General features: G+C 52.7%; 2 protein-coding genes across 3 annotated transcripts; both read right to left on the reverse strand.

Annotated features, from left to right (window-relative positions):
• Positions 1-6,003: 6,003 nt before the first annotated feature.
• Positions 6,004-16,335, reverse strand: SCARF2 (scavenger receptor class F member 2). The gene is made up of 11 exons (XM_036354236.1): positions 15,998-16,335; positions 11,931-11,989; positions 11,736-11,837; positions 11,008-11,527; positions 10,671-10,889; positions 10,413-10,541; positions 9,763-9,866; positions 9,573-9,690; positions 9,222-9,337; positions 8,463-8,615; positions 6,004-7,686 (listed from the first exon to the last, which is right to left on the reverse strand). The coding sequence occupies exons 1-11, from the start codon at positions 16,162-16,164 to the stop codon at positions 6,779-6,781; spliced, it is 2,595 nt and encodes an 864-aa protein (XP_036210129.1). The 5' UTR covers positions 16,165-16,335; the 3' UTR covers positions 6,004-6,778.
• A 3,559-nt stretch (positions 16,336-19,894) lies between these two features.
• On the reverse strand, positions 19,895-55,205 carry KLHL22 (kelch like family member 22). 2 transcript variants are annotated; one of them, XM_036354272.1, is made up of 7 exons: positions 55,157-55,205; positions 49,180-49,445; positions 46,295-46,460; positions 41,104-41,822; positions 33,225-33,417; positions 27,104-27,337; positions 19,895-20,871 (listed from the first exon to the last, which is right to left on the reverse strand). In XM_036354272.1, the coding sequence occupies exons 2-7, from the start codon at positions 49,404-49,406 to the stop codon at positions 20,509-20,511; spliced, it is 1,902 nt and encodes a 633-aa protein (XP_036210165.1). In that variant the 5' UTR covers positions 49,407-49,445; positions 55,157-55,205; the 3' UTR covers positions 19,895-20,508. The 2 variants fall into 2 exon arrangements, with proteins under 2 accessions (XP_036210165.1, XP_036210166.1); XM_036354273.1 differs by lacking the exon at positions 55,157-55,205 and adding an exon at positions 49,551-49,702.
• Positions 55,206-63,295: the final 8,090 nt, after the last annotated feature.

Raw genomic sequence — 63,295 nt, forward strand, 5'->3', positions numbered from 1 at the left:
CTATAAGTAATCAAATGAAGTAAAACATCCCTTAACCGAGCACCAGCTCTGGGGACCTAGGGTCCACCCTTCAGGACTGGGCTCGGCCCTTAGAGACTAGCTTCACCTTTGAGGGTCTTAGCTCTGCCCTTTGGGTCTGGGCTCAACTCTTCCAGGCTAGTAGGGCTCTTCGGGGCTAGGGTCACCGCTGGGGACTAGCTTTACCTCTTTAGGCCCCGACTGCACTCCTTGGAGCAACGCTAGGCACTTAGGGGCTAGGCCAGGGGTGGGCAAACTTTTTGACTCGAGGGCCACAATGGGTTCTTAAACTGAACCAGAGGGCCGGAACAAAAGCATGGATGGAGTGTTTGTGTGAACTAATATAAATTCAAAGTAAACATCATTACATAAAAGGGTACGGTCTTTTTTTTCAATAGTTTTATTCATTTCAAACGGGCCGTAGTTTGCCCACAGCTGGGCTAGGCTCTGACCTTCTGGAGTGGGCTCAGCTGTTCGGGGTTAGATTCGGCTCTTTGGAGCTAAGCTCAGCTTTTGGGGACTAGGCTGAGCTCTTTGGGGCTTGGCATGGCTCTTAGGAACTAGGGTCATTCCTTGGGGACTAGCTTCAGCTCTTAGGGCTAGGCTCGGCCCTTTGAGGATTGGCTTGGCTCTTTGAGGTTAGCTTGGTTCTTTGGGGTGAGCTCAGCTTTTAGGGGCTATGCTTGGCTCTTCATGGATAGGCTCAGGAACACGGGTGGGGCGACTTTCTCCCAGACAGGGGTGCTGCAGGGGTTATTGTTCCTGTGCTGGGAACTCCCATGTCGCAGGGCTGACTGGCAGCCATATCTGAGTCTCAACCAGCTTGGAGCACACTGTTTGCTCTGCCCTGGGGATTCCCTGAATCCTGCCCCATCCAATTTGCAGCCCTACCCAAGCTATTTGCAGCAGCTTTTCAATATGAATGGTCTGTCCTTGCTCAGGCTTCAGACTTTGCTAAAATCTCTCAAACAAGCTGCAGCTGGTGATGGCATGCTCCAAACCTATTAATAAAAGGCTCACGCCGGGACCAGTTTGGCTCAGTGGATAGAGCGTTGGCCTGCGGACTGGGGGGCCCCGGGTTCGATTCCGGTCAAGGGCATGTGCCTTGGTTGTGGGCACGTCCCCAGTGGGGGGTGTGCAGGAAGCAGCTGATTGATGTTTCTAGCTCTCTATCTCTCTCCCTTCCTCTCTGTAAAAAATCAATAAAAACAACAACAACAACAAAAAAAAGGCTCACAACCGGCATTAGCATCAGCCTTCCTTGCTTCACAGCTGGGCATCTCCTGGGCAACTCCAAGCCCAATACAAATAGCAACCCCCCCCCCCACCCTCCGCACACCTCCTACCGGGGATCAAGTCCACAACCTGGGCATGTGCCCTGACTGGGAATTGAATCAATGACCTGTTGGTGCATGGGTCGACATTCAACCACTGGACCACACTGGCCAGGCACTAACCAACTTCTAGACTAAACCAGGTGACCTCAGCCCTGCAACTGGACCTCACTAGAAGATGGACTGTCCTTGATGATGATCCCAGGTGCAATCATCCCTGATCCACGCCCCACTGTACCCCATCAGATGTCCCCTCCACCTAGACTTCCTTTTCCTCTCCCACTTACCCTCCTCTTCCTCCTCGTGGGCCCCAACCTCACCTGTCTTTCAAGACTGGCTCTCTGCTTCCCAGACCTCTGCTCTTCTAACCCCACCCATATACTCCTGTCCTCGAAGGAGGCATTGCCAAGCATCTGGGTGAGTGTCACCAAAGTGTACCAATTGTTGTTCATGTCAAAGGCATCCACTCACTCACCCGTTCATCTCACAGCCTCTCTGCTAGAGCTCAAGGAAACTTTTGTGGCAGCACAACTCTTTCCATACACTGGCCACATCTCCAACTCGTCTTCCCAGTGGGTATAAACTCTTAATTGATTCAAGCTCAAAACAGACAAACACACAAACAGATAAGACTAACAGAGGAAAGACCACACGGTCAGATCATGAAATTGAAAGAATCTGGTACCAGAAATCAGAAAGTCCGCAAAAAAGAATGAAAATCCACTTCTAACTGTAACGACGAACAAGAGCCCAGAGCACAGGACCAGAGTGGGACTGCCCGGGGAGGGGAGGTCCAGGCTGGCAGTCAGGAGTGGCACACGAGGCCTCCAAGAGGCCCACTACCTGGAGGGAATGAACAGGGACCCAGAGGCCAGGTTCAACCCATACCAAGTCAAGGCCCCAGAACTGGGGGGGCAGGGGGGGGGATGCAGCAGACACTCGGGGAGAGGATTTTATTCAGGCTACGGTAACAGGAAGAACGTTCATTAATGAGGAACATCTGCAAGGAAAGGAGGGGCTTGGGTTTCTCTGGCAGGTAAACAAGGAGTCACAAGGAAGAGTGAGGGCAAAGTGGTCCTTTAGGCCCAGCCATTTCTCAGAGCACAGAAGAATGGAGACATCTCCCAACCATCGCTGCTTTTCCTGCGCCCCAATATACACGTGGGGCTCAGGAAAATCTCAATATGGTCAGTTTCTGAGTGCTTGGTGGATTGTGTGTTTCCACTGTGTGTGTCTGGAGGCATGCTGTGCATGTGCAGAACTCATCTCTTTGTTTCCATCAGCCGTGCGTGTGTGTTTCAGAGTGAGGGCCCATCTCAGCCTTTAGTTGGGTCTGGTGGGCTGTGTGGCTGTTGCAGGCTGGCTATCTGTTCCTGTGTTTCTGTTTGTTGTGGGCTGTGTATGTTTCTTGGTGTGGCTGTCTCTATGTATCTCTGCGTCAGGAAATGTGTGTGTTTATAAGGTGTCTCATGGTCCTATGGATCTGGTGGTGTGTATATGTGTTGCACGGAGATTCTGTTTGTCTTATGGCATGTGTGTAGGTGACTCAGCATGTCCATCTGGGTGTCTCTGGTGGAGGGTGTATGTGATTGCAAAGTGAGTGCCTCTCGATGCTTCTGTGAGTCTGAGCTGTGTGTGTGTGTGTGTGTGTGTCTGTGTGTGCTGCAAGGTTGTGCCTGTGCTGTGGTTTTCCTGTGGCCCGTGGTGTGTGTGTGTGTGTGTGTGCTGCAGGGTTGTGCCTGTGTTGTGGTTTCCCTGTGGCCCATGGTGTGTGTGTGTGCGTTGCAGGGTTGTGCCTGTGTTGTGGTTTCCCTGTGGCCCATGGTGTGTGTGTGTGTGTGTGTGTGTGTGTGTGTGTGTGTGTGTGTTTTGCAGGGTTGTGCCTGTGTTGTGGTTTCCCTGTGGCCCATGGTGTGTGTGTGTGTGTGTGTGTGTGTTGCAGGGTTGTGCCTGTGTTGTGGTTTCCCTGTGGCCCATGGTGTGTGTGTGTGTGTGTGTTGCAGGGTTGTGCCTGTGTTGTGGTTTCCCTGTGGCCCATGGTGTGTGTGTGTGTGTGTGTGTGTGTGTGCTGCAGGGCTGTGCCTGTGTTGTGGTTTCCCTGTGGCCCATGGTGTGTGTGTGTGTGTGTGTGTGTGTGTGTGCTGCAGGGTTGTGCCTGTGTTGTGGTTTCCCTGTGGCCCATGGTGTGTGTGTGTGTGTGTGTGTGTGTGTGTGTGTGTGCGTTGCAGGGTTGTGCCTGTGTTGTGGTTTCCCTGTGGCCCATGGTGTGTGTGTGTGTGTGTGTGTGTGTGTGCGTGCTGCAGGGTTGTGCCTGTGTTGTGGTTTCCCTGTGGCCCATGGTGTGTGTGTGTGCCCTGCGACAAGCATCTCTCCTGGTGTTCCTGTATCTGCAAAACATAGTGTGCATTGTGGAGGGAGTCTTTTCTTCTGTTCTGCGCATCATCTGGACTGTGTGTGTGTCTTGTGGGGTGATGATGCCTTTTTGTGTTGCTGTGGGCAGGTTGTACATGTATGCTTGTTGCAGTGCATGTCTGTCCCAGTGCTTGATTCATTTGGTGTGTGTGTGCAGAGTTGCATGATGTGTTTCTGTGTGTGGTAGGTTGTGTGTTTGTGTTGGCGAAGGAGTATTTCTTTGAGTCTCGTTGTATGTGTGGGTATATGTTGCAGTGCGTGAGTCAGTCGCAGTGTTTTTGTGGGTCTGGTGGTGTTTGTGTTGTGGGTGTCTCAGCATTTCTGAGCCTGGCATTGTGTGTGTAACTGTCTGTGTGTGTCTGCGTTCCTGTTTGGAACCGGCTGGGCCCAGGCCTTCTCCAGTCCCACATTCCTCCCGCTCCTTTGTGCTCTGTGCTACAAAAAATATTTGCGTTTTCCACGACTCATAATTTTTCCTCCTCAATCGCTACCAGATGTGGGCCCTGTGGTCCTGGTCCCCATGGCAACGGAGGTTCCAGCAGCCGCGGTTCCTTTTGTGGCGCCTGCCCTGGGAGCTGGCACTGCTGCAGGCCCGAGGGGGTGGGGAGGGAGTGCATGTCGGACAGGGGGGTTTTGAAGGGTCCCAGCAGCTCCTTCCCCAGATGGCCACCTGGGTCATCCTGTGTGGGGGAGCTTCTCGGCCTAGGTCCTGCCTGGCCTACAGGCCACAGCATCTGACCAGCAGGGAGGTAAGTGGCAAGGGTTGGAAGCCGAAAGTTCAGGAAGCGCCCCTCCACAGAGGGGTTCCTGCAGGTTAGGGTCTGGAACACCTGGAAGTCTCCCAGGGCAGGGGAAGGAGAGACCCCAGGAAAGTCCTGGTTGATGTGACCACTACTGGTCCAGGCCGGGGGGAGAGGGAGAGATGGAGCTAACTAGGGGTGAGGGGGTTACAGCAAGAGTGTGGCTTGAGCCACTGCACTGTCCATCCCCACCCCCTCAGTCACTGCCCTAACCTCAGGTTCAGCTGGTCATCTGCTCCTCCGGGCAGACTTTGAACCTGTGTTCTCAACCCCAGCAGCCAGCATGGCCCGGTGCCCAAATGGATCAGAGGCCAGCCAGCCGCAGGGCCAGAGCTGGGAGGATACCCAGCTGGCCCGAGGGAAGCAGCGTGTCCTGGATATGGAGCCCGCGTGCTGCCTCATCAGGCCAGATGCAGAGACTCACTGTGTTGATGCCAGCCCTGCCAGATGTCCCCCCGTGGCATGAGGCTATCCCCACTCAGATGGCTGGGTCCCTGTATGGGTCACTGAAGTTGACCTCAATGTGGTATCCAGCCAGAGAATTGCCAGGTGAGATCTCTGAGGTGCCAGCATTGGTCAGACTCTTGTGGTGCTGTGGTCCACAGGGCGGGGGTGGGAGGTGGTTGGAGAATCCTGGCAGAATCTCCTGATCCAAAATGCTGGGAAAGAGGCCAATAGGCAGAGGCAGGGAGATAGAAGTTCAGATAGATGGAGGACAGTGGGCACCACAGAGAAATAAGGCTCTGTAGCTGTGCAAGGGCCCTTAGGAGGCCAGATCAGTGAAGACACTGGGAGACAAATGGCAAGATAGAAGGTCAGGCCAGAGTGTGTGTGTGGGGAGGGGCGGGGAGGAGGGGAGGACTGCCTTTGAGGCCAGCCAGGGCTCTGGGCCAGGCCCACTTTCCTCCCTCTACCCCCAACACCCCCGGACCAGCGGGGTAGGTGGTGAGAGTTTCCGGCTGAGGACAAGGAGCCCATTGAGGCGGACAGCGGGGCTCTGTGCAGTGCCCGGCTGCCTTGTTTGTGCCAGATGAGGCCAGGCTGGAGGCTGTGCCCGTGGCCCACTGCCCCCTGTCCCCAGCCTCTGACCTGACCTAGCCACACCAAACAGCTCGGAGCCCCCAAGTGTAACAACAGTGGCCAGAGGGGAAAGCACAGGTCAGACGCAGCCCCACACACCCACGCCTTATCGTCAAGGGGCTCCACCTGATTTGTTCTGACCCACTGGTCATCCTGGGAGGATGGGGAGGGCCAAGGTGGGTGGGAAATTAACTTGACAAATGAATGATAGGCAGATGGACACAACTGGCTTCCAACGTGGTCCCGGGAGACCCATCCCTGGACTCCCAGGCTCCGCTCAGGTTAGGGGTCCTGGGGGTGTGAGTGCCAGCTTGGCGACATCCTTGTCCTCGGCTCCGCAGACAGGAAGCAGTCAGAGCAAGAGGGGGGAAAGGCACTTTATTAAGAAAGCTTTGGCCAAGCCCCTGCAGGGAGGAGCCCATCCTGGGGCACCCGGATGAGGGGGGAGCAGCCCTGTTGGGGGCCTATAAATATGTCTCCTCAGGCTACTGGAGTGCCCCTGGGGTTCCCACCAGTGTGTGGGGTGGTGGGAGGCCATCAAAACCAGCTGACGGCTGAGGGGCCAGGGCTGGGAAGGCTGGGGCGGCGGGAGCAGGAGAGGGGAGGGTGGGGAGGATTGAGCCCTGGGTGCTGAGTCTCCTGGGGAGCAGAGGCCAGCCCTCCTCCCCAGGGTCTGGTCAACCAGAGACCCTGATGCCCCGCCAGGGGAAAGGGCCCGGGGCTGCGGGAAGGCAAGGAGGCTCCAGCCAGAGGCGCCAGGCCCTGGCCATGAGAGGCAGACGGGGCAGAAGTGCTTCTGGCCTCAGGCAATGAGAAGGCAGGCCCAGCCAAGTGCACACCAGGCCAGTAAGAGGTGGTCTCAGGGCAGAACCCTCCCGTCCTGGCCTTTTAGAGACCCGGGCTGGCCTGAGACCTACATAACTCGGCCAATGCAAAGGGAGCCGTCAGCTAAGCGCCGGTCAGGCCTTGACCAATGGGAGCCGCCGCTGGGGCCTGAGCCAGGGAGACCCAGGATCCCTCCGGACCCATGACTTCGGCCCCCCCGCGAGGCCGGGGCGCCCGGGAGCCGCCCAGCGGGCGCGGAGCAGGGGTGGCAAGCAGCGCTGCGAAGCCGGCGGAGCTGCGGGCCGCCCGCTACAGGGTGGGCGCACCCGCCCTGCCCAGCTCGCCCGCCGCTTCCCGGCTCTTCTTGCGCGGTGGCTTCTGGATGGGGGTTTTCTTCCGGGGGGTGTCGGGCAGGGGTGCGCCAGCCGCCGCCTTCTCGGGACCCGGGGCCTCGGGCGCGGGGGGCGTGAGCGCCGGCGAGGCCGGCAGCACCGAGCGCTTGGCCTTCTGCGGCGGCGCCGGCTTCTCCCGGGGGCTGTGTGCGCCCGGGGTCCCCTCGGCGCGGCCCAGGCTGCGAGTCTTGTCGCGCAGCTCGGCGGCCAGCATGGAAGCGGCCTCGGGCGCGCTGCGCGGGGGGCCGCTAGCGTCCGTGGGCTCCGGGAGGCCAAGGCCGCGGCCCCGCGCCCGAGCCCGGGGCGGGGAGGGCGCGGCCAGGGCTGGCTCTTCTTCGGCCAGCCCCGGGGGCCGTGGCGTCGGGTCCTGGGTCCGGGAGCTGCCGGGCTCTTCCGGCCGCGCCGAGGTGTCGCTGGGTGTCCGTTTCCTCTTGCTGGGGCTGGGCGCCACCTCGAGGCCCGGGGGAGATGGTGAAGGCGCACGGGCCGCGCCGGCAGCGCCTTGCTTGCCGTGAATCCAAGATACCTTGGGCTTGGTGGCGGGGTCGGGTGGCGGCGGCTTCCTGCGCTCCGGCGACGGTGAAAGCGACAGGCCTCCAGCCTCTCCCCGGGCCCGGGCCGGCCGGGCCTCGCGCCGGGCCACGCACGCGTACAGCGCCCCGCCGGGCCCCTCCACACTGGACGCGGACCGCTCGCTGTCGGAGGATGCGGGGAGGGGCGTCGCCTCCTCCGACGGCGCCGGGGTGGCCACGGGCGCGGGGGCCGGCGCCTGCGCCTCCGCTGGGGCGGTGGGGACCTCCCGGTCTCGGCTCTCGGTTGCCGCTTCTGACAGAGAATGAGCGGGGCGGTCACCGCAAACAGAAAGCGTGCCCGAGCCATCCAGCCTCCACGCACAAACCTTCGCCTTCTCTTAGGCCCTCGCTGGTCTTCGTCCTGGCACCCAAAGCGCTAACCACAAATCTAGTTCTTAGCCCCCCGAGCTGTGGCTGAATGCTGGGGGGTGGAAGGCACGCTCCCAGCTAAAGCTCCATCCAACCTCAGCCTCGGCCTCGGCCGCTCCCCTCCCCTCCCCTCCCCCCACATCCCCAGCCTGGAGGCCACCCACCATCATCAAATGGAACCCTTTAACACCTGCAGGAGGATTACATCTCCTTTAACAGCTAAGGCTTCTAAGGCTCAGGTTAGTCACCTGCCCAAGGTCATCCAGGTGGATGGGCAGGGTAGGAAAGAAGCCAGAATCTCAGCCAGGCAAGCTCCTTCCTGCCGCTTGTGGGCCAAGGTGTGTGCCCGTATTTTGTAGACCTCCCTCCTGTCAACTCCTACTCGGGCCCAGAACCTTCTCTCTACCTGGTCTCTCTCCCGGAAATGAACCTGGGCTGTGGTTAGAGAAAAGAGAGCCCACCCATCTCCCCAGACCCCACCTCAGTTCAACGCAGGGCAGCACAGAACCCCGCTCTGCAGCCTCAGCTGTGAGCCCAGCCCCCCGTTAACAGCACCACCACACCATCCCTCTCCATGCTGCCTGTACCCCGGAGCACAGAGATCTTTTAAGCTGGAGCATTTCCCTGGGCCGGAGTGAGGCTTAAGCAGAGTGTGCTCACCCTCGTGGGGCACGCAGTACACCGGGCCTTCGTCAGTGGTGTCGAAGGAGGAGAATGAGGCCCGGGAAGACCAGGATGGTGAGGGCTGCTCCAGCCCCGACGGTGGCTCCAGGAAGCTGCAGTTGAGTGTGTTATCCAGGTCGTGATGGGCCACTAGGGGAAGAGGGAGGCACGGCTGCCAGGGGGCGTGCCCTGCCTCAGAGCCTGTGCCCTCCATAGCCCTCCTGCCACAAATGATGGAGCACCAGCCCTACCCTGCCTGAGGGTGGCACAGGCAATTCAACAGGCAGAGTGACAACAGAAGCAGAACCCCTCACCCAGGGCCCTTTGGTAGGGCGGAGAGCTCCAGAAAGGACCCAGGGCACTGCAGGGGATCCAGGCAGGACCCTCTCCTGCCAACTGGTGCCAGCAATTCCCTTGCACAGGTGCCACAACTCCAGGTGAACACACCAACATATACTCCTACAAACTGGGGAGTTGGGGGGGGCCTGTCCGACCCAGATGTCCACACACCCTCATGGCACCCCAGATGCAAGCACCTCCCACACCTGCCTGCACACCTAGGCCTCCTACCTTCCTCCCTGGGTTCGCGTACATTATCATCCCCTTTTCCTTCTCTTCCGTCGCACCACCCCCACGCCCACCCACATCAACATTCAGGGCCCGGCATTTCCCCACACCGACACCTTCACACCCATTTCCCAGCAGCCTCTTGCGGAAGAAGGTGTTCCCCCAGAGACCCTGTGCGGGTATCTTTACCTACGACCTTGGGTAGCTTCTGCCTGCGGAGCGGGATCCGGGGCAGCTTCATGCTGATGCGGCTGAAGCGTCCGCACAGTCGTTGTGGCGGCTTCTTCCTCCCAAGTGAGAGCTCCCTGCGGGGAGGGGGCGGGGCCTGAGTGAATGGGGCGGGGCTGGGGGCGGGGCCTAGAGGGAGGTTCATTCTCCGAGGGAGCGGAAACAGAAAGGGAGGGGCCTGAGCTAAAGAGAGGGCGGGGCCAGGGGCGGGGCCAGGGCCAGGCGGGAGACAGGTGGGTACCGAAAGGCACCGCAGCGCGACTGACAGGGTGCGTCCCTAGCCCAGGAGAGCCGGGCCGCGTGGGGCCTCACCTGTGCGCGGGGTCCTTGCCACGGCAGGCGCAGCAACAGCCGAGTAGCGAGAGCAGCAGACCCAGGAGCAGGGCGAGCAGCGCGCCCGCGCCCATCACACCCTTGCGCTGGTTGGTCTCTGTCGGTTATTAGGATCAGGGAGGGTGCCAGCAACCTCCCCACCCCGCCCCCCGCCAGCGCACCAACTCACCCAGGCGGCAGGCACCAGTGACTGGGTCGCACGAGTCCTCATGGCAGCTGCAGGCCTGGGCGCAATCCACACCGTGGAGGCCGGGCGGGCACGTCAGGTTACAGCTACGAGGGAGGCTCAGGTTCAGGGAGGGCCACAGCGACCCTCCGCGATGCCTCCCACCCTGGCTCCTGCGGCTGGCTAACCCCTGTCCTGGAGCTCTATTCTCTAAGGACTGATGCCCACCTCCACTTCGGGGCACATACTCTGCGATCCCTGTTTTAGAAATGAATGTGTGTGCACACCAGTGGGAAGGAGCCTGGGGGACCGGCCAGTGGCCACTGGGCCGCAGTGCCCATCCCTGAGACTGACTCTTGTGTGGATGGGAAAGGGGCTGCCCGATCAGGCCCTTGGCTGTAAGTGGAGGTCCCCGCTCGCTCTACACCAGCTCAGGTGCACCTCAGGAGCCCACTGACCACAGGCTGAACTGGACGTCGGATCCAGCTCAAAGTGCCGGCTCGAAAGAGTCTGTTGTCATTCCTTAGCCAAGGTAAGGGGGCCAACGTTGAAGGGTCAAGCCTTGGTCCCACCAACATAGAAGCACCTGGGCGTCTGGCTGGAGCCCTGTGTCAGGTTCATACCCCCGCCCCCTTTAGGCCCCGGGCACTCACTGGGGCCCATGGACACCAGGGCTACACAGGCATCGCCCGGATTGGAAGTCGCAGTGACCACTGCCGCAGTCGACGCACACAAATGCGCAGTCCTCGCCGTAAGTGCCATTGCTGCACTTGGTTTCGCACCTCGAAACGCGGGGAGGAGGGTTAGTGGAAATGGGGGCAAACGAACCCAAGCCCACAAAACCCTCCACCAAGGGCATCAGGGGCGGTGGGGCAGCGGGACTGGGACCGATTATGGCACAGGTTGCTCACCGGTCGCCGATCCAGCCTGCGTTGCAGCGCGTGCACTTGCCAGTGACGTGGTTGCAGGCGTGCCCGTCGCGACATGGCGGGCAGCGGTGGCTGCAGCCCTCGCCGTAGAAGCCAGTGGCGCAAGGCTGGTCGCACTTGGTGCCGTTCCAGCCGGGCTCGCAGGTCACACAGCGGCCCTCCGTCACCGTGCACGGCTGCTGGCCCTTGCACTGACCGCATCTAGGGAAGGAAGGGGCGGGAGGCTAGGCGGGGCCCGGAACCACCTAACCCCCGCCTCCTTTGGCAGCCCTTCTTCCTCCCCTCCCCCGCCCCCCTCCCGGCCGGGGCCCGCGCCCACCTGCGGCGACAGCCCAGGCCGTAGAAGCCGGCGGGGCACGTCTCCCGGCAGTACTTGCCGCGGAAGCCCGGCTCGCAGGCGCACGTGCCGTCCACCGGGTGGCAGCGGCCGCGGAAGCACTGACAGTAGCGCTCGCAGCGCGCGCCGAACGTTCGCTCCCGGCACTGGCAGCGGCCGCTCTGTTGCTCGCAGGGTGACGTGTTGCAGGCGCACTGATTGTTGCAGCTGCGGCCCCACCAGCCTGCGTGGCACAGGCACGCGCCCGTCTGTGGGTCGCAGCGCGACGTGGCACTGCAGTAGCACGCGCTGGAGCACTGCGCGCCCCACCAGCCCGGCTCGCAGCGGCACGCGCCGCTCCGCGGGTGGCACGCGCCGTGCTGGCACTGGCACGCGTGCTCGCAGCGTGCTCCCCAGCGCCGCGCGTGACACGTACACTGGCCGGTCACATCCTCGCACTGCCCATGCGGGTGGCAGATGCACAGCTCCTTGCAGTCGGGTCCCCAGAACTGGCGCGGGCACTCTGCAGGGATGAGCGGAGACAGTGGCAGGCCCCGGCACTCTGGAGGGAGCCTGGGGCCCACCCTGAACCGGCCAGAGTCCCCACCCACTCCCCACCCCGGCTTCGGGGAACCGGCTCTCACGCTGGATCGGGTTCCCGGATCAGACCCCGCCCCTCTCACAGACCACGCCCATCTCTCTAGAATCCAGCCCCACTGCCCAGCGCTCACTGGTGTCGCAGTTGGCACCGAAGTAGCCATGGCGGCAGCGGCACTCGCCAGGCCGCACGCACACCTCGTTCTCTGAACACGTGGAGTTGCCTTCGCACACCGCTGCGGACAAGAGGGGACCTGAGCTGCCCTGCCTCCAGCCCCCACCCACTGCCCCCACCCCCACTGCCCAGGTCTCCAGGATGTCCCACTCACCGATCCCACACTCGTCCCCCTGCTGCTTCCAGCCGGCACAGCACATGGGCTCCTGGGAGCTGCAGGCAGAGAGAGGAGCCTGAGCCCCAATCCCCCTCATGGCAGGGGCTTCCTGCAACCTCCACTCTGCCTTGGGGGAGTGGTTATCATGGCCTTGCTTTGTATGAGGGTCAGGAACTATTGTAGGTTTGGGAGAGTAGTAGCGAATGAGACACACATTCCAGCCCTCCAGCATATGGCACCAAGAGGTGCAGAGGGCAGACCACCAATAGACCTAACTTCTAAGAACTTCCCAGTTCTCTCTACAGGGTCTCCCCATCCCACCTAACTCTCTGGACCATCCTCCCCAGCCACTAGGCCTGAGAAAGAGACCCCAGGTGTCCCAGGAGGGGCAGCAGTGACAGGGGCTGGGGAAAGGTCCCTGGATCTCCAGGACCTGCTCAAGTGTGGCATTCTGAAGTGCCAAGGCAGATGTGCAGCCTCTGGGTGAGGTGGGTAGACACAGTGAGGAATCCACTCAGTGGAGGTGCCTCCTAGAGGGGCAGGGCACACCTGGGGAGTTCTCCACAAGCGTAAGGGAGGTAAAACTGGGAGGTCTCCAGGGCAAGAGTTGAGGTGTAGGAAGGAGATATTAAAGCACCTACTTACATGTTTTTAAAATCTTGTTTAATTTTATTTGGCTTTACAAGGTACAAGTCACCTCAGTAGGAGGCATATCATTTAGAACTGTCACATTTCAGGGTAGTACAGCGTCCAAAACTCTGGGCTGATGGGGTGTGTGGGCATGAAGGTTTGGAGGCCCCGCACAAGGGCTAAAATGCGGGGTGCCCACATTTGGGGGGCAAAGTAGGCTGAGGAGGAACAGATGCTCAGACGCAGGTTCATAGGGTCCCATCAAACCTAGAAGAATGTCATCCGAATCCTAAAGGCACACAGCAGCCATTCATTTTAGAGAAAAGGAGTGGGCTTCTCCAAAGGAGAGGAACCGGGATGGGAAGAGGTTGGGAGGGGGCCTACGGACCCTGGGTGAGTGGTCCAGGCTGGGAAGGGAAAGGCTGCCCCCCATCACCGGCTCAGAAGATGCCCCACATCCCCAGGATGTTCCAGGACATCAGCACACCCTGAATGGGGCCTTGGGACCTCACCCCACAAAATAACTCGATTCTCCCTCAGGCCCAAGATGTGGGACCTGGGAACAGGACCCATAAAAACCTCAAAGGGGAGGAATGGGGCTCAGCTGATTTTCCACAAATTGAACTGGATGCCTGACACAGGGAACACAAAGGCCTGGCTTCTCCTGCCCCCCCATGACCTGCACCCCCTAGGCCTGCCCCAGAGCTCCCGGTGCCCATCTACAAGTAGGTCCATCACCCTCGGCCTTTTCTGCCAGTTCTGAACCCAAGTCCCTGGGAGGAGAGCCCCTGTAGGTGTCCTCCTGATGGAATGGTCCTGGAAGCACGACCGCCTCCTGCCTGGCCACGTGATTCTGTGGGTGAGAGCCTGTTGTAGGGCGCCAGGAAGCTGGATTTGATGCCTGCCTCTGCCCCTTGCTATGTGACCTTGGGCGCAGAACTCAACCTCTCGGACCTTCAGGCTCCTTCCTGTAGAATGAGCCCATGGGTTTGGCAGGAAGATTACACCAAGATGTCTCAAGCATTTGGCACAAACGAAGAGCTCAGCCAGCCCACACTGAACAGGCTTCGGGCTCCTATACCAGTTGCCTCTCCTCTGCCCCCGTGGACACCCCTCCTCTGGCTTCCCCACCCCCAGGCTCTCTCCTCTCTGGAAGCTCACTGGTCCCATCTACATGCTGACAATCCAAGCCTGGGAGCCCTCCAGGGGGCCCTCCTTCCAACACTGAATGCCTAGCTGCCGCCCCACCATCACAGGGAAGTCCGGTCCTTGCAGGCTGGGAGGCCGAATCCCCAGAGCTGACCCTGACTCTCGCACACACACTCAGAGTGGATCTAGGATGGGACAGGCCACTTCTCCCCTGCTCTGCCCCAGCCTGGAAGAGCCACCCTGGCTCTCCCTGATTTTCCCTGATCCCCCAACTGGCCCCACATTCTGCCCCCCTGCCCCTCGTTCCTCTGCCACCTGAGAGTCAACCCTTGTCAGATGCCAGCCCTCCTCTGCACAAAGCCCCCGGGGAGTTCCCATGGCCTTCAAAAAACTCAAGTCCTTAGAGCAGTGGGCAGACCCCACTGTGGTCGGCCACCCTTACTCTGGCCTCTCCACCACCATCCCCCCTCCCAGGCTCTTGTCAGCCCCCAGGTCCTTCCCCAGGCCCTCTGCACTCAGAGCCTCACCCTGGACACCACAAGGCACTGCCTCCTCTTCCGTGGGCCTCTGCCCACTTATCACCTCGCAGTGGGTCTCCCAGATCACCCTAGGGAAGCAGCACTCCCCACTGAACACCTCTAGCACGTGCTGGATGGCAGATGATTTGCTATAAGTTTCCTCCACCACCCGGGCAGGGGTGTTTCTCTCCCCTGTTGCGCCCCTGCACCAACCACAGGCCTGGCACACGTGAGATACATGGGTTTTACTGGCTGTTGCTCCCCTCCCCTGGTCCTCCGACCTCTGGGGAAAGGGAACTGCTGGGGGGAGCCTTGGGAGAGTAACAAAAAAGAGCGGCTGTCCTTCCCATTAATCAGCTCCACCCATGAAGTCACCCCCTCCACTGCATGAGGAAGGCCCAGAGAGGTGAAGCGATTCGCCCAGGGCCACACAGTGGGGAGAGCGGCAGCAACAGGATTTGAAACCCAAACTCGAGCTCTTGGCGAGTAGAAAAGGCCGCCTCATGGGGAGGTCTCAGGGCTGCGGGGAGTGGGAGCGAAGGGCTCAGGCTTCCGACAGCTCCAGCCGGCCACCCACCGGATCCCCAGCACCGACCCCGAGGGGAGGAACAGCTGAGGCTGAGCCGCAGGGCCCGCAGCGATCGCGCCCTCCCCCTCTCCAGGCAGGGCCCCGCCCGCCACCGCCGCTGCATTCCTGGGGCCGGGAAGGCCCGGGAGGCTGTGTCGGCGTCGATGCGAAGCAGATGGCGGGCCTGGCCGGCCCCCGCCCCAGAGGCGGGGCTCGCAGCGGGGAGGGGTCTGCGCGCCTCGGGATCCAAGCTCGGAAACCCCGCGCGGCCCCCGCGCAGCCCCTTGTCTAGGGCGACGGCCGAGCCCCAGGACGCGGCCTCCTAGAGCTCAGCGGCCCGGGGCGCCCCGACGGGACCCAGCTGGGTGCCCCACGGCAGCCGCTCCAGCTTCCCGCCCGCGCGGCTCCTCCCCACACGCCGGCTCCTTGCCCCCAAGCGGAGATGTCCCGACCTCGCCGTGGCCTCCGACTGGCCGACCTGGTCCTCCAGCTCCTGCGCCCTCTGATGTTCGCCCCCCGCCCCCGGCAGGCCTGTCGCGTGCCTGTCCCACACTGGCTTCCCCACCGGGAGTTTCACGTACTCCGAGCCGGTGCACGTCATTGTCCTTTCCGTTCCCGCTTCTGGTTCACTCTGAGCACCGGCTCCTCGATGCCCACCTCTACCACCGCCCGCCTCCCAACCGCGCCCGCGCTTTCCAAGAAACTCATCGGATCGGTCCTTCGAGTCTCACTGCCCCGGACCTCCCGGCTCCCGCCCCCACCGCACAGCTCCATCGCCTCCGACCCTCACCGTCCTCGGAGCTGGAGTCACACTCACGCCGCGGGCCTTTGCACATACCATTCCATCTGTCTGGAATGCCCTTCCCCGACCTCTTCCTACGGCCCGCACAACCCCGCCCAAGGCTCCCTTTTTCCAGGTCTGAAATCTCGGCCCCCGTGTGAAACCCCTCCCGGCGCCCACTGCACCCCGTCTCCCCTCTGCTGACTTCTCGCCCGGGGTATCCTCGGATGCTCCGTCGTGGCCCGGTGCCCAGTCTCGGCCTGGAGCGGAGCCGGCGTCGGCGAGGGTGGCTGAAGGGGCCGGCGCTTTGGGCGCAGGGAGGTCCCGGATGCCACCCTCCCCCATGCCGGGTCTCCCCTCTCCCCCGGCCCCGAGCGTCCTCCTCGGCCTCCCTCCCCCAGCCAGGCCGGGCTCCTACCCGGACGCACGGCACACGTTGCGGCCGCGCGGGTTCAGCTCCTCGGGCGCCCCGGGGCTGGGCAGCAGCCAGAGCAGCAGCAGCAGCGGCGACAGCAGCGGCGGCAGCGGCCCTCCGGCTCCCCGGCGCCGCGCCGGCCCGGCCCCCCGGGGCCCTGCGCCCTCCATGCGGCGCGGGGCAGGCGCGGGGCGGGCGCGGACGCGGGTGCGGCCGCAGCAAGAGCGGCCGGAAGCGGAGTGCGTGGCCGGGCGGGGGGCGGCAGGAGGGGCGCCGGGCCGGGCAGGAAATTCCACATCGGCTCCCTGATCCCGGGCCAGCCGCGGCCGGCCAGGCGGCAGCGCCCGCCCCGCGCGCCAGACCCCACCCTCCGGCCGCGCCCCCGCCCCTCCGCGCGGCCCCCGCCCCCACGCGGCAGCTCTCAAACTTGGGGCGAACTTGGAGGCGGCCAGCCGAGCGCCGGGAGAGGGCGGGGCCACGGGGCCCACCCGAGGAATCTTCGGTCCCCCGGTATTTCCCTTCCCTCCCCAGACCTTGTGGAAAAGCCACCCCTGCGAACTCACTGTGCGGCCAGGCCCAGAGCAGGAAGGGAGCTGGGGGACAAGAGCGCGACGCACCAAAGTCCCCCTTGTCCCCAGCGCCTCGGAATCGGCCATGGGAGGATGTCCCACAGACAACCCAGGTCAAGGCCGCCTCTGCTGCACTGCCCCCCTCACTTCCCCAAGCCCTGTGGTGCCCAGCTGGGTGGCCAGCCTCTTCTGCACACTCAGTGCAAAGCCTGCAGTGGACGGAGCAGGATGCTTCAGGCCTGTGGATAGACTCGGTCTGGACCAGAGGCCTGGGCTGAGGGGGTTCTCGTAGGAATGAATTGGAGAGATGGCAGGGAGATAGAATGGCCCAGCCATGGGCTCCCCCAGAATGTGGGGGTAAAGGCAGAGGAAGCAGGTGGAAGAGCTCCGGGACAGAGACCCTGCAATCCTTGTCAGGGGTTGAAAGGGTCTAGGGAACCTGCTTGAGAAGGCTGCTGGATCAGAGGGAAAAGTGCAGAGGGTGGAGCCCCGGCTGGAGAGGGCTCCTGCATCCGGAGAGCAGGGGTGACAGCACAGCAGAGCAGGGGCAGCAAGTAAGGAGGAAGGGGAACAAGATTAAGAGGAACAGGGCCTACGGGGACTGCCAGGAAGAGAAACTGGGTCTGGGAAGTAGAGGGGTGCCTGCTGCTTTGGGGGATGACAGGTCCACGCCCAGGACCCATGGAGCAGGGTAGGCAGGCAGGTCTGGGGATGGAGCAAGGAGAGCAGCCAGGTCCCAGTAAAGATGACCATGTGTTTTGAGGACTTAAGAGTTGGCAGGAGACCCTGAGCAGGGAGCGGGTAGCTGCCTTCTCTTGAGACGCAGGCTGATGCAGACCCCCTGAGGGAGGAGTGGCGTCTTTCCTTAGCTATGTGGAGGCCTGTCAAGGTGGAAGGTAGGACTGAAGGAGGAGGAGGAGGCTTGGAACAAGGGCCACCGGAAGGCCCAAGCCTGAGGACACACCTGGCTGGCTGAGCCAGGGGCCTGTCCAGGGCAGGCTGTCAGAGGGCGGAATGGAAAGCAGCAGGTAGGGGGCTTCTGAGGTTAGGGCCCCTCACTCAGTCATGCTGGTCACAGTTGGGTGGACTGGAAGGGCAAGTCTGCTGCTATCACAAATGCAAACACTTCTTGGAGACAAGTACACTGGCCAAACCAGTTCTGGGCAGTTCCTCCTGGACATGACCCTCACCTCAGCAGTGTCCTCCCAGTACCAGGGCCCCTCCCAGAGAGGCCCCCATTGGCTGCCACCAACAGAGGCCAACGGAGGTCCATGTGGTGGTAGTGACACCCAGCAGCCTGAGGCAGCCCTGCTCCCTTCCCAGCTTTAGAGGCACAGATCCCAGGGCTGGAAGCACTCACCCCAGCTGGACTGAATTCATGAACAGGCACCTCAGACTCCATCACCTTCTTCCCCTTCCCCCACAACGGCTCCTTGCCCCCAAATTCCCACCTGCGAACACCACTGGGCAATGCCTCCACTCCTGAACGTCTCAGATCTCTACTCACCCCATCTCTATACCAACCAGTGTAGTTTTCCTAATCTCATATCTGGCTGCCCCCCGCTGCCTGCAGAACACGGACCATCCCAGCCATGTCTCATTCAGACCCACAGCCCGCTGCATGTGTGCCATCGCGGCGAGATCTGGTGTTGAAGGCAGGGTCCATATCTGTCCCAGACACCACCACGCTGCTGAGACTGAGAAGTGCGGGTGGAATGAATGATGGTCCATGTGCCTGGCCTGGTGCCAGGTGAATATCAGGATGAGGAAGTTGTGGTACCCTGGTACCCCCAGACCATCACACAGGCAAACTGTGGGAGCCTAGAGCCCAAGCTGACCAGTTCTGGCCAGGATGGCTTCCTGAAGGAGATCTACTTTGAAGGATGAGGATTTTATAGGCAGAAATGGGATGAACAACAAGCCAAATGAAGGCATGAATGTAGGGCCCGGGAGCCTGGGCTGCTGAGGCCCATGGGCAGGAGGTGGGGGAAGTGTTGCCACAAATGCCAGGCAGGGCCCCAAGGCTGCAGTGGCAGGGCCAGGTTGCTGCCCAGCTTTCAAGATCCCTTAACCCAGCCCATGCTCACAGCGTCAAAGACCTCCCTCTCATCCCCTGAGACCAGAGGTCACTTGTAAAGTTATGGACAGGCCTTGGTGGCTCTGGGTGGGGAGATAGCACCAAGCTTGGGACATACTGAAGATAAGGGGTGGGGAAAGCATTTCTGGGACTCTCCTTCCCAGAAACCTCTGGGGTCTGCAGAAACTGCTAGCCTGGCCTGTAAGGTGGTGGCAGACAGGCTGTGCTGGGTCCTTACTCTGATCCCATGTTCTCATATTCACCCTCGGGAACAGGGGAGAAGACACTGGAGAATGTGGCCAGCCTGTCCCCTTGGAAGTGACCTGCCAGGGTCACACTGAGCTTGCCACCCTGAAGTGGGGGTGTATGAGGTCACGTTGGGGTTAGGGAGTGGGGGCATATTTCCTCAGGAGTACCCAGCCCCCAAGAAACAGCAAAGAAGGTCACATGCATAGGCCTGAGGAGCAGGCAGCAACCCCCACATCCCAAAGTCCTTAAGGAATCAAAAAGGAGAACCCAAAGCAGCTGATTCCCTGTCCCTCTCCACATGCCTTCCTCCCATTAAGTAGCTCACACTGCCTCTCTGCTCCCCTCCCATCCATGACATGGTGCTAGTCGCAGCAGGCTCTGGGCAAGGCACCAAGTAACAGAGAAGGCTCAGTGGTCTCTGAGACGGGGAGAGGACAGAGCCCTAGGAGTCACAGACCCCGCGGGCGGGGCGGGTTTGCTGGTGCAGAGCCTGGGTAGGCAGGAGCTCGTTCAGGTGGACGCTCTGTTGTGCAGAGAGGTCCACCCACTGCACCAGGGAGCCGATGTGCTAAGAAGTTAACTCACCTGGCGAACCTGTAGGAAGTGCAGCTTCCCACTCCCGTCACACATTGGGATCCAGGAAGTGGGAAGGAGCCCATCCTGACAGGGCTTCCCTCCCCAGGTACTGGAGCCCCCTTCCTGAACCTCAGGATGAGCTTTATTTGGGGCCCAAGTATTGCCAACTGTTCAAAGAGCTACTCCTCAGAGAAGGCACACCAGCAGACAGGGGACCACCTGTCACCGACTAGGGCGGGTCTCTAGGTGGCACCCTTCTAGCTGGTGAGTGTACTGTGCTCTTGCCTTTGAGACAGGATTTTGGCCTCCCACTGCCAAATCCCACACCACAGCAGTATTCCCACCAGTAACGTTCACCCCAGAAGGGAACTGGTGCTTCCCAGTGCTGCAGCCTCGGACAGGTTGTGAAAGAAATTGAGGCCACAGCCACAAGAACAATTCATACCTTTTGTAAGATGATTTATTTCATTTATCAACAACATGGGGTCAGAAAAGCCCAGCTGTAGGGGATCCTCTTATCACTAGAACCAGTCTCAAGCAACTTTATGCAATTCTGCTCCTTCTCCAGTCCTTGGGAGCTCTCAATTGCCCTCTTGGTTGCTGGGTAGGTGAGGGGCCCACCCTACCCCTGCCCACAGAAGGGGGCTCAATATATCTCAGCCGCCTCACCCCGGTGCCAGTGCCCAGATCCCTTGGGAGGACACCTTCTCAGCCCAGCAGGGACCAGAACCAGGGAGGCCAAGACAGCTGGTGACGGCACACCCTGTGTGAGCTGAGGAGCAGCAGGCCTGGTAAACCCCTTCAGGGGACCAGAGCCTTCCTGAACACTTCCCCCTGCACAGTGATCCACAGCCGACCTACAGAGCCCCACAAAGACCTGCTGCAAGCTGGCAGATAGGCTGATGTGAAGGGAGGGAGGCAAGAGTCAGCCGGCTGGGGTGCAGAAGGAAGGGTGTTAATGACCTGGGGTAAAGTGCTCTGGCCTGGGCTGCCCTCGGAGCTCCTGCCACCCTTCCCTTCCTGTTGACACCAGCCCCAGAGCCCTAATCTTCGCTGGAGTTGTCAAACTCCTCCCAGTCAGACACACTCATCACCTCCGAGGCGAAGTCCGGGTCGGCCTGGCGGTCAGGGGTCCCATAGGATGGCTCCAGGAGCAGGGAACGGGGCAGGGTGAGCACACAGGCCGCCAGGCCCGAGATGGAGTTGTCCAGCTGGGGCCCCTCCTCCCAGCAGTCCTTCTCCACGTCATAGATGTGCACGTAGCCCATGCGGCTGCCACGGTTGTGTGAGCGGCCACCCAGCACATAGATCCTGTTGTCCAGCACAGCAATGCCAGGCTCACCATGCCCCGCTGGGAGTGGGCAGACAGATGACCACTGCCCGGATGTGCAGCTGTAGCAAGCCACCTGCAAAGCCAAGGCCCGAGTGAAGCTGGGGCACCTGCTGGGACAGCACTCTTGGCCAGACCCTGGACTTGAACCAAGGCTGAGGGACATGTAGGGCTGTGGGCAAACCCTGACCCATGGAGGAAGGGCTTAGGGCCAGTGTTTAAAACATCCTGTCCAAGGGCCAGACTAACACTCTGTCCCATCTCCAGGGCCCTCAGTCAGCTTGTGGCCCCCAGTGTGTGGGTGTCTTCCAGTTGGCAGGCTGTTATTTTCCATGGTCTGGTGGTACTGGTTCTCTCCCCTCCATAAGACTGAAGATGATTGAGGTCCCACGTTATATCCTTACCCCCCGCCCCCAACCCTACCCCACCAACAGCACCCCACACCAGGTGGAGGTGCAAATACAATATGGATATAGCTACTGCTAATGACCCTCAATGTTCTCTTTTCTCAAAATTACCCCAAACAGTAAACAAATATCCTTGTTTGCTCAGGGAAAATGTTCAACCTACTAGTAACTCAAAAAATGCAAAATAGCCTGATTGGCGTGGCTCAGTGGTTGAGCACTGACCCATGAACCAGGAGGTCAGGGTTCGATTCCCAGTCAGGGCATATGCCCCGGGTTGTGAGCTCAATCCCCAGTGTGGGGTGTGCAGGAGGCAGCCGACCAATGATTCTCTCTCATCATTGATGCTTCTCTTTCTCCCTCTTCCTTCCTCTCTGAAATCAATAAAAATATATTTTTTAAAAATGTAAAAAAAATGGTCAGGAAAAATTGTCAACTGTTAACCAGCAACCATAACCAAAACCCATAAAACCAAATGCTGGTGAAGATGTAGTGAAGCTATACTGCTATGCACTTGTCTGACAAGCCAGGAAAAAAAGCAATTTGGCAATATATATTAAGAGCCATACAAATCTTACCTTTTTAACTTAATAATCAGCTTTGGTTCTCCAGCTAGAATATGCAGAATACTAGCCCTCCAAAGGCCATGTCCTAATTCCTAGAAATTGTGTTACTTAACACAGCAGAAGTGACTTTGCAGATGTGATTAAGGATGTGAACATGGAGAAGGGAGGTTATCCTGGTGGAACCACTTGGTTTCACAAGCCCTTGAAAGTGGAAGGGAAGATGTGACAGGAGAGATGAGAAGAAGGACAACCTGCCGTTGTTGGCTTTGAAGATGAAGTGGCCCCGTGCCAGGGAATGCAGAGGTCTCCAGAAGCCGTAAAGGGCCTTTAGCTGACAGCCCGAAAGGAAACAGGGACCTCAGTCCTACAACCACAAAGAACTGAATCTGCCAAAACCCTGAGCAAACAAGAATATGGAAAATAGGTATGTTGCTTTAAGTTGTGAAATTTGTAGTGCATTGTCATGGCAGCAATAGGAAACAAATACACTAGAGTTCAGTTGGTCTCACCACTGGGGGAAGGAGGTTGTTTAAAAAGAGATTGCTGAGCCCACCTCCAGAGCTTTCTCAGCGCATCTTGGGTAGGGCCTGAGAACCTGCATTTCTAGTGCATCTACACTAATAAAAGAGAAAAATGGTAATTGGCGTACGACGCTACCCTTTTCATTGGCTAATCAGGGCTATATGCAAATTAACTGCCAACTAAGATGGCAGTTAACTGCCAACAAAGATGGCGGTTAATTTGCATATGTAGGCACAATGCAGGGAGGCAAAAGGGAAAGCAGGAAGAAGCCCCCTGCCACTGACAGTGATCGGAAACCCAGGGGGGGGCTAAGAGCTGGGGGGCAGGGCAAAGGCGGCCCTGGGGCCGCCTTTGCCCTGCCCCCCAGCCATGATCAGAGAATCAGGTGCCTTTGCCGCCCTGGCCAGTGATAGCAGGAAGTAGGGGTGGAGCCAGCGATGGGAGCTGGGCACGGTCGAAGCTGGCAGTCCCGGGAGCTAGGGGTCCCTTGCCTGGGCCTAAAGCGGAGCCCACGATCACGGGGCCGCTGCAGCTGCGGGTCCCCGCTGCCTGGGCCAGATGCCTCGGCCAGAGGCGTTAGGCCTGGGTAGGGGCGGAGCGGGAGATCGCGGCGCTGCTGCCGCTGCGGGTCCCCGCTGCCCGGGCCGGACGCCTCAGCCAGAGGCGTTAGGCCTGGGCAGGGGCGGAGCCTGCAACCGCGGGGAGCTGGGGGTCCCCTGCCCAGGCCTAATGCCTCAGCCAGAGGTGTTAGGCCTGGTCAAGGGGCCGATCCGGTGATTGGTGATCGGAGGGTGATGAGGGTCAACTCCTCTGGCCAAGGCATCAGGCCTGGGCGGGGGCTGTCCCCTGCCCAGGCCTGATGCCTGGGCCAGAGGCATCAGGCCTGGGTGGGGGGCGGAGCCGGGGATTGGGGGGATATGATGGTCCCCTTGCCCAGGCCTGAAGCCTGGGTCAGAGGCATCAGGCTTGGGCGGGGGGTGGAGCAAGCGATCAGAGGGAGATGGGGGTCCCCTGCCCAGGCATGATTCCTGGGCCAGAGGCCTCAGGCCTGGGTGGGGGTCAGAGCCAGTGATCCGGGGGAGATGGGGGTCCCTGTCCAAGCCTGACACCTCTAGCGGAGGTGTCAGGCCTGGGCAAGGGGCCGATCAGGCGATCGGAGGGTGATGGGGGTCTACGCCTCTGGCAGAGGCAACAGGCCTGGGCAAGGGGCAGAGCCAGCAATTTGAGGGGTCTGGGGGTCCCCCTGCCCAGGCCTGACGCCTGGGCCAGAGGCATCAGGCCTGGGCTGGGGGCAGAACCAGTGATGGGGGGAAATGAGGGTCCCCTGCCCAGGCCTGACGCCTCTGTCAGAGGCGTCAGGCCTGGGCAAGGGGCCGATCCTGCGATTGAAGGGTGATGGGGGTCAACGCCTGAGGGCTCCCAGTATGTGAGAGGGGGCAGGCTGGGCTGAGGGACACTCCCCTACACACACCCAGTGCACGAATTTCATGCACCGGGCCCCTAGTTCTAATATAATGTGAATGCTACTGGTCTGGGAACCATACTTTGAGAACCACTGCTCTAGCCTAAGGAAATAATCCAATATACCAGAAAAGCTCTATAAAGCAAATATTACTTATTATGTTATTGGAACAGTTAAAACTTAGACCAACCCAAATGATACACTAGTCTGAAAGAATTCTGCACAGCCAGCGAGGTAGGGGTAAATAGTGGCTATGGAGATCAAATAGTAACTGGAAGACATCCTCGATGAACTTCAGCCAGAAGTAGAATGGGAGGTTCTTTAACTATAATTGGGTGGAAACCATGCATAGGTAGAAGGACAAAAAAATAGTGGCATGGGGCTGGATTATGCGTGTTTTTCTTCACCCTTCTCCATTATTTAAAGGTTCTGCAATGTGGTTATATTAACTTTACAATTAAGGTTTTTATAATAATAAAAATATGTGAAACTATTCCATATGATTATAATGGCAGGCACATGTCATTAGACATTTGTCCAAACACACAGAATGTATACCACCAAGAGTGAACCCTGATGTAAACTGTGGATTCTGGATGATAATGATGGTCACTGTGGGTTCATCAACTGTAACAAATGTCTCACTCTTGTAGGAGATGTCGACAGTGTGTGAGTGGGAATGGGGCTAATATGGAAAATCTCTGTACTTTCTGTTAATTAAAAAAAATTTTTTAGAGTAGTTTTAGGTTTATAACAAAATTAAGAAGGTATAGAGATTTCCCGTATATGCCCTGCTCCCACATATACACAGCTTCCCTCAGTATTTACAACCCCTACATGTGACACATTTGTTACAATTGATGAATCTATACTGACATATAATCACCCAAAATCCATAGTTAGGGCTCACTCTTTTTTAAAATATATTTTATTGATTTCTTACAGAGAGGAAGGGAGAGGGATAGAGTTAGAAACATTGATGAGAGAGAAACATCGATCAGCTGCCTCCTGCACACTCCCTACTGGGTATGTGCCTACAACCAAGGTACATGCCCTGGACCGGAATTGAACCTGGGACCCTTGAGTCTGCAGACCGACGCTCTATCCATTGAGCCAAACCAGTTAGGGCAGGGCTCACTCTTGGTGGTGTACATTCTATGGGTCTGGACAAATGTCTAATGACATGTACCCATCATTATAATATCTTACAAAAGTATTTTCATACTTTCAAAAATCCTCTGTGCTCTATCTAGTTTCTGTTCAAATCTGCTACGAACCAAACTGAAAAATAAAATCATTAAAAATATTTTTGCTGGAACCTGTAACTGCTTAAAAACAAACAAACAAACAAAAAACCCCCAAAAAACAGCCCTAGCTGGTTTGTCTCAGTGGGTAGAGCATCAGTCTGTGGACTGAAGGGTCTCAGGTTCGATTCTGGTCAGAGCACATGCCCGGGTTGCAGGCTCAATCCCCAGTAGGGGGCTTGCAGGAGGCAGCCGATCAATAATTCTCATCACTGATGTTTCTATCTCTCTCTTCCTCTCTGAAATCAATAAAAATATCCTATCTAATAAAAGAGAAACATGGTAATTGGCGTACGACCGCTACCTTTCCCATTGGCTAATCAGGGAGATATGCAAATTAACTGCCAGCCAAGATGGCAGCCGGCAGCCAGGCAGCTTGAAACTAACATGAGACTTGCTTGCTTCAGTGACAGAGGACTGCAACATTCCCCGCCTGCCTTGCTGGCCTCTGAGCTGGCAGTTTGAAACATAGTTACAAAAATAGAAGCTAAACAAAACCCCAGAAACCAGCTTTCAGCTAGCCGGGATCTCAGACCTGGAGTTGATACAGAGTTTCGATTGTAGAACCTAAAGAAACCAGATACCTGCTTTCAGGAGTGGAGGCCTAAGAGCTGGAGCCTCAGAGCTAAAGCTGGCTCAGAATAAAAAATAAAAAAAAGAAAAAAAGGAGCAGTTGGGAGCTTCAGTCCCAGCCTGAAAACAGCCCTCAGCCCCTCACCCAGACTGGCCAGGCACCCCAGTGGGCACCCCCACCCTGAAGGGTGTGTGACCAGCTGCAAACAGCCATCATTCCCTCACCCAGGCTGGCCAGGCACCCCAGTGGGGACCCCCACCCTGATCCAGGACACCCTTCAGGGCAAACCAGCCAGCCCCACCCATGTACCAGGCCTCTATCCTATATAGTAAAAGGGTAATATGTCTCCCAGTACCGGGATCAGTGGAGCTGAGAGGCCTCCCGGCACTGGGATCAGCGTGACAGGGGGCAGCGCCCAAACCCCCGATCGCCCTGCGGCTCTGTGTGTGACAGGGGGAGGGGCCACAACCTCCCTATCTGCCCTGCTCTGTTCATGACAGGGGAAGGCGCCCCAACCACCTGATCGGCCCTGCTCTGTGGGTGATAGAGGGCGGTGCCCCAATCCCCCCTCCCCCATGGGCCCTGCTCTGTGTGTGATGGGGTAGAGCCATAACCTCCCCATCGGCCCTGCCCTGAGTGTGACAGTGGCGGCGCCCCAACCCCCTGATCAACCCTGCTATGTGGGTGATAGAGGGCGGCGCTCCAACCCCCTGATCCGCCCTGCCCTGAGTGTGACAGGGGGCGGTGCCCCAACTCCCCTATCGGCCCTACTCTGTGAGTGACAGGGGGGAGCTCCTCAACCCCCTGATCAGCCCTGCTCTGTGCATGACAGGGGGGAGCTCCTCAACCCCTTGATTGACCCTGCTCTGTGCGTGACAGGGTACGGAGCCCCAACCCCCCTGATGGGCCCTGCTCTGTGCATGACAGGGGGCAGCGCCCTAACCCCCTGATTGGCCCTGCTCTGTGCCTGACAGGGTACGGAGCCCCAACCCCCCTGATGGGCCCTGCTCTGTGCGTGACAGGGGGTGGCACCGCAACCTCCCCATCGACCCTGCCTTGAGTGTGACAGGGGGCGATGCCCCAACCCCCCAATCGGCCCTACCCTGAGCGTGACTGAGGGTGGCATCGCAACCTCCTGATCCGCCCTGCTCTGTGCATGACAGGGGGTGGCGCCCCAACTCCCCAATCGGCCCTGCTCTGAGCCCGACCAGGGGCTGCACCTAGAGATTGGGCCTGCCCTCTGCCACCCAGGAGCAGGCCTAAGCCAGCAGGTCGTTATCTCCCGAGGGATCCCAGACTGCGAGAGGGCACAGGCCAGGCTGAGGGACCCCCCACCCCCAGTGCACAAATTTTTGTGCACCGGGCCTCTAGTAAAAAAAATAAAAAGGAGGCACATGTTACAAATAATTTTTCATCCATAACAATTGGAAGGGGCAGAATAACAACAGGTGTGTAAGGCAGCCCAGCCGAACTTACCTGGTGCACATCCCTCCTCTGGCCAGCATCATTGTTGCTGCCCCCGATCACATACAGCTTGTCCAGGAGGGTGGCCATGCCATGCCAGGCCCGCCGCACAGGCCCATCCGCCAGAGCTTGCCAGGTGTTGTTGTCTGGGTCATAGCAGTGCGTCTCCCTTAGGTAGTCCTCCCCTCTGCGGCCGCAGGTAATGTACATCTTCCCCTCCAGTGTGGCACCAGCATGGGCATACACCTACATGGGCCATCAAGAGAACAGGGGCAGATGGGGAGGGGGCAAGAGGGCAGTGAGGGAGGGCAGCCAGCGGCCTTTGCCAAGGCTGCTCCTACCCTTCAACTGCCTGACACTTCCTGGCTTCACTGATTTCCTCTTCTCATTCAGATGAGAAAGCTCCCTGGATTTTTGCTGGGCGTACTGTCTAGTCACCCACCCATGTCCTTTTCCTAATGGGGAATGATTCTACAGAGCCTGAGCTTCCACAGGTGAAGAACGGGATCTGTCAGTTCTGGGAACCCCTGACCCACCCTTTGTTGCCTACCTCCACCTCTCCCCATTCCCAATGGCCAGCCAATCCTCCAGACCTGCTGACCCCGCTTTCAAAATATTTACTTGCAAATGATGGCTGGTACAGTGAGGGGAAAAGTGAGGTGCAAAAGTCAAAAAATCAAACACCAAGCCCTGGCCGTGCGGCTGAGTTGGTTGGAACATCGTCCTGTATATTGAAAGGCTGTGGGTCTGATTCCCAGTCAGGGCACATACCTAGGTTGTGGGTTTGATCCCTGGTGGGGCTCATACAAAAGGCAACCAATCTATGTTCTCTCTCATATTGATGTTTCTCTCTCCCTTCCTCTCTAAAATCAATAAGCATACCCTCAGGTGAGTATTAAAAATAATAATAAGAACACCAAGAGTAATTTTTAGCCTAGCCAGTGTGGTTCAGTGGTTGAGCACTGACCCATGCACCAGGAGGTTGCTGGTTCGATTCCTGGTCAGGGTACATGCCTGGGTTGCAGACTCATTCCCCAGTGAGGGGCGTGCAGGAGGCAGCTGATGGATGTTTCTCTCGTCGATGTTTCTATCTTTCTCCCTTCCCCTCTAAGTATCAATGAAAAAAAATTTTTTTATGTTAATTTTAAGTTATGGGATTGTGTGTGGGAAGAGAATGCACCACCCTGCCTTTAATTTTGGCCCTCCACCTTTCATGTGCTTTCCATTGTGCTCAGCCAGCCCCCACCACAGGCACTCCTCACGCTAGTCACTCCTGCCCAAGGACTCCCTATCTCATAGCTACCACATGTAAGGCCCTCCTGCTGTACCAGTGGGTCCCAAGGCAGAGCACTGTTTGTTTTGGGGGAGAGGAGCCCCATGAGGTATGGAGGTTGCAGGGTTTGGTCCAGGGAGAGTCACTATGCAGGGTGGCATAGACAGAGTGCAGAGCAAGGGACAGAGCAGTGGGCATGTCTTCGCCCATCAATGGTGGAGAACTAGGGAGATTGTTTTTTTTTAAAAGTTAACTCCATTTTGATGTAAGTGTAGATTTGCATGTAGGTCTAAGAAATAATAAAGGCCCCATGTACCCTTCACTCAGAGTCCCCAGTGGTAAGAGCTTGTATAAGTACAACACAACCAGGATGCTGGTGTTGGCACGGTTAAGAACACAGGACATTTCCATCTTCACTAGGATCCCTCCTGTTGCCTGTTCATAGTCACACCTATTGCCTTCCTGCCCTGAATCCCCTTAGTAACCCCTGGCAACCACTAATCTGTGTTCTCCACTTTGTCATTGGTTGTCACTATTTTTAATTCTAGCCATTTTGAGAGGTGGTCTTCTCACTATGGCTTTAATATACATTTCCCTAATAATTAATGATGTGCTTGTTTGCCATCTGTATATCCTCAATAAAAGTCTTTTGCCTTCTTTTTAAATGGGTCTATTTGTGTGTGTGTTTTACTGATGAGTTTTGAGAGTTCTTTATATATGTTATGTAGTCTTTGTCAGATATGTGATTCGCAAATATTTCTCTCATTCTGCAACTTGTCATTTTAAAAAAATGTTTTCATTGATTTTTAGAGAGAGGGAGTGGAAGAGAGAAACATCAATGTGAGAAACAGATTGGCTGTCTCCTGGATGCCCCCTACCGGGGATCGAGCCAGCCACCCAGACATGTGCCCTGGCTGGGACCTCTTGGTTCATGGGTTGATGCTTAACCATTCACTAAGCCACAACAGCCAGGCTTACTTTGCTTTTTTAAAAAGATTTTTAGCCCGGCCAGCATGGCTCAGTGGTTGAGCATCGACACATTAACCAGGAGATCACTGTGCAATTCTGGTTGCAGGCTTGTTCCCTAATAGGGGGTGTAGGAGGCAGCCGATCAATGATTCTCTCTTATCATTGATGTTTCTATCTATCCCTCTCCCTTCTTCTCTGAAATCGATAAAAATATATTTTTAAAAAAATTGCCCAGCTGGCATGGCTCAGTGGTTGAGCACCAACCTATGAACCAAGAGATCACAGTTCAATTCCCAGTCAGGGCTCTATCCCCACCGTGGGGCATGCAGGAGGCAACCAATCAATGTCTCTCTCTTGTTGGTGTTTCTCTCTCTCTCCCCCCTTCCATTCACTCTCCCTAAAAAAATCAATGGGAAAATATCCTCAGGTGAGGATTATATTTTAAAAAGACTTTTAATTGATTTTTAGAAAGATGAAGGGAGAGGGAAACATCAATGTGACAGCGAAACCTTGATAGGCTGCCTCCTGCACACCCCCTACCAGGGTTTAAGCCCACAAGCTGGGCATGTGCCCTGACTGGGAATCAAACTGGCAACCTTGCCCTAACCGGTTTGGCTCAGTGGATAGAGCGTCGGTCTGCGGACTGAAGGGTCCCAGGTTCGATTCCTGTCAAGGGCATGTACCTTGGTTGCGGGCACATCCCCAGTGGGGGGCGTGCAGGAGGTAGCTGATTGATGTTTCTCTCTCATCGATGTTTCTAACTCTCTATCCCTCTCCCTTCCTCTCTGTAAAAAATCAATAAAATATATTTTTTTAAAAAAACAAAAACTGGCAACCTTTTGGTGCACAGGACGATGTCCAACTGAGCCACACCAGCCACGGGTATTTCTTACTCTTCAATTTGCATGCCTTTTTTTTCTTTTGTTGCCTTATTTCACTGGCGAGAACTTCCAGGACTATACTGAATTAAGAGTGGTGAGTGCAGATATCTTACCCTGTTCCCCACCGTAGGGGAAAAGCATTCAAATCAGTCTTTTACCATTAAGTCTGTTGGTAATAGGATAACTATTGTGAAATGTATTTTTCTTCATTGTCTGATATGACCATATGATTTCAATATGGTGAATTACACTAACGGACTTTCAAATACGAAACTAGCCTCCATCCCTATAATCAACCCCATTTGGCAATGGTGTGGTGGTTTGTTTTGTCATTTTTTGAGTTCTATTTGCCACTATTTTATTAAGGATATTCATATGTATATTTATAAGAGGCCTGCCCCCCTTTTTGGTACTGTTTTTGTCAGTTTTGGTATCAGGGTAATATTAACTTTATAAGATGAATTGGGAAGTATTCTCTCCTCCTTTCTGGGGGGAAATCACACAGAACTGGAGTCAACTTTTCTTTAAATGTTTGAGAGAATAAGAATTCTCCAGTGAAATCACCTGGGCCTATAGTACACATTCCTCAACAGGTATAGAGCTATTCAATTTATCTGTTTTATGCTGAGCAAGCTGTGGAGACTGTAGTTTTTTTGAGGAATTGATCCATTTCATCTAAGTTGTCAAATTTACATGTGTAGAGTTGTTTGTATTATTCCCTTTTGACATCTGCAGAATTTGTAGGAATGCCCAATTTCATTCTTGATATTTTTAATTCTGTCTTCTCTCTCTCTCTTTTTTTTTTTTTTGTCAGTCTTTTTTAGAAGTTTGTCAATTTTATTGATCTTGTGGGGGGGAAAAACACAGTTCTTTGGTTGATTTTCTCTACTGTTTATCTGCTTTTAATTTCATTGGTTTCTGCTCTTTTTATTACTTCCTTTCTTCTGTTTGATTTGGATATATTTTGCTCTTCTTTTTTCAGGTCTTTGAGTTTAGACTATTGATTTGATAATCTAATGTATGCTCTTAGTGCTACAAAATTTCCTGGTGGAACAACTTTAGCTAGGTACAATAAATCTTGAAACATTGTCTTTTCATTTCATTTAGTTCAAGGTATTTTTATTATTCCCCCTTGAACTATGGATTACTTAGAAGTGTGCTGCTTATTAGTTTCCAACAGTCTGGTCAGTTTACCTCCAAACTATACCTCAAACCCATCCATCTTCTTCCTTCTCCAATAGCCTCCACCGTAGCACAGAACTTCTGTCCCTGCTCCTGCTTCTTTAACTCCTCTTCTCTTCACGAGCACTTTCCCTTTCTCAGAATAAACTATGAAGTCCCCTCCTGGCCTACAAGGTCCTTCCTCCCTTAGTCTGACATGTCGCCAAATGGACCCTCCCCAAATAGTCTATCTAGATCTGTCCTGCCAAAGCCCCCGCCCCCACCTCCCCACCCCAAGCCCTGTTTAGCACAACCTCCTCTTAATTTCCTCATCGCACTTACCACAGTTGGGAATTATTTTACAGATTTGTTTAGTGGTTAGGCTGTAAACACCATGGGGGAACCTTTGTCATTTCTTGTCCTCATTGTATCCACAGGTATTAGAAAAAGGGTAGGTGAAAAATAAAAAACCAAAAAACAGAAAAAGGATAGGTGCTTAATAAATAGTTGCTGAATAAATGAATGTATGAAGTAAGGAACACTGGCAGTCAGGAAGAAGTTAACTAAACTGGTGGTCGCTGAGGTCCAAAAGGTTGGCAACCGCTGGACTGAAGGCTAAGGGTTCCCCTCTGTGGCCAGACTGGAGAACCACAGCTTCCCAGACAAAGATCCCTCAGGCTCCTCCCCCACACATCTCTCACTCCCATCTAGCACCCTTGCAGAGAGGAATTCAGTTCATCCTCATCCACCAGGTCTCAAGGAGTCCTGATATTTCCCATGCAAAATCTGCTCCTTTCTCCAGAATGGGGTAGAGAGTATCCTTCTAGAGGGGCTCCCTTCCCCAAAGAAGCTGAGGAGCGAGGAGCATGCCAGCTTTCCCTGCCTGAAAGGAATCATGGTAGGAGACCCTGACCTTGGAGAGGAGCTGGACTCACCAGGGAGTCCCCTAGCTCCCAAGAGTCAACGTCTCAGGCCATTGGGGACTGGGGAAGGGTGAGAGATAAAGAGGGGATGTGTGGAAAGAGGTTCAGGAAGGCAGGAGCTCCTTTCTGCCAAGGTCCCAGAGCTAGTTCCGTAGAGCCCAAGGCAGAGCCCCACTCATCCCCCATGCCATCCCCTGCTTCTGAGGTGCTCAGGGATCCCCAAAGGTGTATAACAGATGCTCTGAAAATTACAATGCCGGTACCAACAGGGTGCATACCTGGGACTTGGGGGATCAGCTAGCCTCTTCCTAGCCCTGGGCTCTCATGTCTGGTTTTGGGGCCAGGATCCAAGTACCCCAAAACCATAGGACAAAAGAGGGTCCTCCCTAAAGCAAAGATCTCCAAAGTGGAACAAACCAAGGTTCTGTGTAGGAGTTACATGATCTAAAAAAAAACAACTAAAAAAAAAAAAAAAAACTTGAAAAATAAAAATTCTCACATGTTTTTGGTGTTTTAAAGGCCCCACCCTCCAGGGGACCTTTAGAGAAGTTTGAGGCTTCTGAGCCTTCATCTCTCTTGTCTAACATCTCTGGACACATCTTAGCTCATCTCAGCTGTGCTAAAGGACGGATGAGGGGAAGGTTTCTGTCTGCATTTGAACTTCAGGATTAAAGTAGCTTCCCAGGGCCAAGGTGGCAAGACAAGAAGGGATGAAATTCTGGGGAATGCGGTCTGGGTGCTTGCTGAGGGTCTCCCCAGGTAGTTGGCAGAACCTCAGCGGTCCCCCTCCTGCTCTCAGTGCAGGGTCTTTGGAGGGATGTGGACTCAGCTCACTGGCCCTGACTCCCTGGCCAGGTCTTTGGCTCATTCTACACACCCCAGAAAGGAGCGGGTGGGAAAAACCCCTCTTGGAAGGGCTTCTTTACCTCCCTCTTGAGCGGGGCCACATAGGCCCAGGTGTTGGTGGCAGGGTCATAGCGTTCCACAGCATTCAGGTCAGTGTGGTAGTCCCGGCCCGCCACTGCGTAGATGTACCCGCCCACGACACACACACACAGGTCGGCGTGCTCCTGCTGCAGGGACTGGATCTGGAACCAGCGGTTGTGCCGCGGGTCATACCTTTTGAGGGGACATGAGGACAGCACATCACTGACAGGTGAGACAGCACCTCCTGTTCTGCCCACGTCCCCTAAACCCTCCCATCATCTGCTTCCACACACTAGCACACACCCACTCACAGTCATGGCAGCAGACTGATGCACACCTGGGAGGTGTGGCAGAAGCCTCCTGGGTTTCTGCCCACGAAGCTGGTCCCCTCCAGGTATAACCTCTGGTATGGTTCTTAGCCCACTCTACTATCCACCCCAGGCTGACTGAGGGCTGTTCTTAGGGCCACCTCCATCTCATCCCATGGCCCCCATAGCCCTGCCCCCATTCATTCAGGATGACCATGAATTGTGGATGGACACAACAGCCTCCTAGCTTCTAGCTAACACCAACACTCCCTCATGGGTGGTCTGCTCGAGCCTGCCACGTGCACAGTGCCCACACGTGCTCATCACAACCACCTCTTCATCTCTTCATGCACCTCATGCTTTCCCAACCTCCCCAACTGGAGTGCCCTCTCCACTTCTCAAGGTCTCCCTCTCTGTGAGATTCAAGGTGCTATCTCCCACACTGGACTGTGAGTATCAAGAGGGTGGAGTCCTCTGGGATTCCAGGTCCTCCCATGAAGCTGGAGGAGTCAGCCTGGCCTGCAGGAGCACTGCTGGGCCAACTGGGAGGAAAGCTGACCTCTACTAAGTCACTGCTGAGCCCCAGCACCATGTGAGCAGGTAACCGTTACCATAAGTTGTTCTGACATGGAGGCCACTTTCACACCCTTTTCCCTGGAGATGCAGTTGTCCCCAAGTCAAAGCCCTTCATGCTCCTTCCTTCTCATCAACCTTTATCAAAAAGTCTAGTCCCCAAGCAGCTTCATCCTGCACTCCTGGGCAAAGCCCACCCCATCCCTCTTCTGCCTTCAAAGGGCTTCGAATTCTCAACCCAGGTGATCTCAGACACTCCAGACCAACTAACTATAATCCTTGCTTTCTCCTGCACTTTGGACCTATACTGCGACTGCCTCCCACCCATCTCCAGCTGGCTACTCACTTGTCCTAAATGGAACCCCATGCTTCCTCTATCCATTGATCCTATCCTCACCAGCAAAGCTCCTGGTCACACTCCAAAATCCTAACACTGTAGCTCAGGCCCTTCAAAGCCCAAGTCCATACCCAACGTTCCAGCCCCCACAGCCTGACCCAGGTTTGCCTCACTTCCAGGGGGCCTCCTATTGCCTCTATCCCTTCTTTCCGTGTCCCAGGCCTGGTGCTCTGCAGGGCCTATGTGGTGTGTTGTTTGGGTGAACACAGATGATCACAAAGCCGAAAGGGCCCAGGGCCCTGTGCACCTGAGGCCCAAAGCCCACTCTTTCCCTGACCGGCATCTGGCCCTTTTCCCTGAGCATCCATTCACCCAGGTGCCTGCACTTGAGCTCCTGCATCCGGAGCCTCCTTGCTCAACGGCCAATGCATAGATATAGCATCTTTCAGATAAATGGTTTTATTTCTACACAGGAAGATGAACTCCAAAGAGAGTAAGTCAAACTTCAGGTTCTGAAGAGAGTGAATAAAGTTTTCTTTGGCCTGTGTCATATGCGGTTTGGTGGGGAAATCAGATGCATCCTTTGCCCCAAAGCACAAGTTAGGCACGTTCTGCAACTGATTCTTCCTGCCCTGCCACCCAGGAATTCCAGGAAACAAGCTGTCTCGGGAGTAAGGGCTACAGGAGACAGAACATGTATCTGGGTCACACACAGTTCTGCCCACTTACTTGGGTACATCTAGGCATCAGTTTTACTCTAGACATTCACTCAGTCTCCGCACCTGTCCAATAAGGTGATGCGATCTGCCTAGAAAAGCTATCATGAAGGATCATAAAGGACAACATACATAAAAAGGGTCCTTGTTAACCTGAGGGAAGTTTGTAAAGGACCAAGGTTCACATCTGTATTCCTAGACCTCAGCGTAGCACCTGATCAAGGTACATCATGCACTGTCTGCTGAATAAATTAACGAAGGAGTAAGATTACTAGCAGTGAAATAATTCCTTCTTTCTACAAATATGCACTGGCCACCCAACATGGATCAGGCAGTGCTCAGTGCTGGGGATCCAGAGGGAAACTCAAGACAAGGGCCCTGCTTTCCATCAGAGTGGGAAACAAGCTAAAGAGAACAGAGTGAACAGTGCTCAGTATAATGCGGGTACAACAAATATAATAATAATAATAATAATAATAATAATAATAATAATAAAAGTGATCCACCTGGCAGCAAGGTCGGGGGAGAGCAAAGCTCTCACAGCCTCCTGAGAAGGTGACATTTGAGACCTGAATGACCAGAGGCACAGCCAGGTGAAGGTCAGGCTGGGAACAGGTAGCCAGTTCAGTCCAGAGTGCACCATTCAGAGGCCATCAACTAGCTAGGATGGTGCCTTCTACTGCCTTTCCTGTGCATGACACTCATTCATGTACATGTCTCTTTTTCCCTATTTCAAACAATTTATTTATTTATTTACTTTTCCTCTTCAACTGAGCGCACAGCTTCTGGAGGGATGCACATGGAGCAGTGAGGGAGGAAGGGGACTCCAGCCAGATCAGCCAAGACAATCCTAGAGATCAAGGAGGTGGCAGATGTCACAGCCAGATCGCCCTCACAGCCTCTTCTTCCCTATTCTGAGCCAAGCATAAGTCAGCATCTCCCACTAGAGTGACACAATACCTTCTAGATCAGCCGTGGGCAAACTACGGCCCGCGGGCGGGATCCGCCCGTTTGAAATGAATAAAACTAAAAAAAAAAAAAAAAAAGACCGTACCCTTTTATGTAATGATGTTTACTTTGAATTTATATTAGTTCACACAAACACTCCATCCATGCTTTTGTTCCGGCCCTCCGGTCCAGTTTAAGAACCCATTGTGGCCCTCGAGTCAAAAAGTTTGCCCACCCCTGTTCTAGATGCTTCCGCTTACTTCCTTCTGGTCTCCTGCCCTCACAGCTTCCTAGGCAGGGTTCACTTGGATTTGTGGCTTCAGATTTAAGGACACACACACACACACACACACACCACATCAATAATTGAAAGGCACCAAAGAAAGTCTACTAAATTTAACAAGAACCACAGTTTCACTGATTTCTTATCTCCCCACTGTGTCCTAAATTCCACATTTTCCTCTTTATTGGATTAATATTCCACTTTGTTAGAATAAATCCCCAAGTAATATTCTTTTTCTAATAAAAAATAAGCTTTATTATTGCATATAAGAATATAATCAGTTTTAATCATTTTAATGTAGATTGTGGATCATCCAACTGCAAACTCAGAAGTGAAATCTAGAGTTAGTACAAATATGTTCTGGGGCTCTTGTTAAATTTAGTAGACTTTTTCTTTGGTATTTCCATGACTTAAGCATTTCCATAACTAGTAATGAAGTTTATTACAATTAAAAAATTATTGGAGAACCAAGATGGCGGCATAGGTTCACGCCGGAGTTTGCTGCCTTGAACAACTACTTCAAAAGTGAAACTAAAAAACGGAAGGGACATCACCCAGAACCACTGGAACGCTGGCTGAGTGGAAGTCCTACAACTAGGAGGAAAGAGAAACGCATACGGACACTCAGAGGAGGCGCAGTGCTGAAGTCAAATTCTGAGGTGCGGAGTGCGCGAGCGGGCTGGCGGCGGAGGGCGCGGTTGGCGTTTTCAATCGGGAGGGAGTCAGACTCTGAGCTCCAGATACGGGCGAGTCTCTAGGGACCCAGACTCAAACGGGAGAAGCAGGACTGTCTGGCTTCGGTCAGAGCGAGTGCAGCTTTCTCTCTGAGCTTTGCAGCGGGTGCTGGGACTCAGAGAGGCAGAGCCCCTGGGGACAGGACTGAGAGCCGCCATAACTGCTCTCTCCGGCCCACCCTGTTGATCCTGTGCGACCCGCCCCGCCCAAGCCCTGCACAGAGGCATTTGCCGGATAGCCTCAGGCAAAGGCTAGATTAGCACCTCCCTAGAGGACAGAAGTTCTCTCACTGCAGACACAGCTGATTCTCATAGCCACTTGGCCTAGAGGTCAAACCCTCCCTGGTATTAGCTACAGCAATCAAGGTTTAACTATAAGACTGCGCACAAAGACCACTAGGGGGTGCACCAAGGAAGCATAACAAAATGCGGAGACAAAGAAACAGGACAAAATTGTCAATGGAAGATATAGAGTTCAGAACCACACTTTTAAGGTCTCTCAAGAACTGTTTAGAAGCCGCCGATAAACTTAATGAGATCTACAAGAAAACTAATGAGACCCTCGATCTTATATTGGGGAACCAACTAGAAATTAAGCACACACGGACTGAAATAACGAATATTATACAGACTCCCGACAGCAGACCAGAGGAGCGCAAGAATGAAGTCAATGATTTGAAATGCGAGGAAGCAAAAAACACCCAACCGGAAAAGCAAAATGAAAAAAGAATCCAAAAATGCGAGGATAGTGTAAGGAGCCTCTGGGACAGCTTCAAGCGTACCAACATCAGAATTATAGGGCTGCCAGAAGATGAGAGAGAGCAAGATATTGAAAACCTATTTGAAGAAATAATGACAGAAAACTTCCCCCACCTGGTGAAAGAAATGGACTTACAGGTCCAAGAAGCGCGGAGAACCCCAAACAAAAGGAATCCAAAGAGGACCACACCAAGACACATCATCATTAAAATGCCAAGAGCAAAAGATAAAGAGAGAATCTTAAAAACAGCAAGAGAAAGAAACTCAGTTACCTACAAGGGAATACCCATACGACTGTCAGCTGATTTCTCAACAGAAACTTTGCAGGCCAGAAGGGAGTGGCAAGAAATATTCAAAGTGATGAATACCAAGAACCTACAACCAAGATTACTTCATCCAGCAAAGCTATCATTCAGAATTGAAGGTCAGATAAAGAGCTTCACAGATAAGGAAAAGCTAAAGGAGTTCATCACCACCAAACCAGGATTATATGAAATGCTGAAAGGTATCCTTTAAGAAGAGGAAGAGGAAGAAAAAGGTAAAGATACAAATTATGAACAACAAATATGCATCTATCAACAAGTGAATCTAAGAATCAAGTGAATAAATAATCTGATGAACAGAATGAACTGGTGATTATAATAGAATCAGGGACATAGAAAGGGAATGGACTGACTATTCTTGGGGGGGAAAGGGGTGTGGGAGATGCGGGAAGAGACTGGACAAAAATCGTGCACCTATGGATGAGGACAGTGGGTGGGGAGTGAGGGCGGAGGGTGGGGCGGGAACTGGGAGGAGGGGAGTTATGGGGGGGAAAAAAGAGGAACAAATGTAATAATCTGAACAATAAAGATTTAATTAAAAAAAAAAAAGAAGTTCCAAAAAAAAAAAAAAAAAAAAAATATTTGAATTATACTATAAGTCATGGGAATACCTAAGGAAAAAAATTATTATTCTAAGTAGGGTCAGAACATGTGGCAACATGAGACCAGCTACTACCAGGTAAGGCATGCAATCAGTTTTCAGAAGCCCAGAGCTATGGGAAAGGTGCAAACATAGAAGGTCGATACTAAAGATGCAATCAAAGAAAGAAACAGTGGTATCTTGGAGGCAAATACAATTTGCTCCAAAAGAGGTAACTTTTTATATAGTTTCTGCACCAATGCTTTAAGATATAACCTGGGAAGTCCCTAGCTCCTTAAAGTGCAAACCCTAACTTACTGCAAAATCTTGTTTTCTTATATTCTGAGAGCCTATAGGTTCAAAGGCTGGTGAAATAATGGAAGGGGGAAGGGGAAAGAACCAAACTCAGATCAAATTAAGATCCATCTTCCATCTATCAGCTTTAAGAATCCACTGGGAGAGCCCTAGTGAGTTTGGCTCAGTGGATAGAGCGTTGGCCTGAGAACTGAAGGGTCCCAGGTTCGGGTCAAGCGCACAAGCCCGAGTTGCGGGCTCAATCCCCAGTAGGGGGCGTGCAGGAGGCAGCCAATCAATGATTCTCTCTCATTATTGATGTTTCTATCTTTCTCTCCTTCTCCCTTCCTCTCTGAAATCAATAAAAATGTATTTTTAAAAAATCCACTGGGCGATTAGGGAAACATTTGCTCTGTAGCGATGACAGACCCCAGGACCCTCCCCGACACCTTGCCAGATGCTCTGAACCCCAGCTCCTGTGTTGCCTACTCCCACTAGGCAGGTCTCACAACCCCACCTGTCACAGCGATCCACTTCCTGAGTGAAGTTTGAGGCTGTAGTTATCAATCACAGGGCTGATATTAGCATTTTCCAGAGTCCAGCTTGGGTCTCATAGCACATGTTCAAGAAAGGGGAATTTAGACCAATCCTGTGTGAAACTGCATGTAACAGGACAGACTATGGGCTAGCAGCATCCCTGCAGGCACACAACCACCCTACCATGAGCTGAGGGCTGGAGACCATGACTTACAGGTCTGTGGGTTGCTCAGCAGGGAGATCTGACCTTGACTCTCCAAATGGGAAGCTGAGTGCCCTAAAGAACAAACTTCGAGGCTTGGCTAGAACCTGATGCTGCCACACCCACTGGGGACGGCATTTGGTATGAGTGAAAGTATTGCTTCCTGGCTTTGGGTCTCATCGGTCTAACAAAGGTAATCACTTCCGAGCCCAGGAGATCAGAAGTGGCTGAGGAATGGTCACCTCCACCTCAGTCCTGGTCACCATGCTTCTGAGAGGCATAGCCAGGCCAGACCCCACACCTCCCTCAACCCAGAAGGTAAAATCATGGACACGAACTTGGTCCGCACCCAGCTCACAGATGCAAGAAGCAGTTGGAACTCCTGCTCTCCCTCTGCAGCACCATCTTTCAGTTTGTGCAGGTGGAAACTTCCCACAGGCATCAAATCCCAAGAAATCAAACCAAAGTATAGTGGACGGGACCTGAAAACCTAATGGCAGCTGAGGCAGTGGGGATTTAAATAAATTTGTGGAATCGCAGCCTCATAGACTGACAGAGCTAAAGCCTCCTACAGACCATGGCAGACCACAACCCCCCCCCCCCCCCAGAAAATTGCCTTTTCCGGAGACCACTCTGCTGATGACAGGGCAGAGGGTAAGGGTAAGGGTAGGGATTTGGCAAGAGGCTCAGCGACGCCTGTTGCCTTTCCTGCATCCCTGAGCTGAGGACTGCACACCCTGGGGAGCAGTAGCAACAGGAAGTCATGCTCCACTACTGGCTTGTGGTCAGAAGAGCAAAGCAAATAGGCAAAAGGAAGCTGGGACGAGTTGTGTCAAAATTCAAGAGAGGGCAAAATGGAAGGAGCAACTGCCTGTCCATGATCCCAGCTTCTAAATCCCCTCCTTCTGAGGCCTAACTGCCCTTCCTGCCACAGGCTTCCCTCCCCTGCACCAGCCAAGTGCAGAGTCACAACTTAGCCCCTCACCGACAAGGCAGCAGGGTGTGATCCAGGGTGAGTGTGCTCCTGAGAAGGGGACAAGAGTGAAAGAAAGCAATCCAGGTCCCCTTTTCCTATGTCACCGCCATCTACATTCTCCAAATTAACCTGAAATTTGTTCCGCAAAACAGGGGTACCTCAACAAGCACAAGATCAATATAAAAGGCTGATCACCTTGGTCCATGGTGATGTGCCCATGCAGAACCTCTCCCTAACCAGCCCTCTGAGCTAGTGATTCCTACACTACAGCATCACCCGCAGTAATATGGCCCAGGGTCCCTTCTTACCTCCAGCATCGGGACTCAGCGCGGAATCCCTGGACATTGTTGTCCCCTCCAATCAGATACACAAAGTTGTTGAGCACTGCGATGCCCTGGTTGGACATCCGGGGGGCCAGGGAGGCGGTGAAGTGCTTCCACTCTCCCAGCAGGGGGTTCAGGTACTTGGCCTGGTCACTGAGGACCGTGGATGGTGTGGAGTGAATGCCCCCAAAGCCCACAACACACTGGAAGTCTGACCGCAACTCCGTCTGTGGGCTCTGTAGGCTGGGCTGCAGGCTCTCGTTTTGGTGGTACATGAGAGCATTGGCCACTGTGTCCCTCAGTGGGCTGGGGTCCAGCTTGTCATGCAGCCGCTGGAGGACCTCAGGTTCCATTAGGGGAAATCGCACTGTCTCAAGGAGCTTGGGGGGCTCTTGCAATGAGATCTGGTCTGCTTGCACCTGCTCCAGGGTGTAATGGTAGAGCAGGGCACCTTCATACACCTCGGTCTCACAGGAGACCTCCAGGCGGTTGCTGCTGAGGAGAGAGTAGACCTTCTCCAGAGGAAGCTGGCGGTACTTGTCAGTCCTTGAGAAGGCCACAAAGTTTTTGAGGATGTAGGTGTCCAGCTGCTTGGTCAGACGGCTCAAGTCAAATAGCTCTGCCAGCCGGTAGACATCAAGGATGTTCTCCTCATCCACCCAGGACACGAGGAAATCACAGCAGAAGTGGATGATTTCTGGGATCTGTGAAGACAACAAGACTCATTCAAGCCTGGGAAACAGTGTCTGGGCGCAGAAGACAGTGACAGTAGTTACATGCCTTACGTGGCTGTCCTCTGAAGCAGGTTCCTGCTCCCCCTGGCCCTCTCACCACCCCCAACCTTTCCTGGAGCAGAGGCTGGTGCAGCCACTTTTCCCAACACTAGAGACAAATGGGGTTCACTGCAGATGGACTGGGTTTAAATCCTGGCTCAGAAGAGATCTGCAGAATGCTCTGAACCTCGCTGAGCCTGTTTGCTTATCTATAAAACTAGAGGCCTGGTGCACAAAATTGGTGCATGGGTAGGGTCCCTAGGCCTGGCTAGTGATCAGGGCTGATCTGGTTCCCTGCCTCCTCCTTCCCTCACTCCCTCAGCACCCGCTGCTCCACTGGTCGCCTGCCATGTTCTGTGTCGCCCCCTGGAGCAACTGAACTCCTGGTCTCCTGGTTGAACTCCCAAGGGGACAACTTGCATATTAGCCTTTTATTATATAGGATAGGGATAAAGTAGAAAGGAATCATTTCAAATGACATCATGCCTAGGAACTCCCTGGCACAGAATGGACCCCTGATATATGTCAGTTGCCTTTTAGATCAAAAGTACTGGATCTCCAGAAAAGCTGGAAGCTGCACAATGACCATGATGTCCACTGTCCTTGGTTTGGAATACACCTGGGACCTCCACCCCAACCCCCAGCTCCTTTCTGCCACAAACCCCACAACTGGAGGCCCAGCCAAAGCTTCAGGCCCAGGAAATCTGCCCACTCCCCCAAGAGAAAGGCCCCAAGCTACCCACATACTAAGAACCACCCACAGGCTCTGGCTGATATGGCTCGGTTGGGTGTCGTCCTGTGCACTGAAAGGTTTCATTTCCTGGGCCGGGCACATGCCCGAGTTACAGACTTGATCCCGAATAGGGGCATGCAGGAGGCAGTTGATCGATGTTGTACTCTCACATCAATGTTTCTCTCTCTCTTTCCCTTCCTCTCTCTAAAAAATTAATAAAAAACCACCAGAGGGCATTCACAAACACCCACCCAGCACTCAACCTGACCCAGAGTTGTCTCTCTCTCTCTTTTTTTTTTTTTCTGACCCAGGGTTCTTGAAAGGCTGAAAGCCTTCCTGCAGGATAGAGGCCGGCTCAACTCATCATCAAGGGGGTTCCCTGGTGGCCTGCACCTTCCCTTTCCCAACTGTTCAGAAGACCCAGTGAGTTGGAAAGAGGGCAAGAGAGAGGATGACACTAAGGTGGGAGCTGAGAATTGGGCCACAGGGTTAAAGGACCCCAAACCCTTTAACCAAAGGGTGATTAGACAACCAATGCATGACAGAATAAAGGAGACAGAGAGAAGGGCTCTAGGAAAAGCTGCCCAGGTATTGCTAAATTCTTTAGGAAAATAGGATTTGGGAATTTCTCTAAAAACAGGATCACCTCACTTTTTCAGCATCATTAACAAATTGACCAGTGCACAGAGAACAATTCTGCTGGCATCTGAAGCTTAAACATTTATAATGGTTTTACTTTTAGTTTCCAGGTGATATGTGAAAGGGCTGAATGAAAACCTGCAAAGTTCCAGGCACGTATTTCCCCAAATGGAATGTCCCCGGGGTGCTCTGTTGGGTCATGAAAGTCTTTACTCAACCACAGTTCCTCTCTTAGCCTGAACTTCCGCTTTGCTTCTTCTTCCTAAAATGCTACTTCTGATTTGTCATGAGCAGGACACCAAGGACCTGGGTAGAAGTGAAAGCAAACTGCCCTCAGTGGGCCTGGAGAACCAAAGCCTCCTACATAAGGATCGTGTAGCCTTCTCATTGTCAGAGCAGTGGGCCCTCTGCCGGATGGAATCTCACAGAGGAGTCACCTCGGGCCCACCCCATAAAGGAGCCCCACAAGGGGCTCAGAGGAGGAAACTCATTTGCCAGGGGTGACTCAGTGGCGATGGTCTTGCTGGAATTCAGACACAGGGCACAGCATGTGGGGGGTGGGGACAAGTCACCAACAGCTGGTGGCTACACGAACAAACATGATCTGATGGGCCTATGGACTTGGAACTGTTATGCCAAGTAAAACTTGCTTTAAAAACATCATTGCACAGCCCTACCTGACTTGGCTCAGTGGAGAGAGCATAGGCCTGAAGACTGAAGGGTCCTGGGTTGAATTCTAGTCAAGGGCACATGCCTGGGTTGCGGGCTCAATCCCCAGTAGGGGGCATGCAGGAGACAGCCGATCAATGATTCTCTCTCATCGTTGATGTTTCTATCTCTCTCCCCCTCTCCCTTCCTCTCTGAAACCAATAAAAATATATTAAACCCTAGCCAGCTTGGCTTAGTAGATAGGGCATTGGCCTGTGGACTGAAGGGTCCTGGGTTTGATTCCGGTCAAGGGCACATGCCCGGGTTGCAGACTCAGTCCCCAGTAAGGGTCATGCAGGAGGTGGCCGATCAATGATTCTTTCTCACCATTGATGTTTCTATCTCTCTCTCCTTCTCCCTTCCTCTCTGAAATCAATAAAAATATATTTTTAAAAAGTTAAAAACAACGACAACAACAAAAAACATCATTGTATAGAAGCCCAATACATTAAAAATAAAACAAAACAAAGCTGGGCTGCTCAAGATGAAGTGGGGGCTCCCTTTCCCTTACCATCCCCAGAATGGCCCAGAGGTATCAAGGAGCACCGGCCAAACCTCTGTCATAGTGACCTAGGGAAACGGCAGATCTCTGAGCTGATGGGTGGGAGAGGGAAAGTGGCATTTTGGAAGATGGTTTGGTATTGGTCTGCATGAGGGATTCAAAGAGAAGGCAGGGACCAACTGGAAGGTATAAATGGAGAGGTGAAGGCCAGGACAAAGATGAGGACGTGGAAACAGAGAACAGAGATAGTTAGCTACAGGTAATATTTACAAGGATGACTTGTCCAAACATGGACACAGGGAATGAAGATGGAAGAGCTCAAGGAGCCATGGAGGCTCTGGCAGAATGGTCATGGGACACAGACTGGGACGTGGCAAGAGGAGTATGCAGTGAGGAGGAGACAATGCTGACAGTGAGTCCCTGGGGAGAGAGCTGAATATGTGACTTATGTGTTGTAAGAACTGGATGAGAGTTCCCAAAGCAACAATGACCAGGATGTGGGAACAGAAGAGATCTCTGAATAAAAAAAGCTGGGGAGCCCTAGCTAATTTTGCTCAGTGGATAGAGCAATGGCCTGAGGACTAAAGGGTCCCAGGTTCAATTCTGGTCAAGAGCACATGCCAGGGTTGGGCTCAATCCCCAGGAGGGGGAGCGCAGGAGGCAGCTGATCAATGATTCTCTCTCATCGTTGATGTTTCTATCTCTCTCCCTCTCCCTTCCACTCTGAAATAAAAAAAAAAACACACAAACAAACAGGTGAGGAAATTCTTCTGCCACCTGCCGCTCTGAGGATAATGGCACCAGGAGCTCAGGGTAGGGCCTCCAGATGCCCTGAGCAGGCTGGTTTTCCAATGAGTTGAGTTTTTTCTGACTGCCCCAAATATGCTCTGACCTGAAAAAAGGTGATGATTAGTGGGTCAGTGTGGTTCAGTGGTTGAGTATCGATCTATGAACCAGGAGGTCATGGTTTGATTCCTGGTCAGGGCACATGCCCAATGTGGGTGTGCAGGAGGCAGCTGATCAACAATTCTCTCTCATTATTGACTCTCTCTCATCATTGACATTTCTATCTTTCTCTAACTCTCCTTTCCTCTCTGAAATCAATTTAAAAAATATTTTTTAAAAGCTGAGGATAATGAATTTAGTGTAGCATTTCACTTCACTTTCAAGAAATATGGGAAGAGATGTCTCTCAAGCCCAATCAGGCTGCCTGATGGACAGCTCTTCGTAAGAGCAAAGGCATGTGCAGGCCCAGCCGGTGTACATGCACCAATATTGCCAAGAGTCAATGCAGTTTTCTAAAATGTGTATTTGACTGTCAAAGCCTCAGAAGACTTTTTTTAATTCTGTAGGAAAATAAGTATTTAAAGTTCAATAACGAAGGGGAAAGCAGTGTCAGAGTTCAACGAGACCAAGTAGAGAGGATGGGCAGAAAGGGCCTAAGCTGCAACACTGGGAGAAGCTCAGCTTAGCCAGATGCCATCATCCACAGGATGTCACAGGTTCGGCTTCGCCCATTTATTTACGTGCAGGACCTTTTCAGGGGCAGGGAGACCCAGGAAGCCGTAAAGGAACCAGCAGAAAAGCAGAGGAGAGGCACAGAGGAGGAACCTGGACCTGGCGACCTTTAGAGCAGCTCTGCTTCAGTGTCCAGAGCTGGCCAAGCCAAGCACTACCCGGGGCTTCCACCCCACTCCACTCTCTCTTACTGCCTTGTGTCCTCACCTGCCTGACCCACCCTCATGCCTGTGCCTGGCAGGCAGCCAGGGAAACCACATCTATGTATGGGTGTCTGCCTTGCTCCAATGAGGTGAGCCTCACCTGAAGCTGGCAGGCGGCAACCAGCGTCTCCTGGACATTGCTCAGGCTGAGCTCCAGCTCGGAAGTGTATATGAAATGCAGGATTTGGCACATGGCATTGTAGGACACACCGTGGATTAGGACCTCTTCCTGTTCCATTTCCTTCAATCCCCCAGCAAACATTCCTCTGCAAAGTGAAGACACAAGACAGTGGAGTTATACTAATTAGGCCACCAGCCCAGGCTGCAAATAGCATGAGCAGCAGGACCAAGGAGCGGGCTGACCCAGCACCACTGTGCGACAGGACACTGGCTCAATCTGAGCACTGAGTCATCCCACAAAAGGCATCCACAAGTTCCTGACCAAGTTTGAGCAACCATCCTAAAAACTATCCTGTGTCCCCTTTCATGAGCCCTAGGGAGTTACACATGAGCCTCCTGGGGGCAGAGACCATGACTGGCTTGCTTTCTGCTGCATCCACTAAGTATACTTCCTGAATCACAGCAGCAGCCCAGAGCATGTTATGAAAGAATGAATGAATGGGAGTCATCCCATTCAGTATATACTTACTGAGCACCTACTAAATGCCAGGTACCCTTCCCAGAGCAAAAGAGAACTAACAGTTAAGTACTGTGGCAAGATTCCTACATACAAAAAGTGTAATGCTAGGAAGAATGACAACAAAAAAACAAGGTATTTCAGATTGTGGGAATGCTGGGAAGGAACTCAACAGTACATATGATTGAGGAGAGCATGACTGGGAGAGTAGAGCAGGTGGAGAACAATGGGGGCAAGAAAGGCCCACTCTGAGGAACTGAAATGAGACGAGGCAGCACCTCCCCAACCGGGGTACAGGGCAAGGACAAGCTTGGCACACAGGCAGCCAGGGCAAAGAGGAAGTGAGCTGGAGGTAAGACACGGGCCAGGTCCTGCTACCCCCAGGGCAGGGTAGAGTCTAGATTTAAATCAAAGCATAATGAGATACTGTCAGGGAATTTTATGCAGGAAAATGGCATGAGCTGACTGACTCTTCAAGCTCAGGTGCTGTTGGCCAGAGTGGAAGGGCTAGAGGAGAGGTGGGAAGGTTCCACCAGACCTGGCAAGGGCCACATGGCTGGAGAGCTATAGTTGAAACTACCCTGGAGAGGATTGGAGAGAACATGCTGACAGAATGGATCTAGCAGAGTACTGGAAGAATCAGGCCCTTGACTGGGGTCATGATGCAGCCAGCTGGGCAGATGGGGACTTGAGAGGAACAGGGTCAGAGAAGGCAGTGGGAGTCCTATTGTGGCACCATCAGTGTGATATGCTCATGAGGCATCCCAGTGGAGAGTCGATTCAGAGGGAAGGGGCTGGTGGTCAGGGGAGGCGTCAGGACTAAAATATGACAACAACATAAAGATGACAGAGTAGCTATTTTTACATTTTTTAAATTTTTCAACTAGGTTAGTACACATACATAGTACAAGATTTAAAATATACAGAAGTGTGACAGCCTCTCTCTCCTCTGCTCCAGGCCATTAGGTCCCCTCCCCAGGGCAGCACTAGTACTAGAGGCAGTCCACATATCTACACTGTTTTGAGTCAATATACCTTGGAAATGGATTCTTATTGGTATATAAGGCTATCATAATTGATTTAACCCATTCCTGCTGGGGTGCACTTGGTTTACTTCTAATCTCCCATTTTTTTCATCCAATGGAGGCCCTATCCCCACATTTTCACATGTGACTGTAGGATTAATTCCTACAGAAGCAATTGTTGGGACAAAGGCTTTATATATATTTACACATTGATAGGACTGCCCATGTGCTATCAATTTTATAAGGGAGAAACCTTATAACCAATGAGAAAGGTAATCTCACCAAATGTTTAAGAGATGTGGCACTGAAAGACTGAGATGTGCCGAAACCGGTTTGGCTCAGTGGATAGAGCGTCGGCCTGCGGACTGAAGGGTCCCAGGTTCGATTCCGGTCAAGGGCATGTACCTGGGTTGCGGGCACATCCCCAGTAGGAGATGTGCAGGAGGCAGCTGATCGATGTTTCTCTTTCATCGATGTTTCTAACTCTCTATCTCTCTCCCCTCCTCTCTGTAAAAAATCAATAAAATATATATTTAAAAAAAAAAAAAAAAAAAAAAGACTGAGATGTAAACTGTCACAATGTCTTTTTAAAAAGTGTGTGTGGCCCTAGCCAGTTTGGCTCAATGAATAGAGCATCGGCCTACTGACTGAAGTGTCCCAGGTTCAATTCCGGTCAAGGGCACATGCCCAGGTTGCCGGCTCAATCCCCAGTAGGGGGAGTTCAGGAGGCAGCCGATCAATGATTCTCTCTCATCATTGATGTTTGAATCTCTCTCTCCTTCTCTCTTCCTCTCTGAAATCAATAAAAATATATATTTTTAAAAAGTGTGTGTATGTGCATGCAAAGAGAAAGCAAATATGGCAAAATGTTAACAACTGGTATTCAAGTGTTCATAATAATATTCTTTCAACTTTCCCACAGATTGGAAATTTTTCAAAATGAAATGTTGGGAAGCCAGAGTAAAGTAGAAAGAAAATCTGTTTTATACCAAGATAGGGTACTTAGAGAAGAAAATTAATTTTATAAAGTGTAATATTACAAGTAAAACCAAACTTATCAAGCATATCATCTTCAAAAGAAAAGAGAACATACCTTAGAGACAGATGAACAACTGAAAGAAAAATAAACCCTAACACCCCTTCTGTCTCTCCTGCTGTTGACCAAGTCACCAAACAAGCAGTAAGGGCAGCTAAGGGTGAAGAGGGTGCCTGCCAGCTTCTGGCTGGCCCCTTAGGCCCAGTCATGTCAGTGCCAACACATCTGCCCAGTGGAGCCCAGATTACCTATTATTTTACTTATGAGAATAGGTGTATGAAGCTCACCTGAAGTAATCACAGGATGCAGCCAGCAGGATGCGATGGGCTTCAATGTGTCTCCCCTCCACCACCAGGACTACATCGAAGAGGATGCCACTGTCCCGAAGAGCCAGTAGCCCCCGGAGCAGGGCCTGGGAATGCTGTGCGCTTCGGTAGGTGTTGTTGACACAGTGTGTGTGTGAGGGCTGCGTGGGCAACTTGCACAGCTGGGTGAATTCCTGCTCCTGTGCCATTCTGACCACCACAGCAGACCTTACCACCTTGGCCGTCAGCTGACAAGAGAGAGGGGATCGGGAATGAGTAAGGGAGGCAACACCACACCATATACGACTGGCCAGCTCTGCTCCCAGCAGCACCTGTTTCTCCCTCCAGCTTACCTGTGCTTTCCCTGTGGTCTCAAACACTCTAATTCCCTCTCCCCTCCCATCACGTGGCAAAACTTAGGACTTCTTTCTGATAACCCGTGTCCCTTCATTGCCAAGCGTCTTTATTCCACTCTGTCTCCTTCAGTATCACTGTAAGACAAGGGTTCTGGAGACATGAAATGAAACTCCCACCCACCCTGGACCCACCGTATCATCAACCTGAGTCTCAGGTTCCTCAACTGAAAAAAGGGAAATAGCCTGGCTGGCGTGGCTCAGTGGTTGAACGTTGACCTATGAACTAGGGCAGTGATGGCGAAACTTTTGAGCTCGGCGTGTCAGCATTTTGAAAAACCCTAACTTAACTCTGGTGCCGTGTCACATATAGAAATTTTTTGATATTTGCAACCATAGTAAAACAAAAATTTATATATTTTTTTAAATATATTTATTAAGATATTACATATGTGTCCTTATCCCCACGTTACCCCCTACCTCCCCCGCTCATGCCCTCACCCCCCCCGTTGTCCGTGTCCATTGGTTAGACCTATATGCTTGCATATAAGTCCTTTGGTTGATCTTTCCCCCTTACCCCCACCCTCCCCTAAGATTTATATTTTTGATATTTATTTTATATATTTAAATGCCATTTAACAAAGAAAAATCAACCAAAAAAATGAGTTCGCGTGTCACCTCTGACACGCGTGTCATAGGTTCGCCATCACTAAACTAGGAGTTGATGGTTCAGTTCCCGGTCAGGGTACATGCCTGGGTTGCAGGCTCTATCCCCTGTGTGGGGTGTGCAGGAGGCAGCCGATCAATGATTCTCATCATTGATGTTTGTATCTCTCTCTCCCTTCTTCTCTGAAATCAATAAAATTTTTTTTTTTTTTTAAAAAGGGAAAGAGTAAAAGAGGAACATAAAGCATCAGCACAGACCAGGTTCTCAAGAGCCCTTTCTCTCCCCTGAGAAAGAACAAAACAGGGGTTCTCCACGCAAGAATGAATGCATAAGAATTACAACAGGAACTTGGTTCTCTAGTGAGGCACTCTCTAAATTTGTCCCAGGACCATTCAAGTGGCTAATATCACCTTTAACGAGTGGGGTCTTTGCCAAGAATAGCTAATGTGACTGACTGCTCTGTCTTTTCTAGTAATCCTGGGAACATAAACGTAGTTACTGTCACATCAATCTCTCTCACATTCTGCTTACTGAGTATGTGGCCTCAGATAAGTGACTTCTTTTTAAGCCTATCTGCACTTCTAGAAAATGGGGATAACCATAGCATCTACCTAATTGAAATGTTATATGGAGGTGGATTATATAAAACACTCATGTCTTAGCTTCAATGTTTCTCTCTCTGTCTCTCCCCCTCCCCTCCGCTCTCTCTAAGTATCAATGGAAAAAATACTCTTGGGTGAGGATTAACACACACACACACACACACACACACACACGACACAAAACAGGCCTGAGTGATCCAGGAACTGCCTTTTTTACAGAGATTCAGAGATTCAAGATCATCTGCATCATGTTTTAAATTTAAGGTTACCGCCAGGCTGGTGTGGTTCACTGGTTGAGCATAGACCTATGAACCAGGAGGTCATGCTTCAATTCCTGGTCAGGGCACATGCCCAGGTTGCAAGCTTGATCCTCGGTAGGGGGCATGCAGAAGGCAGCCTATCAATGATTCTTTCTCATCACTAATGTTTCTCTCTCTCTCCTCTCCCTTCTACTGAAATCAATAAAAATATTTAAAAATATAGCTGGTTTGGCTCAGTGGATAGAGCGTTGGCCTGGGGACTTAAGGGTTCTGGGTTCGGTTCCAGTCAAGGGCACATGCCCAGGTTGTGGGCTCGATACCCCGTAGGGGGTGCGCAGGAAGCAGCCGATCAATGATTCTCTCTCATCATTGATGTTTCCATTTCTCCCTTCCTCTCTGAAATCAATAAAAATATGTATTTAAAAATAAATAAATAAATAAAATCAAGGCTATCTTCTAATACTTGAGTCAGTATGTTTTAAAAAACTGATTTGAGTGGGGGGAAAAGGTTTGAATAGGAGGCTCAAAAACTAATCAGTAAAACAAACCTACTGCAAACACACTGGCCACACACTCCAAACCAACCAGAAGTGACCATGGACAGCCAGCTGCTCCAGATCAGGGGTCGGCCAGTCCTGCCCCACACGGTGTAGTCAAGCCTCACACTCTCCAGAGCCAACTGGTGGTTCTGCGAGGTCCGAAAGGTTGGCGACTGCTGCTCCAGAGCACAGCCAGCCACTTGGCGGCGCAGAGGGGCCACCTGCCACAGGGCCTTGAACATCTACCTGCCTTCCCCACCTCTAGCTACTACAGGATCCCCTCCTGTAAATGTTTCTTCTCCAGTTCCCTACTGTATCTTTACAAGAGAAAATGGAAAACAGATTCTATGACAAAACTTGCCTCTGACTACTACTGGGGCTCAGGAGCACCACTGCCTCCTCCTCCTCTCCCAGGACCTGCTTCCTTTGTACCCTCCCTTGCTTCCCATCGAACATGCTCTCCTCTGTGCTGGTCCCTTGGGAGGCCTCTGCCCACCCACTCCTTCTTCCCCACCCTCATGTGGAGCCAAGACATATCCCCATGCTGACCAACCTCTCTTGGCGGGAAACTGCCCTATGACAATACTCTTTTCTGACTTCTTCCCTTCAGCCAGCACATACTGCCCAAGCCCACCCCTCTTTCCCAAGAGCCTCCCCTGCATTCCCAATCACACCTCCAACTAGATTCCTAATCCAGCCAGAAGCCTTCCCAATCGGTCTAGTTTTGTTACTGATACAACCACCATTTCCATGTCAGAAACCTCATGATCTCAATGGTCTCTTTTCCTGTATATTAGACTCACTAATGCCATTCCACCATCTCAGATGACCACCCCCTTATGCCTCCACAGCCACCACTTCGGACCAGACCGCAGCAGTAACATCCCAACTGGTTTCCTACCAACTGTCACATCCTCCAAAGCTCCCCAAAACGCTCCATGAGTGTGCCACCTGACTTCTCAAATGCTGGCTCCATACTGCCTCCAACCGGGGCTCCGGTGATGTGGCTCAAAACATTCCTTCCCTGTACTCTGTCACCAGCTGTAATTCCACACAACACTAGACAACGGAGAAAATGAGCAAACTAGAACTCAAGCAAATCAATGTGAAGAAGTCTCAAAGCCACACAGAAAAAGAACAGCACATTGCAGAATACTTGTAGTATAATTTTCCTTACAAAAACTTTGAAAACAGACAAAACAATACTGTCCAATACTTCTTACAGACAGGTGTTATGGTATAAAATAATATAAACACATGGGAATTCAGAGTCATGATTATCTTCAGGAAGAAAAAAGGGAATGTTTTTCTTTAAAAAAAAACACAAAACAACAAAATATTAGGATCCGATAGGGAGAAGTGGTATGTTATTCTCTGTACTTTTTCTGTCACTGTGAAATATTTAATAATTGAATTCTCAAACTTTTATTTGAATATGTAATACATTCACTTGATTCATATTCAAAACGCACAAACAGGCACATTATACTGAAACCTACATTTCCTTCCCACCTATAGCCCAACCAGAAGAAAGTACAATTATTTCCCCAACACCCTTCCAGGTGGTACCTTTGGAGTCACAGGAGAATCTCTCAATGTACATCCTCCCCCCTTTTTACTAGTTTTGTATATAATTTCATGTTCCTCCCACAGCCCATTATATGGACAACCATTCTTTACCGAACATCTGGGTTTCCTCCATTTGCTATTGCAAACAATTTTGCACTGAAAATCATTATGATGTGCCATATATATGCCGTGGTTATCAAAGGAAAATTTCCTAGCTACAGAACTGAATCATTTCAATTTTAGTGTATGTCACTTAAATAGATATTGCCAAATTGCCCTCCAGTGAGATTGTACCGATTTATTTTCCCACCAGCAAACGCATAACAACCTGATTCCAACCGCTGACTAGATCACAACAGTGTTTCTTTTTTATCTTTGCTGACTTAGTTGAAAAACTATCTGACAGTGTAACTACTTCTGGCAATTGACAAAATCATTAAAACTGGCAGGTGTTGCTCACTGGTTAGAGTGCGCCCCAGACACCCAGGGGTCCAGACTAAAATCCTGGTCAAGAAGAGCAGGTTAAAAAAAAAAAAAAAAAAAAAAGAAGAAGAAGAGCAGGTACCTGGGTTGCCCCCAGTAGGGGCTTGTGTGGGAGGCAACCAATCCATGTGTCTCTCTCACATCCACGTTCCCCCCCCCTTCAGTCTCTCTAAAAAGCAATGGAAAACTATCTAAATAAATAAATGAGCCTAAAAACAAAAGTCTAATGCAGTACATCCTTTGTGATTCCTTCCCCGTGCCTGTTTTTTCTGAAATAATGTTCTTAGGAGCTCACGGGGTGGCACCCTCCGTTCTCCTGCTCATTGTACAGGGGTTAGGCTATCACGAAGCCCTTCCCTAGATGAAGTGCCTCGGTCCCCATAACATTCATCTCGAGCAAGGCCCCTCCACTCCGTGCTGCTCGGAGCTGCAGGAGAGAACAGGAAGCTTTATGTCCCAAGTAGGTGCAAACCCAAGGGCATGCAACAAAGTTTCACGAACTCGTGCATGACAAGCGTCAGAGCGCTTTTGATGAATTTTCAACTCAAACCACCTACTGACTAGGCACCTGCTGCTCTGCAGAGCCCCTCAAGGAACCTCAGTCCTTGGCAGCACGAAGCCAGGTCTGCAACAAAGGGAAAGGGGCAGCCCCGGGGGGAGGAGGAGAGAGGGAAGGGGGTCCTGATTTCCAGGCGGGGAAGCCCCGTAGGGGTGCCCACCCGGCGGCACCCTGGATCGAGCCTCCCAGGAAGCGGAGCTGGAGCATCGTGGCGCGCCACCCCTGCGGCCCCGGACGGCCCCGCGGAGGCCCGGCGCGAGGGGGGCCTGGGGGGCCTGGGGGGCTTGGGGGCGGAGCCGCAGGGGGCCCCGGGGCCGGCGCGCCTGGGGCTGGAAGTAGAACGGGCGGCCGCAGCTTTAGAACCGGAGATTGGGCACTGACAGCGCGATCCCTGGCTCCTCGCAGGAAGCCGCGCGGGCTGGCGAGGGGGGGCTCTCCTGGCTGCAGCCCCCGGGACCCAGACCCTCGGCCCTGGCGCGCGGCGGAGGAAACTGAGGCTCGCAGGCCGGGGTCCAAGGTCACAGCCGGCGCGGCAGCCCAGCCCGGACCCGCCCGCCTGTTGCAGGACCCGCCGGCGCAGCGCCGAGGGTCGCTGTCGGGAAGGTCGCGCTCGGACCCGCCGCGGGGAACCGGGCGGCAGGGGGCCAGGAGGCCCGAGGGCCCTACAGCCCCGCGGTGGCCCCGGGCCGCAGCGAGCGCCCGCTCACGGCCCGGCCGCAGCCGGGGGTCCCGCCCGCCGTGCCCCCGCCACGTCAGGCCCCTGGCCCTCCTCAGGCCGCCGACCCTCGCCTCCCGCCGGCGCCTGCCCCCGCGTCGCCGGGTCCCCCCGGCTGCTTGCCCGGGCCCCGCGACCTCGCCCGGATCCAGCCTCTCTGCCGCCCGCGCTCCCCGCCGCCCGGCCCGCCCGGCCAGCGCCACGCAGCTCACCTGGAGCTGCCGGGAGCCGAGGCCGCACTCGCGGGAGGCGGGGGCGGGCGCGGGCGGGCGCGGGGCGGGGCGGGGCCTGGGGGCGTCACGTGGTCGGGGCTGCGCAGGCGCGGGGCTGGCGGGGAACTGAGGCCGGGGGGGCGGGAGGGGGCTGGTCCGCTGGGGGCCGCGGGCCCGGGTCCTCCGTGCGGCCCCGGGCGAGGGGAGGGGCGCCGGGAGGGCGGCTCGGTTTCTCTCCGAGAAGGGTGACCGTTGGCCGTGCGTCTCCTCGCCTGGCACAGCCCCAGGCACCTGGCTGGGCTGGACGAATTTCTTCAGGCGGAGGTCGCCCCCTGCACACGCATCCCTCGTTCCCTCCCTCGTTCCCCCCTCCGTCATTCTCTCCCTCCTTCCCCACTGATCACCTCCCTATTCATTCCCTCCCTCCCTCCCTCCTTCCCTTCTGTCATTCATGCATTCACTCACTCACTCACCCATTCATTCATTCATTCATTCATTCATTCATTCATTCATTCATTCATTCCTCCCTCTCATTCTCTCTCTCACTGGCACATTCATTCTCTACTTCCCTTCCTTTTTCCCTCCCGCTGAGTCCCTTCAAGTCAGCTGTGCTTGCCAGTGGCCTGCCCTCTGCTGGACGTTGAGCAGAGGCGCTCAAGGCCGCCAGTGTGAACAGGTGTTTTCCTGTTTACTGAGGTTCTGGAGTAAATCCAATTCCCAGGCCAAAAGCTTGGTCCCAGCCGTCTGCCCGGAGGCTCTTGGCATTCCTTTTCCCCCGCCTGAACTCTAGGAGGATCCCGTCCTGCCAGGCTCATCCGTCAAGGGCGTGTCCGGAGGTTAGAGCCAGCAGAGCCTCCTGATAGATAGGGTTAGCGTGTCCTGCTCTGCCGGATGGGCTGTGGCTAAAAAAGGAAAAAAAAAGTCGGAGGACTGTAGAAGAGGAAGGCAATAGATGAAAGAGAGGCACTGTCCTGGCTGAGGCTGGACAACTGCCTGAGGGTCTGGACAAAGGCCAGAAGAGTAGGGTCGGCCTCCAGGAGCCTCCAGGAGCCGAGGTTCCCAGTGGGAGTGGGCCCCTATGAAGTCTCTCTGGAGAAGGTGACGCCCTCACCCAGGGCGGTGGAACAGATGAGGACTTTGGGGGAGCAGGAAAGGCACTCCAGGGATGGGACCATGTCAGTAAGGTCACGGAGGTGAGGTCCCGGAAGCCAGTAGTCGGGAGGCTGCCAAGAGTTTCTACGTCTGGAAGGAAATTCGAGGACCAGACCCTGCCTTCTGGAGGTGGCTGTGGCCCTGAGAGCAGCCTTCAGCCAGGGCAGGCTGATGCCACAGTGGGTTGCAGAGCCTGGAGCGTGGGAGGAAGCACAGCAAGGGTGCAGCCGGGAAGCTATTGTCTCAGGGGAGCAGGGAGTGAGGACAGAGGGTAATGCTGGTTGGAGATCTAGAAAGGGGGCAGGTTCCTCAGTACACAGGAGTGATGGATGAGGAGGGATGAGCCCAAGAGATGGAGAGAGACAGTAGGACCACCCCCGTCACAAGGAGGCTGTAGCAAGAGCAGGTTTAAGGGACGACAAGGCTCACCTTGGCCCCAGGCAGGGTAAGGAGTGTGCAGATGTCCAACTAAGGGCCTTTCTGGGGGAGTCAGGCTAGAGGTGAGGTTATGGGCTGGAGAAGGTGCACCAAGCCAAAACAAGTATGGGGAAAAGGAGAGTAGGCTGAGGGCAGAGTAAAAGGCACACTGGTTTCATATATATATATACTTTCATATATATATATACTTTTCATATATATATAATACTTTCACTATACATATATATAGTGAAAGTATTACATTTGTCCCCTTACACACTGGTTTTCCACGGGGCACCCAGAGAGCAGGAACCCAGAGAGGGAATGGGAGGAGCAACCTCAAAGGCCCAATGGGGTCAGTTGTGAGGGTGGCCTCAGAGGGTAGAGGAGGCAAAGTCCTGCAACAGAGAGGCTTTTAATGTGTTCACCGGAGCCCTTTAATGGAGTCGCAGAAGCCAGCCTACTGTGCCTGTTTGTGAATCAAGGCGAAGACAGGAAGACTGCAGGGGGGTGCCTGGTCTCTGAGATGTGAACAGATGGGACCACCGTTGTAGGGGAGAGTACCTTCAGGGGAGCAGGGAGGAGCTAGTGGGTGGAGAGAGCAAGGATGAGTGAGGGGGAGGAGGCCAAAAGTGATAAGTTCAGTGGTTTTAAATACATTCTTTTTTTTTCTTCTTCTATTTATTAAATTGATTGGAGTGACATTGGCCAACATGAACATATGGGTTTCAGGTGTGGGTTTCTATGTTAACAAGATCTGTATCCTCCACCCAAAGTCAAATCTCCTGTCACCTTATATTAGGGGCCCTATTCTCCCCCCACCCCCTTCCCTCTGACAATCACCACACTGCTGTTTGTGTTCACGAGTTTCAGTTTCATATCCCACATGTGAGTGAAGTCACATAGTTCTTAGCTTTTTCTGGCTGACTTATTTCACAAGCATAATGTTCTCAAGGTCCATCCATGTTGTGGCAAATAGCGCTATTTCATGCTTTCTCATAGCTGAGTCGTCTTCCACTGTGTATATGGACCACATCTGCTTTATCCAGTCCTCTATCTCTGGACTCCTTGGTTGTCTCCATGTCATAGCCACTGTGAATAATGCTGCAATGAATACAGGGGTGCATATATCTGTTTGAATACATGATTGAGCTTTTCAGGTATTGGAGCTTCTGTCTTGCTCTGCCTGCAGGAAGTGAGCCACCGTGTCATGGAGACACTAAAGCAGCCCTAAGGAGAGGACTCCATGGTACTGAGATCTCTGTCAAAACCAGCACCAACTTGTCAGTCATGTGTGAGCTGTCTTAGAAGCAGATCCTCCAGCCCCAGTCAGGCCTTCAGAGGACTGTAGTCTTCTGAAGTCCAACATCTGCTTGGAACCTTAAGAGAGACTGAGCCTGAACCTGGCTAAATCTCTCCTAAATTCTTGACCCACAGAAACTGTGAAAAATAATATATGTTTTTATTGTTCTTAACTGCTTGTCTGTGGCACTTTTGTTTTCTGTGGTTTCAGTTACCTATGGTTAACTGTAGTCCAAATATAGTAAATGGAAAACTCTAGAAATAAACATTTCATAAGTTTCAAATTGTGCACCTTTTTAAAAATTATTTTTTTTTATTAATTTCAGAGAGGAAGGAAGAGGGAGAGAGAGATAGAAACATCAATGATGACAGAGAATCATTGATTGGCTGCCTCCTGCATGCCCCCCTCACCCCTCCACTGGGGATCCAGCCCACAATCCAGGCATGTGCCCTTGACCTGAATCGATCCCAGAACCCCTCAGTCCACATGCCAACACTCTATCCACTGAGCCAAATAGGCTAGGGCTTGTGCACCATTTTTTAATTTTTAAAAAAATATATTTTATTGATTTTTTATAGAGAGGAAGGGAGAGGGATAGAGAGTTAGAAACATCGATGAGAGAGAAACATCGATCAGCTGCCTCCTGCACACCCCCTACTGGGGATGTGCCTGCAACCCAGGTACATGCCCTTGACCGGAATCAAACCTGGGACCCTTGAGTCCTCAGGCTGACGCTCTATCCACTGAGTCAAACTGGTTAGGGCTTGTGCACCATTTTGAGTAGCAGAATGATACCTCCCACCTCTGGCTTCATCCCACCCAGGAAGTGAACCATCCATTTGTCTAGCATCTCCACACTGTATACGCTACCTGCCCATTAGTCACTCAATAGTTATCTTGGATATCAGATTAGATCAGTGGTTCTCAACCTTGGCTGCACATTCGAATCACCTGGGAATCTTTTTAAAATTCTGATTTCTGGGCCTCATCCTCCGGAATGAGGATTTAAAAAAGATTCCCAGGTGATTCGAATGTGCAGCCAAGGTTGAGAACCACTGGATTAGATCGATCAGTTCAACTGTGGTGGTACTGCAGTGCTTGCGTTCAAGCAACCCGTATTTTATTTAATGATGGCCTCAAAGTCATTCACATAACTTTTATTACAGTATATTGTTATAATTGTTTCTACTTCGTTATTATTCTGTTAATCTCTTACTGTGCCTAATTTAAAAATTAAACTGTAGTATAGGTATGTATAGGAAAAAACACAGTAGCAAACTATACTTTATTAGTAATTTAAAAATATATATAGTGTTACCAGACCAAAGTCTGTGTGCATGATGCTTCAAAAGGCCAAACTCAAAACAGCAGAGTTTGAAGTAAAGAAATGTTTGCTGCCCTAGCCAATTTGGCTCAGTTGATAGATAATTGGCCTGTGTACTGAAAGGTCCCAGCTTCGATTCTGGTCAAGGGCACATGCCTGGGTTGCGGGCTCGATCCCCAGTAGGGGGGCATGCAGGAGGCAGCCAATCAATGATTCTCTATCATCATTGATGTTTCTATCTCTTTCTCCCTCTCCCTTACTCTCTGAAATTAATAAAAATATATTTAAAAAAAAGAAAGAGACAAAAAAGAAAGAAATGTTTACTGATCAAAGAAGGTCAACCTAGAAGATGGGAGACCTAGTAGTACCTCAAATCCATCTTAAGATAGTACAGAGTTCAGGATTCTATTATGTCAAGGGAGGGAAGATGGGAGGGATGAGAGGTGATTGAGGACCTGCAGACAGCTGGGTGCCAGCCGGGTCTAAGGAAGAGGAACACTGAGCATAGTCTGTTGACCTGTTGACCCATCTGGATGTGAGTTCCGTCAAGAGGTTCCTGCGATCATTATTATTTTCTAAAAATATTTTTATTGATTTCAGAGAAGAAGAAAGAGACAGAAACATCAATGCAGACAGAGAACCACCAATCTGGGACTGGCTGCCTCCCACACGCACCCCACAGGGAACGGAGCCCACAGCCTGGGCATATGCCCTGACCAGGAATCCAAAATGCTCAACCAGGGCTGGGCAACAGTCATTATTTCTGTACATACTTTCTTTATCTCCTCTGGAGAGGGAGGCACCTTCTGGTAAGGGGCTGTTTTTGTAAAACTCAAGCCTCAAGCAGAATTCCTCTAATGATTAGCATGTTTATACGCAAGACTAAGCAGAAGGTATTAACCTGAAGGTCATGGGAACAAAGCATGATTGAGCATGATGGAGTCAGAGGCTGGCCATTTTACTCCGTTACCGCAGTATGTACAGAGTTCAGTACTATCCCTGGTTTGGTTTCAGGCAGCCACTGATAAGGGGAACTACTGTAATTTGTTATGCAACAGCATTAGATAACTAATATCTATAATTGGCAGTAGCTATTTCCATTTAAATAAAGTGCAAAGTGGCTCTAAAAACAATTCTACTCTGGGTATCTATTTTTTTTATTCAAAATGAGCTGTCAGCACTTGGGTATCTATATTGAAGAAAAAACCCCAGATGGAATCAAACCAGCATAGCAGAGGATATATATCATAATGTTAATGTAAAAAACAACAACATTGAAACCTGTAAAGAATTTTTGTGAGTTTATTTGAGCCAAACTGTTGACATATGCCGGGAAGCAGAACTTGAAGGAATTGAAGTAATGCTCTGGAGAATAGTGGTTTACATTTGTATTTATACATTGCAATCAAAGGAAAGGGAAGTGGGTGAGTTACGTGAAATCCATTGGGGATAAACTAAAACTAGAGAGGCGGGAGAAAGCAAAGTAGGGAAACTCCTGGGATTGGATAAAAAGTAAAATGATAGACACATCAGGAACAATTAACATAATGAAGGCATTTGTGGTATCTGTCCTGGCACCCAGCATATTAGGTTGTGCCCCAAGGGGTCCAGAAAAAGGGAAGTTACAAGTTACCCAGACATTTCAAAGGGTATGTTATTATAGATGCAAAAAGACAGATAGGCTCAGTTAAGGTAAAGGTTGACCTTGTCAGTGAAGATACCAGTCTAGGATATAACTACCCACCATAACTACTTTTAGTTAAAGTTTAATTTCAGACCATCCTTTGTGGTTACTTTGGTCTCTGAGTTTGCAAGACTGCCATGCAGGCCTCCCTTGACCTTGTCAGGTTAGCATGTGGCCCCTTTTATCCACAGCAACATATTTTCAACTCTGAAAAAGTGAATGTCCATAAACTACAGTGTATTGCTTCTGTGGAAGGACCTGCCGTGGGTGATCTAGGGGCTGCGATGTAGCAATAACTCTTAAAAAATATATTTTTTTACTAATCTCAGAGAGAGAAAGGGAGAGGGAGAGAGGGATAGAAGCATCAATGATGAGAGAGAATCATTGATCTGCTGTCTCCTGCATGCCCTCCTGGGGATTGAGCCTACAACCCAGGCATATGCACTGACCAGAAATCAAACCATGACCTACCAGTTCATGGGTGGGCACTCAACCACTGAGCAACACTGGCTGAAATAACTCTTATTAAGTGACAAGGACAGCCCTGGCCAGTCCAGTGTTGTTTAGTAGTTAGAGGGTCAGCTGGTGCACTAAAGAATCGTGGTCAAGGGCACATACATGGATTGCAGGTTTTATCCTCAGCCCTGGTTCAGCATGTGCAGCTATGTCTCTCTCTCTCTCTTTCCCCCTGCCCCCTCCCTCTCTTCTTTCCACTCTCTCTGAAAAATCAATGGAAAAAATGTGCTTGGGAGAGGATTAACACACAAAATAAAAAAAGTGACAAGATACATAGTGAGTAGATACATAGTATTTATGTAAGAAACAACCATAGCTTTTAGTATTGAAACCATCCACAGCCTTCAGCTCACTGTCTCCATCAAGATGACTTCTTATGATGCCTTGCTGTTCCAATAGGACTTTATTTGGGAGGATAAAGTTGCAAATAACTGTATTGTTTCTTTTAAGAACTTTCAGGAGAGAATCTATTTATCTGAACAATAGGCTACTCAACTAGTTACTATCAGAGGGATAGTCTCATCTCAGAACAACAGAGGTCAATTGAACACGTTCAGGGTCTGTTTACTCTTCAGGGGTTTCCAACCCTTCAGTTAGAGGTGTCCTTCATTCCTGAAGTGTTCTATCAGGAGCGCTGCCCCGTAATAATCAATTTCCAATATTGAAAGACCCACACCAAAAGCCTTATAAATATAGGGTGAGGCAAAAGTAGGTTTACAGCTGTTCCTGTGGAAAATTATATATATAAAAGGCTAATATGCAAAGTGTCCCCTTGGGAGTTTGACTGGGAGACCGGGAGTTCGACCACTTGCTATGTTATGCACTGACCACCAGGGGGCAGTGCAGAACGAAGGAAGGCCCTGGCTGGCAGCCAGAAGGCCCCAATCGGCCCTGATCACCAGCCAGGCTTAGGGACCCTACCTGTGCACGAATTTCGTGCACCAGGCCTCTAGTTAATAAATAATAATACAAGAATTAACTCTGTGTTTTGTGTACTCACAACTGTAAACCTACTTTTGACCTACCTTGTATAAACATCTGGCTTTTGACCCCTGCTTCCCATACAATTCCATTTTCACACACAAAATTAACAATAATTTCTTAATATCACCAAATAGTCAATCACATTTCCCAATTATCCTGTACATGTCCTTCTTTGCTGCTTTTTGAAGTTTATTTGAATCAAGATCTAAACCGGGATCTCACATTGCAGTTATGGGATGCCTCTAAAGTCTCTTTTAATCTTTGGGTTCTCCTCCATGTTGTATTTCTCTTCTTGTTGAAGAAACTGGGCCCTTTGTTCTGTAGCCTCACCCGGGCTAAATTTCAGCTTATAATATGACTACAGGCCCGGTGAATGAATTCCTGCACAGGTGGGGTCTGAATGGCCTGCCCACTGGTCGAATTGGGGTCGGGGAGGGCTGACTGGGGGTAGGTCTGGCTGGGAGGAGGGACCACAGGCAGTTGGTGGGCTGGCCCCGCCCCCTGGTCAAACTCTGGTTTAAGTCCCAGTCGAGGGACAATTTGCATATTACCCTTTTATTATAATACTAGAGGCCCGGTGCACAAAACTTTGTGCACTCGGGGGGGAGAGGGGGTCCCTCAGCCCGGCCTCTGCCCTCTCGCAGTCTAGGACCCATCAGGGGATGACCACCTGCTGGCTTAGGCCCGCTCCCTGGGGGATTGGGCCTAAGATGGCAATCAGACATCCCTCTGGCAGCCCGGCAGCCCTCGGGGGATGTC

Source organism: Myotis myotis, unplaced genomic scaffold, assembly GCF_014108235.1.
Source record: "Myotis myotis isolate mMyoMyo1 unplaced genomic scaffold, mMyoMyo1.p scaffold_m19_p_20, whole genome shotgun sequence".
Lineage (NCBI taxonomy): Eukaryota > Metazoa > Chordata > Mammalia > Chiroptera > Vespertilionidae > Myotis > Myotis myotis.

Coding starts and splice junctions, on each gene's coding strand:
- SCARF2 (XM_036354236.1), bottom strand. CDS start 16,164: ATGGAGGGCGCAGGGCCCCGGGGGGCCGGGCCGGCGCGGCGCCGGGGA. Junction 10,542..10,670: donor GCAGGCTGGATCGGCGACCG/GTGAGCAACCTG, acceptor CCGCGTTTCGAG/GTGCGAAACCAAGTGCAGCA. Junction 8,616..9,221: donor GAAGCTACCCAAGGTCGTAG/GTAAAGATACCC, acceptor CTCTTCCCCTAG/TGGCCCATCACGACCTGGAT.
- KLHL22 (XM_036354272.1), bottom strand. CDS start 49,406: ATGGCACAGGAGCAGGAATTCACCCAGCTGTGCAAGTTGCCCACGCAG. Junction 46,461..49,179: donor GCATCCTGTGATTACTTCAG/GTGAGCTTCATA, acceptor TTCACTTTGCAG/AGGAATGTTTGCTGGGGGAT. Junction 27,338..33,224: donor TGGCCCCGCTCAAGAGGGAG/GTAAAGAAGCCC, acceptor TGGCCCATGTAG/GTGTATGCCCATGCTGGTGC.